Genomic DNA, 72,089 nt, shown 5'->3' on the forward strand with positions numbered 1-72,089 from the left:
ACACATAACTGGATTGTTAGTAACTAAATAGATGAAAGCGAGAGATTATTAGCCAATCAGAGTCGAGTATTCAAATACGTATAGAAATTGTTCCAATTTACGTACAAAGCTCGGAAAAAGTGCAAATAACATAATTTCAAGTAAATCTAATCATAAGACCTATCAAATGAGACATGATTCGGCACAATAATTTTCGGGTTTTTAGATTTATTGGTACAATTATTAAATGGTGACTGGCATTGAACTGATTCGTGCTCAGACAAAATACCGGCCAAAAGAGCATCAAAAAATTGTTGTTTAAAAAACCACTTGTTGCTATCTTCGATGAGTTAATACGTTGATATGTTCGCCGTAATCTACATACGTTGTTCTTATACGTTGCTACCGATGCCTATACGTGTTGCCGATAATACGTTACTTAATGTTATTGCTCCTTTATCTCGTTATTTTACATTGCTTCATGATCAAAAAAAGGACTGAATTGAGCATCCGAAAGAGTGGTTTTACACCTTTATATGGTGCCGCTCCGAGTTTACGAACACCCATTTCCTTGGTAAAGCCTGTGTTGACTCTATGTTTTGGCGGTATCTAAACAAAAATTTCTTCCAATGCGTTTTACCTGTATTCAGTGTTGTTGGAATCAGTATAACTTCTACACAATAATTGACAGCAGAATCAACTTTAAAACGAAATGAAAAAAGAGTCAACTTGAAAAAGAGTAATTGACAGTAAGAGACTAGCGGTTGGACAAAGTCGCAACGTCATCCGGACTCGGCCCAAGAACAAGGATCCAGCAGTCACTGAACAACTCACGGATATTCGCAAGGCGCACAAACAATTAGAAAAATTAAAATTGGACGGGTTTACTGATTACGATTTCAAACCGGATTCTAAGCCATCATAGTGGTAAAAATAGAAGGCTGCTCAATTCACCAGTGAACAAATTGTGGGTGGGGAGGACTGGACAGAGAAGGAAGTCCATGCCGGGGTTACAAGGATGCAAAACATGATTAAAAAAATTCACAGTTCGTCCATCATCTATGAGGAAATCAAAGACTGTAAGACAGAACATCTAAATTTTTTCTCGATATATCTCTATTTGAATTTTAGACGGCAAGTAACCCAATCCCCTGAATTTTGATATTGAATGTTGTAGTCGAATCCAAAATTTTCTGGATAACTGGTCACCAATAAACCCCACAGTTGAAGTTTTTGAGTTTAAAAAACATCAAGGTTCGGAGTTTGATCACAGCTTCTAATATTCACTAATACTTTTCTGCCAGATTGTAAAGAAAGCCAAGAAGTACTATCTTGACAAGTCTCAGCGAAAAAAATTATTTTTTGGAGAAGGGAGCTGAGAAAGTATTTTAAGAGCAAAAAACATCGACTTTGAAAATTTTTAGTCGAAAGTCGGGAAATTCAGACAAATTGATCCATTATGGTCACATAGCAAAAATTAACCTCAGATATGAGAAAAAATGTCAGGACATAATGCTAAATTGTTCAATTTTGAAAATTTTTGGTCAATTTTGAGGCAAATCAAAAAAATTAGAAAGTCAAAACCAAATATTGATAAACCGTACTTTCAAGCTTAAAACCGTCCAGTTTACTGGATTACCGTTCCGTAATCAAGAATTCGCAACAACAGTTGACCAGAATTTGAAAAAATTGGACAAAAGCGTAAAATTTTGACAAATTCGTCAATATTTTTATTTTCAATCCAAGGTCCGTTATTTGAGTGAAACTCAATACAGAGAAAGGTGTGAAAAAATCACAACCTCTGGCCCATGAAAAAAAATCATCATTTTGTATCACGTTTTCGTACCGTACCCTCCGCGTCCTTTTGTCCCTTCACTCGTCGATTGTCCGTGCTCCGTTTTTTTTTCAATAACTTCGCTCTCCCAAAACTTTGCTTTTCGTTTCTGCGTCTACTTTTCCGGATTTCGATGTAGTATATTGTCATATATGATGAATTATGTTTTGTTTTATTGTTGTATGTTGAGTATGCTAGTATGCTGGTTTGTTCTTTAATCTTATAGCTTTCTATGGTGTGACTTAAGTTTATTCTCGAGTTACGGCTGGATTGTTCTTTGACTTTTCAACTTAACTAATTTACTAGCCCTCCTGTTGTAGTATATTGAATTTCTGCTGTATGTTTGTTTGTACCTGTATGACTGCTAGTTGGTTTCTTCTTATCACCTTCTAGGGTGTGACTTATGTTTATCTTCGAGTTACGGCTGGATTGTCTCTTGAAGTTTCCAACAGTCTTAGTCTACAAACACACTAATGTAGTTTATTGAATTTTGATGCTGTTCGTTTAATAGTCTTGGTATGCTGATCGGTTGTTTAGGTTTGAATATTGCTAGGGTGTGACTTAAGTTTATTCTGGAGTTACGGCTAGTAAATTTCTTGCTCTTTTCATGCATTTAGTATACTACTGTTTTGCCGTAAATTAGTTCGTTGTTTGTATACATTAAACCCCATAATGACTTGTGATAGTTTGTCTTGCAGTAGCAGCTCTCCTCCTTCCTAGGGTAAGACTTAAGTTTGTTCTGGAGTTACGGCTAATTTGTTGGTTGAGTTTGTTTCTGTGGTTTGCTAGCATAGTACTTCCCAACCTCCCCGCTCGTTGCATAGTCGTCTCTCGCCCGCTCCTTTCCGTCTTTCCCTTTCATTGCGTGCCATTCGCTCAACGCTTCTGTTCTAACCGTCCGTTTTCCCGTCGCGTCGTGAGCCCGTCAACCGACAATTCTGTTCCGACCGTATAGTTTCCGGTTTCTTCGTGCGTCGCTCGTTCTGCGTTTCCTTTCCGTCCGTTGCGTCGACCGTTTCCTACCCGCGTTTTCGCCCGTTCCATTCTCTTTCCCGTTTCGTCGTGCGCCGTTCACCCGTTCTTCCCACCCCGTCCGCTTCGTTTCCCGTTTCGTCGCGCTTCGTCCACCCAGTCCTTTTCCGCCGGTTGCCTGTTTTCTTGTTTTACAAGCACGTTAGACGCCCTCTCCTCTTTGTTACTCACTTTCGCCGAGTAATTCTTTACTCGGTAACTTCTTTCCTGCTCTTCGACGTCTTGATTATCAAGTCGTCGTCATTTGGGTTCGGTATAAGCCACACTCCACGTGTACATTCATTGCATTGAGAAATTAGCCATTTCAAGATCATGACTGAACAGCAAGAGAAATTGAAAAAGTTCTTTGATGCAAGATCTAATCTAGTATCTGAGTTACGTAACATCCATAGGGACATCACAGATACCGTAGATTGTCAAGACAAAAGAGTTAAAGTTGAACGCTTGATTTCTAAGCTGAAGATTGTTTTCAGTAAACTCGTGCAGAAGAATGAAGAACTATTTGACTTGGCCAGTAAAACGGAGAACCCAGAGTCAATTTACAATGTCCTTGAGCAATGGCTGGATGATGTAACTAAGAACAATGATAAATTCTTGCTCGCGGCTAGAAGCTATATTGACACAGTTGCTGACCGAGACACCGTATGTGAGGGCGTTAATTCTCAAGGGCAGTCTAGGAGAAGTTCACGCCGAACAACATCATCAATGTCTAGCCAGCATAGACATGACTTTCTCATGGCAAAACCAAAACGCGAAGAGGCCGAGAAACAAGAACAAGCTGCCATGCGCCTCGCTAAACAAAAACACGAAATTGCCATGAGAAAAAAGGAGCTTGAAATACAAATGGAGCAGATGCCACTTCAAGAATTGGAGGAAGACCACCGCCAGCGTGCTGCCGCAGCTAAATTAGATGATGCTGAATTAATGGATAATCAGTCATTGTTTAGTCAATACTCAAGTGAACTGAATTTGCTGAAAGATAGGGGATCAGATAGAAGTCAGATACTTGTTCAGGATTAGGTAAATTCTTTTCCAGCAGGTAATTCATTGACTGCTGCAAATGAGTTGAAATTTTCTCATCTTGTTTCAGCAACCGTTGACCCTCCTGTTCAAGGTACGGCCCCTAGTAATCCTCCAGAAAACACAAGAAAAGTTACCGGTAACTTAAATCATCTTGAAATGTTTTCTCAGTTTACACGGCCCGGAGTTGCAATTTCTGTTGCCCAGCAAGAAGCGTTGTATCGGGAATATCTGCAGGCTCAACTGCAGCAATCACTCAGTGATCAAAGGATCGAGCAGGTAAACAGTCCTCAGGAAGTGGTAAGGTGAACCCAGTGAACCAAGTACCAGTCGACGCACAAGATATTGCACTCCAACCACTTCAGCCACTTTGCAACCTTCCCGGCCACCAACACCCGTTATCGCACCAACGAACTCCATTTTTGTACCTGATTTTTCAACAAACCCATAAGTAAATCAGATTTTGGGTCCGAAAAGCTCCAGTGTGCCTGGTCAATTACATATGTCGATGCCTCATGTTCCACAACAACAGAATTCATCTCAAAATAACACTCCACGCCAAACACAAGTCCCTATTGCCCATTCCCCGCATAATGTCCTTCCACCTTTAAACCCACTCATGAACCCGCCACCCGTAATTCCGCCTCAACAATTATTTTATCCTCAGCCTCCCGTGATTCCGTCGCCCATTCCAGCTAGCACAGCAACATACTTACCGTCCCCCACATTCCACAACAAAAAATTGTCCAATCACCTCAAGCGCGCCTGGTACCGTGTCCTACCGCACCGAAACCTCCCCTGAAATGTAACCTTAGTTCAAACTTGTGCAATTTTCCTCAGAACATTCCCCCAAACGTAAAGCAGGCGAATAATAATGCAACCTTCTTCAACAACGTTCAACCGAACTTACCCCCAAGCACAGCTAACCCCGCCATCAGCCATCCCATCTTGCAATTGAATGCAAAACAAAATCTTGATAGCAACCACGCAGCAAACTGTAGCTTCCCTGTTAACCCCTTTAGTACAACTATGAACATCGCGCCACCTTTTGTCACGCCGGTTATACATCCAACATACGGGCATACTGCTCCGATACCACTGTGCTGGGATGGTCCACCGCATCCCACGCCTCCAGCGCCAGCATCTGAAAATGCAAGCTTGATTAAGGCATTAACTGACGCCTTAACTAGAAAGAGGAATGACCCCCTACCCGAATGGAAGTTGTGCCAATACAATGGGGATCCCCTACAGTGGCACGAATGGTATGGTCAATTTAGAAGCGCAATTGACTCTCAGTCCCTAACTGATAATGTGAAATTGATATACTTTAAGATCCCCGTAACTGGTAAAGCTAAAACAGCTATAGCTGAGTTCGCTTACTGCGGCGAAAGTACAAAGACGCACTGAAGACCTTAGAACGTAAATTTGGCCAACCACAGGCGGTCGTAAGTGCCCATTTGGACAAACTCAGCAGCTTTCCACCATTGAAGATGCACAATAGCGACAACATCATTAACTATTCAGGGTGCATTTCAAGTCTTGTCAGGATATTTAAATCGCTCTCATACTATTCAGATTTAAAGAGTGCTGCGCTTCTCAACACCGCCGTACAGAAGCTTCCACGCAATATGAAGGAATTGTGGTCACGGTCAAAAAGCATTGGGTGCAACCTACTCTTCTGGATTTTAAATAAAAGTTAAAGGAGAAGACTGAAGCGCACGATTTAATGAAGAATACCGCAACTAAAACAAGGACTGAGGATACGATCAACCCAGTAACAAAGTCAAAAGTTGCATCGAAGGCGTTTGGTGCAAATATTCAACACAAGAGCAACCTTAGGCCGCAACAGAGTTCTCCGTCAACATCAATCTCTAGTTGCATTGTATGCATAAGCAGCCACCGGAAAAGACCCCCACGCAGAGAGCCAAGATCGTGGCTGACGCAAAGCTCTGTTTCTCTTGTTTGCGTGATAAATACATGTTCAGGCAATGCCCAAGTCCCCGTAAGTGTAGGAAAGATGGTTGCAACAGCTCCCATAACACCTTAGTTCACGGAGCGGAAAGGGTTTTCCCAGCTAAATCCTCTACAACAACATCAATACTTCGAAGTCGAACACAGGTACTAGTAGGCCAGTCTACCGGTCAACAGCAACCAAGCCAAACAACCACATTGTCTTCTGTGACGGACGTCAAAGGCCTCCTTCAGGTCACGGAACTGAAACTTACTAGTTCTTCTGGTACTAGTACTACGGCGTTGGTTTTATGCGATACCGCTTGCAGTAACTCTTGGGTGTCCAATAGTCTCGCAGCTAGACTCGGTACCGCATTGAAACTGACCGTCAAAGGTATAAACACAGAAGAACTCATCGACACGAAGGTGGTTCATTTGACTGTGACACCTCATAAAGATCAAGACTTCGAAGCATTCACTGTGCGTCACTATGTGAGGGAAACATTAAATGTAGGTTCCGACATCATTGACGTTAAGTCCATGCAAGAAACTTACCCACATCTGGCCGTCCTAAATACAATAAAGTATAGCTATGGGAACATTGAGATGATGAGATGATACTTGGACAGGATGTCTACCATGCCATCCGCCCGTTAGAGTACTTTGCAGCCAACGAAAAGTGCTCACCGTTCGCTGTTCGCTTGCCCATAGGTTAGGTTTTAAGCGGCCCACTTCCGTCAAGTTCATATTTAGTCTCAACGTGTTTCAAAGCCAAAGTCGAACAGGATTATGAATTAGCTTGTCAGGTTAAGTCTTGGTATGAAATGGAATCGTACGGCGCTTACAAGCAGTTTGACCCACGATCCGCAGCGGATGCTCGCGCGCAGGAAATACTTGAAACAACAACTTTTCATAACGGCCAAAGATACGATGTCGGTATGCTATGGGCTGATGACAACATCCAGCTCCCGAATAACTACTTTTTGTCACTGGTACTGCTAAAGTCTCTCGAAAAGCGACTCTCGAGAGATACAACATTGAAATAAATTACGCTAAGACTATCAGTGAAGACCTGGAAAAAGGTTGCGTAATTTCAATTCCCGATGCTCACATGGTCAAACAGCGGTCGGATAAAGAGTGGTACCTACCACATCTTCCCGTAATCAACACGAACAAACCGGGGAAAGTGCGTAGGGTTCTAAATGGTGCACCAAAGTTCCACGGTACTTCTTTGAACAAATCCTTGCTCACTGGCCCCGACCTGCTCCAAAACCTAATCCATGTGCTACTTAGGTTCCGTCAACTTCAATTTGCCGTGTCCGCAGATATCGGGGGCATGTTCCTCCAAGTGGGTGTCCCTGACTGAGACCAGCCATCACTGCGTTTTTTGTGGCCGGAGGACTCCACAACAAATGTTGTAGTGTATCAATACACGCGCCATATATTCGGGGCTAAGGACTCGCCCACATGCGCTAATTCTGCATTGCGACGCACGGCCCGAGATAATATCTGTCAGTACCTGGAAGCAACCAAAGCCGTCCTAGAAAACTTCTACATGGACGATTACTTGGATTCGGTAGAGTGTCGCCTGAGAGGGCTCTCAAAAGATCGAAAGAGATGGTGCATCTTCTCCATCTAGATGGGTTCGAGCTTACTAAATTTGTAAGCAATGTACCAAATCTGGCTGATCGAATTGATGAGTCACCTCAGTCTACCGAACCAAAAAAATTGCCTCATCTAAGGAGGATTCTTCGCACGTGCTTGGGTTGAAATGGGATCACAACAATGATACTCTAGTTTTGAGTCGGGGTACCTCCAGTACAGTAACTAAGTCTTCAACACAACGTTAGTTTTGAGCCTAGTGTCTAAGGTGTTCGATCCCATCGGCCTAGTGGCACCATTTAATGTTGGTGCCCAATTGTTACTAAAGGACATCTGGCTTGTCAGCGGGCAGCACTGGGATGAAGAATTACCAAAAGACACTGATGAAAGGTTCCTGGAATGGAGTGCAGAACTACCCAAGCTTGCCAAAATCACTATAACAAGGAGCTACTTTTCCGGAAACTTTGAATACCTGGAACAACACATGTTTGGTGATAGTTCTCAAGAGGTCTTCAGCGCTGTCGCGTTTCTCCGAGCTCAAGTAAACACTTCTAGTGGGCCAAAAACAGAGCTTGCATTTGTCCTGGGTAAAGCTCGCGTATCACCTATGAAGGTGATGACAATTCCAAAGCTAGTGCTGCAAGCTGTCCTACTGGCCTCTCGGTTGAAACGAGACATCTGTCGAGCCCTTACTGTGCATGTTAACCAAGTTTTCATGTGGACCGATAGAACTACTGTCTTGCAGTGGCTTAACTCCACAAGCAAGCACCCAATATTTTTTGCAAACCGTGTATGCGAGATTTTAGAACAAACTAGCGTTGACGAATGCAACTACGTTGCCTCAAGTGATAATCCAGCAGATGCCGGTACTCGTGGTATGTCCGCTGAGGTTTTGCAATCAAGTAGCTGGGTGAGGGGCCAAGATTTCTTAAGAACGAAGCAATTCCCGTTCGAACCAAGCACCGAAGTAGTTAAAAACATCAAACTTGGTATAGTAGCTAAGGAAATTGATGAAACAAATACATCAATGGCCGCATCCGTAACCAGGTCAACTAAGGAACCGCCCCCGCAACTAATTCCCTTCGATAAGTACAGTTCTTATCAGAAGTTGCTACGGATAATAGCGTACGCACTACGCTTGTTACCTCCTCACGAATGTTACTGTAATGCCGATGGTAGCATCATAGACCCCACAGAGCTTGACGAAGCCGAGCGTCATCTCCAGTATCTTGTCCACGGGGAGTCATTCAATGCAGAGAGAAAAGATCTCCTCGAAAACAAACCCGTTAAATGGAGTAGCCGTATTGCTCCTTTTTCTCCCTTTATAGTCCCAAATTGTCTAATCCGATCGGCCGGCAGCATCAAACGGTTGGTCAAAGTTGACTATGATGTAAAACATCCTGTCGTTCTCGACGCACGACATGCATTTGTAAAGTTGTTTCTTTAGCACACCCACGTTAAACATCATTATCAAGGCATTGACTACCTGCGGGCTAAAGTACAAGAACGTTATACCATCCTCAACTTACGATCCTCACTGCGTTCAATTAAATCCAACTGCGTCACGTGCAGAAAGTTCCGAGCTGCCACTATCCAACCAATCAGGGCTGACCTCCCAGTAGAAAGACTCGCATAGCAGTCTCCTCCCATCACGAACACCGGGTTTGACTACTTCGGCCCATTTTACGTTACTGTACGTAGGACTACCGAGAAGAGGTGGGGTTTCCTCTTCACATGCCTAACTACTCGTGCCGTTCATGTTGAAATCGTTCCCTCAATGGACGCCAGTTCGTGTGTAATGGGTGTGGAGCGGTTTGCCTCCCGTCGAGGTACACCGGTCATTATTTGGTCAGACAATGGCACTAACTTTGTTGGCGCGGAAAAAGAGCTACGTGAGAATATCGAAAAGTGGAACACCATCAACATCGTCGTCGAACTTGCCCAAAAAGGCATAAAGAAGTGCAGGTTCAATCCGCCCAGTGCGCCATACCAAGGTCGAATCTGGGAGAGGCTAGTACGTAGTTTCAAACGCGTAATTTACACAATGTTTGGAACTTGCCACCTCACAGGTGAGGTTTTAAGTACCACTTTTTGTCTGGTCGAACATGCACTTAATTCACGTCCGTTAACACCCGTAAGCGCCGACCCGTCCGACCTAGGCGCATTAACACCTAATCATTTTCTCCTCGGTAACCAAGCACGTAGTCTCCCGTCCATCATTGGCTTAGATGAATTTGACCACCGTAAACGTTACGCCCGCGCGCAGGCTTACTGTAACGCTATTTGGTCTCGTTGGATCAAAGAATACGTACCGGCGCTGAACCGACGTTCCAAGTGGCAGACGCCTGCCGAGCATCACCTTAAGACCAGTGATTTGGTTTAGGCAGTTGAAGAGACCAACCCAAGGGGTTACTACCTCACTGCTCGGAGCACTGAGCTCCGTTACGGTTCCGACAGCGTTGCACGTTCCGCCGTATTGCGCACGTCTACAGGATCTGATATGTTCGCCTTAATCTACATACGTTGTTCTTATACGTGGCTTTGAACGGAACAATGCTTATACGTGGAACGTTGCTTTATATTATACGTTTATAATGCTTACACGTTGTTGCTTATTATATGGCATGAATGAATTGGAACCTTATCGGTAGACTGTTTTGAATTCTTACAGCTACATGGATTCTATGGAAAACACAATCACTACATGAACAGGTTTTTCCCGTTACACTCCCACCCCACCTTAGTGGCCAGATAACCTATAGCCCACCAATCATGGTAAACATACCATAATGGGGGCTATAATTTCGTGGTGGGGGGGGGGGGGTGGTGGGGGGTTGTAATGGGATAATGGGAAAGGTCCACATGGATATTACGTGCGGTGCGGTGCGGTCAAACACATAAAAAGGATACCACATCTTTTTTAAGTAGACCCGCGCTGAGTGACATAGTCGGACATAAATAATCCGCACTGTTGTTGCAAAGGCAGAAACTGGTAAAACATCTACTAACCATTTATAACTGAATGAAAACAGAGTTGAACGCAATTTTAATATAACATTGTGTTCAAGCATAAATGAACTTAGTAATCAAGGCTTTTATGTGATGCTACATAGGCTTGTGTTCCAAAAAAGTTTTATCAAGTCTTTGCTGGGCATTCAAATTTATGAGATTTTTGTCAAACTCGTGGAGAATTGTGAACATCGGGTTCTCGAATCATGGATTTGTTATGAATGGCTCCCTCAAATCTTTGAGGCGAACAGCGCCAGTTTCGGAGGGCGATAGTTGTCAAACTGTTGTCTTGGGGCAACCCCACCCCCTCCCCCCAAGATTTATAAGAATTTATAAATAATGGATTATCAGTAGAGGTTTTGTAAATATTTATAAAATATGGATTATTCTGTCAGTATTTATAAATATTTATAAATATCACATTATTACTTGACTGGGGTTGTTTACACTAAGAGCTTGACAAGGCAAGAAGACGGATAAGAACAATTGCGGTCATTGCAGCACTGAGAGTGTCTTGGAAATAATGGGACTGTGCTCAGTTTCCTTGATTAGAACTAAACGCATCGAACTGAAAGCGGGACAGAACAGGAAAGATGGGCAGAGAACGTGAAGCCATAAAAAAATTGTCGACATTTAGGTTCGTGTTAATTTTGCCCAGTTTGATCCTATTTACAAAAACAACATTCAGGACGATTTTGAAGTTGGAAATAACCAACGCGAAAATCTGACCCAATTAATATTTTGTATAGAAGCAACAGACATACAACGTGCCTCATTGTCAACTGGATTTTTTTAGATGTCAATACGATTCCATAATAGCCTATTAAAAAGCAGATTATACTCATGAATATCCAAATACTAAATGCAACCTAACTTGAATCCTTTTCAATCAAAATAAGCCATTACAGAACAGTAGTACTATCGGGCGTCTGCTTGAAATCTTGTTTGACAGTTACCTCAAATATCGGTCAACCTCCTTTCCAACCCCCGCTGCATTCCGTGATGCCTGATGGTCTAATTTATATACATATTTAAGAGATTAATTAAGGAGAAACTAGCTGTTAAAATACATGACTTAAATAAAGCGCAGCTTTCTTCTTCACATCTTGAGAGATGTTTTTCTATGTGACAAAATTGAGGAAGAAGAAAATTTTGGTAGCTTATTTATATGGAAAATTAAAATAAAAACTTTCTGACGCGCCTTAAGAAATAGTAATATTTTTATGCAGTAGTTTTGGTGTTAACACTCCGAGAAGGAATATTTTTTAATTTTTTGAGCATGAATTCTAAAAATTTCAAATTCTCAAGAAAAATATGTCAAGTTGGATAGCATCACAATCTGCGTACAAGAAAAGGTCAAATGGCAGACAATATATTTTACTAAAAAGCATTTAAGACCTCTTAAAATTGCATTTCCTCAACAAGTCGAAAGGTGCATCAAGAGTGAATTGAAAACGCTTTTAAATCTATTCAAAATTCGTTTACTGAAAAAAAAAATGCTTCAAAATTACCAAAACCATAGAGGGACAGAACAGTTGAAGTCGGAATTGTTTAAAAACTAAAATGTTCGGTTTTGAAAAACGTGTCGTTTCTCACCATGTAATCTCCATGAGCATAAATGAAACTAAATGCTCTAACAAATGCCTGTCTGCGTTCAATCTCAGTGCTGTCCAAAAAAGTAGAAAATGCAAAATGAGTCATTGCTGGTGTTCAGTCAATTGCGCATGCGGAAAAAATGGATGCTATCACTTAAACATAAAATTTATCTTAGTTATTTTCAGATTATTGAAAAAAAAATTATCAATTAAGATTAAAAGACAGATCTCAAATGATTCTCTCCCTCTCTTGATTTATCTTTTGAAGTTGTCTGAACTGGAAATTTTGGGCTAGCAAAAAAGTTCTCCCATTTCTTCGAAAATTGTGGGAACCAATAGCACTGAAAACCAACAAAAAAACCACAGAAAAAGAACTTGGTCAATTATCAGCAGTAATGAAATCCACACAAGCACCCGTAACTCAGGATCAAAATAAGTCAGATCCTGGAAATAAGCAGGCGGAATTCGGCAGTAATCGCCAAAAAACATACAGCATCACTTTGAGCATTTAAAAAAAGAATAATGAAAAACGAAGTGAAAATAGCACTGAATGCATTTGTAGCCAAAAAGCTGCAAAATCGAATATCAAACCACGTATAACTCCAAAACTAACTAATTTACATCTTTAAAGGAGCTACACGAATCCAACCAAACAGAACACTAACGCAGATAAATATACTGCAGCAAAAACATACTATACCACACGCGACAACAAAGTGCCTTCATAAAAAACACATGTAGGAAATAAGCTTGGCAAAAAATCAGTCGAAGTGAAAACTTTGATTGCTACTGAACGAATAAGTACAAACATTTTGTAAAAGCAAAACAATAAAGTATGCCAAATATTATAGTTATTACCAGAATGATTTTCTCTTACTGCAATTAAGATTCTGTTAATGCAGGAACGTTCTGCCCACTTTTCTACCGTCATTACAGACTAGCTGTAACGGCTGCTCTCCTTGTGTTTCACAAAGAAAGTTTTACACCGCCCAGTTCGTTCTGAGTGGTTACAAAATCTGTCCGGATACTTCGTTTATGCAGTTCGCTTTTGTAACTGTATATCCGTTCTGCTGTACTTACCGTTGCATTAACTATTTTAGTTCGTAACTATTCGCTGATCTTAGTTTTTTCAACTATCAATTCGAACTGGATTGCTACAGATCACACAATATGGGATCTCTTTATGTATACCAGTTCAATCCGATAGAAAAAACAAATCGAAGACAAAGATATATGTCTAAGACCTGTTTGTGCAAAAATATTTAAATTTAAACCTAAGTTGGCTTTTGCTGTTTGTACTCACAAGTTGAGAATACCAGAAGTTGGGGTTGTAACAGTTGAATTTCAGCTCCAATAATTCGTTGATGCAAGACACAGTAACAGAATTTACTGCTCAAGAATAATATTTTGAATACAAGACACAGTAACAATTTACTGCTCAGGAATATTTCTAGTTCAAGACACAGTAACACGTTATTTACTGCTCAAGACAATTTGTTTTTGCAATATTTTGCTGAGTTATACTTTCAGCCGTTTTCTGCGGCTACTACGTTGAGTTCTGTGTGTTGCTTTTTGTTATTTCCCCTTTTTCTCTTTTTTCTCACGTGACAAACTGTAACTAGAACTAGAACTATAACTATAACTATTAAATGACTAAGATAACAGAAAGTGTTTTGTTTCTATTTTCCCCGCCTATGCAAGCTTGTTATTCCTTAAGCTCAGCTCCAACACCGCCGGCCCTGTTTTCCTTCGTGAAAACATCATCGTCAGTTGGTAGCACTGGAGCGAGCTTCACTACGGGCCTCTTGTAGTATCCATCTTTTGTTCGGATTTTCGCTGATCGAATCACTCCGTCGGAACCTTCAAAGGTTTCGGTTATTCGACCCAGATTGTAATATCCACGTTTGTCACTGTCTTCCACTAACCACACAAGATCACCCTGCTGAAGACTTCTGTCCGTTGTGGTCTGCCATTTCTTTCGACTATTCAACGTTGGCAAGTATTCTTTACGGAATCTGTCCCAGATGAGGTCTGCGTAAGCTTGTGTTTGTCGGAAGAGCTTTCTATGATCAACAAATTGCTCTGCACCTGATAGATACGGTAAACAAAGGTTCTTATTGCCAAGTAGGAAATGGTTTGGAGTAATAGCTTCTAAATCGGTAGCATCAGAACTGACTTGTGTCAGCGGTCTAGCATTCAACGTCTGTTCAACAAGACACATCGTGGTTGACAGAACGTCCTCCGTGACTGATCGATTGCCCAGCACTGCGTACATTGCCTTCTTGCAACTCCTAACCAGTCTTTCCCACACTCCTCCAAAGTGTGGTGCTGCAGGTGGGTTGAACTTCCATCTGATACCCTGTTGAATCAGATGTTCTTCAATTCGAACCTTGTTCCATGCTGCTATATACTCTGCCAGTTCTTTATCAGCTCCAACGAAGTTTGTCCCGTTATCGCTAATCATTTTGACCGGTTTGCCTCTTCGAGCAATGAATCGCATAATTGCGTTCAGACAACTATCAGTGTCTAGTCTTGGTACAATCTCTATATGTACCGCTCGTACAGTAAGGCATGTGAATAGACAGCACCAACGCTTTTCGTTTCTTCGACCAATCTTTACTGTGAATGGTCCGAAATAGTCTACGCCCACATTCGAGAACACTGTCGATGCGACTAATCGTTCTTCAGGTAGTTCTGCCATTACTGGTGCCATTGTTTGGGCTTTTCCCTTTCGACATCTAATGCATTTGTTTTTGATCGATCTCAAAGCATTTCGTATGCCTAGGATCCAGAATTCCTGCTGAACTATGTTTCTGACATGTTCAGTACCTTCGTGATGACTATTCCTATGTTCATTTCGCAAAAATAATTCAACTACATGGTGCTTCCAATGTAACAGTATTGGATGCTTGGTTTCGAAGTTCAATTGACTTTTACCTATTCTGCCTTGAGCACGAATAAGTCCTTGCTGGTCTATGAATGGTGAAAACTGGAGGATTTTGCTGTTTTTTGGAATTTCCCTTTCAGCCTTGAGAGATTTCATCTCTTCAGTAAACTGTTCTTGCTGCAGTAGTCTGAAGATGCTTGCTTGTGCATCCTCTCTTTCTTGAACACTTAGTGTTTTTGTTGCCGGTTTGTGTTTTTTGAATACACGCTGTACGTATGCCATTGTATTTACTAGTCGATTGTAATTGCTGAATCGTTCCCACTGAATCATCGGCTTCTTCTCTTCAACCTTTGCTGAGAAAACCATTTCGTCGTTTTGTTCGTCTGAAGCAAATGTTAAATTCAACTGTTCAGGCCATTCGTTCTCTCGTTGCTTCAACCAGGCCGGCCCAGTGAGCCATTCGCTTCTCTTAAGTTCGTCAACGTTGATCGATCGTGTCCCGATGTCAGCTGGATTGTTAATACCACTCACATGATTCCACTGTGAAACATTAGTTGCATCCAAAATCTCAGCCACTCTCTTTGCAACAAACACCTGTTGCTTACGGTGGGAGCTATGAATCCATTGCAGAACAGTAGTGGAGTCTGACCAAAAGTTGCAACTCTGAATCTTCGATTCGTGTTCCTTCACTATCTGTTCTTTAAGTCTCACTGCCATCACTGCTGCTTGTAGTTCCAAGCGTGGTATGGAAAGGTGTCGCATCGGTGCGACTCGGCACTTTCCGATTACAAATGCTAAGTCTGCTGGGTATTCTTTTGGCTTTGAACGTAGGTATGCCACAGCGCACATTGTGTCTTCAGATGCGTCGGCAAACACATGAAGTTCCCATTTGTCCTTGGCTGTGCTGAAGTATCTTCTATCAATGCTGGTTTCTGCTACTTCTGGAAGCTGCGCCTTCCACTTCAGAAACTCTTCTTCTTCGTTAGGTTCTACTGAGTTGTCCCAATGTTGTCCATTTTTGCTCCAGATGCTCTTCAGGAGTCGTCTCATATGGACACTGAATGGTGCAAACAGTCCAAGAGGGTCAAACACTGAAGAAACTAGAGATAAGATCTTCCTTTGGGTGATTGGGGTCTCAACTTCTTTGCTTGTACCTCTACAAACCTGTAGACTATCATCGGTAATCGTCCACTGAAGCCCAAGCACTGATGACCCTTCCTGGCTGGGTTCTACTTCAACCTGCTTTGTTTTGCTGATTGATCTTAAGTCCTCTGGGATTGCGTTGGTTACCAAGTCGCTATTGGTGATCCACTTCTTCAGTTCAAATCCATGTTTTGAGAGAAGAGGTTGCAGTTGTTTGAAAACTTTGATTGCTTCTTCAGGTGTTTCGACTGACTTGATGAAATCGTCCATGTAGAAATTGTTTTGGATTGTTTTTGCTGCAATTGGGAACTCGTCCTCGTTATCGATCGCTACTCGCTTCAGAGCGTAGTTGGCACATGTTGGTGAACTCTTTGCTCCGAAAACATGACGTTGATACTCGTATATTTGCACAGGTTCGTTCATTGTTGGTCGCCACAGGAATCTCAAGCAGCTTTTATCCCGTTCAGGAACTTGCACTTGCAGAAACATTGATTCAATATCTGCGGTTAGGGCAATTGGTCCTTCTCGAAATCTGAATATTGTTCCGATCAATCCGTGCAGTAGATCGGGTCCGGCTAACAACTTGTCATTTAGGCATACATCCTTGTATTTCGCTGCAGCGTTGCAAACACGGCGAACTTTACCCGGTTTGTTGGGGTTTAGTACTGGATGGTGTGGCAAATACCATTCTTTTCCGAAAGTGCCTTTGACTTCCGATTTACCAAGGATCTTCACAAATCCCTTTTCAACATCTGTATCAATTGACTGTTGATACAATTCTTTTAAGTTTGGGTCTCGTTGGAATCTTCGTTCCAGTGAGTAGAGCTGACCAAGGGCCGAGCCGTAGTTGTTTGGGAGATTGGGTTCTGGTTCACTCCAGAGCATGCCAACTTCGTACCGCTCGCCTGTAAACTTTGTCGTGCTCTCTAGAAATTTTTGAGCTTGCTGCTCTTTCTTTGATTGACTTATAACATTTATTTTGGAAGCATAAGTTTCTATGTCCCACCATGATTGGATATTTTCTGCCACTTTCACATCTTCTGTGAAGGCAAAATGACAAACATTTTGACTTTTCTTGCCTGTCATGGGACCACTGACTACCCATCCTAATTCTGTTAAGACGGCGAAAGGCTCACTTCGTGTTCCAATCTTATAGTCCAATGGACGTTGAATTTTGTAGGCATCTTGTCCAAGAATGATGCCTACTTCCATCAGGTTGAATCTTCTGTTTGTGAGAACATTCAGGTGTCTGAATTTGTTCTTCAGTTCCTTGTAATCATATGTTGTGTTTCCCAACGAGATTGATGGGTGTGCAAACGCTTCAATTGAATGCACCTTTGAATGTAGTCCCTTTATTGTGATAGGAACCCTCTCTGTCCTCAAATCTTGCGTCCCATGTATGCCAGCTATGTTCAAGGTAACGTCCGTGCCTTTGGCTTGTAGTTGATTCTTGACACTTTGGTCGATGAATGAAACTGTTGACCCACTATCGAGGAAAGCGTAAGTAGTCAACCTGTTACCACCACTCTGAACCGATACCGGAACTATTTGAAGAAAACTAGTAACTTGGTTACTCTGGTTGATTGTTGCTGCGCTTACGTTAACTGCGTGACTACCCTCGTCCATTTGGTTTTCTGAGTGTAGCAGTCTGTTGTGCCTTTTGGTACATCCATTTATACCGCACGGGTGGACTTTACAATCTTTGATTGCATGCCCTTTCCCCAGACATCCATAACATAAACGTTCTTTTCTCACTGCTGCATAGCGATCGGTGACAGTCATATTCTTAAATATTGGACAATTCCATATTTTATGAGTGCCATCCGCTAGTGGGCAGTTGTTGTTTTGCATTTGCTTGGTTTCTTGCAGGTTTGAACTTGCACTGAAGTTCGATGTCTTCGAGAATCGTTTTTCTCTATTTGTGTTGTGTCGGTCTTCTTCTTTGCGTTCCCTTTTAAACGCTGAAAAACCTTCATGCACGAATGCCATTCGTGATAGCCATTTTTCAAACATGATTAGATCAGGCCAGTCCTCGTCTTTGTCATCGACGTAGAACCACCATTTTTCTTTAAGAACCTGTGGTAGCTTATCAACTGCCATGTACAATGTCGAACTTGATTGCAAATCACCAATATGTTTGTACTCTTTGAGAACGTTCACGAAGTTAGATACAATAACAGAAAAATTAATCAAGCTGGTTGAATCATGAGGTTTCACTTGATTAGCTTTTCGTAGGCTCTCGAGCTGCGCATCTATAATTACATGCGGTCTTCCAAATTTTCTTTCTAAAATGTTCCAGGCAGCACCATAAAACTGTCCAGAATAGCCCATTCCCGAGATTGCAGATTTTGCTTTGCCTGTTAGCAGAGTCTTCAAATGGCTCATTTTTTCTGAGTCGGGCATCGTGCGTTTATCTACTGTTGCTATGAACATGCTAGACCACTCAGGCCACTCCAGTGGGTTTCCGTCAAAATTGTTCAACCTCAATTTTGGTAAACTACTGCTTGAATGTCCAGTGTTGTAGTGCCTTCCAGCTATCGGCGATATATTCCGCCCTTCAACACTTACTGAGCGTTCGCGAGAGTTTGGGTACCATGGGTAATGCCTCTGTTTATTCCGTTCAGGGCTGACGTCAAAGTGAGCTCTTGGTCGAATTGGTGTTTGCGTGTCGTTCATCGAATTCGCCCACTCCGAGACATCTCTCCCTTTTGGGGTCCAATTGAAAGGTGACTTGTCACGCGCCTTAGTCGATTGAGAACGTAAGTCATCTTTCTCCAATGCTGTTCTTTGCAATTGGCGCTCTAGGTCTCGCTCTTTTTCCCGAAGCTGATGTTGCAGCTCTAGTTCTTTCATTTGCATTTCTAGATCCAACCTTTTTCGATCAAATTGTGCTCGTTCGATTTGCAACTTTGCTTCAAACTCAATTTCAAATTCCTTCATTCGTTCTTCAAACCGACGTTTCACTGAAGATGCTTCCGAAGCGTTTTCTGTATCCTGGTTGATTGTCCGTGTAACCGTATTCGTCGTTGCATTGCTTGTGTTACCATGGTTTTGGTTAAACTCTGGAATTCCAACGTTTTGTTGTAACTGATGCACATTGTTCGCAGGTGGTTGCACTTCATTAGCATGAAGAGTTGACTGGCTTTGCTGGCTTGACATTTTTGTCTCTCCGTGGATATACGGTAACCACTCTGAGTTCAAATATTGAAAGTATTTTTCTCTCTCAAGTTTGCGTTTTAAAGAAATATCTGGGTCTCGGAGAGTCTCAGCTTTCTTATTCACGAGTTTTTGAATGCTGTCGTCCAATTGCAGTATCTGCTGATAAAGAGTCTTGAGCTTGCTTGGTCGATCTCGCTTCTCAATGAGCTCAAAACCTTCTTCCTCTTTCTCAATCAAGTTGTTTCGCAAGTTGTTGATCTGGTGATCCAAAACGCTTTGACTCTGTGACGGAGTCACTTCTTGTGTACTTCGGGACTGCAGCTTGAACCTCTACAGCTCCTTTATTTGTTTGCTTTAATTGAGTTATGCTTTTCAAAGTTCCTATCTGCTTTGCCTAATTGGCTTTGCGTTGTTGAATTGCTCGTTGAGTTTTGTTCTCGTTCGTCGATGACTTCGTCACTTCGACTGTTGGGTTGGACAGCAGTTTATTCCACTGTCCGGGTCGGCGGACCAAATGTAACGGCTGCTCTCCTTGTGTTTCACAAAGAAAGTTTTACACCGCCCAGTTCGTTCTGAGTGGTTACAAAATCTGTCCGGATACTTCGTTTATGCAGTTCGCTTTTGTAACTGTATATCCGTTCTGCTGTACTTACCGTTGCATTAACTATTTTAGTTCGTAACTATTCGCTGATCTTAGTTTTTTCAACTATCAATTCGAACTGGATTGCTACAGATCACACAATATGGGATCTCTTTATGTATACCAGTTCAATCCGATAGAAAAAACAAATCGAAGACAAAGATATATGTCTAAGACCTGTTTGTGCAAAAATATTTAAATTTAAACCTAAGTTGGCTTTTGCTGTTTGTACTCACAAGTTGAGAATACCAGAAGTTGGGGTTGTAACAGTTGAATTTCAGCTCCAATAATTCGTTGATGCAAGACACAGTAACAGAATTTACTGCTCAAGAATAATATTTTGAATACAAGACACAGTAACAATTTACTGCTCAGGAATATTTCTAGTTCAAGACACAGTAACACGTTATTTACTGCTCAAGACAATTTGTTTTTGCAATATTTTGCTGAGTTATACTTTCAGCCGTTTTCTGCGGCTACTACGTTGAGTTCTGTGTGTTGCTTTTTGTTATTTCCCCTTTTTCTCTTTTTTCTCACGTGACAAACTGTAACTAGAACTAGAACTATAACTATAACTATTAAATGACTAAGATAACAGAAAGTGTTTTGTTTCTATTTTCCCCGCCTATGCAAGCTTGTTATTCCTTAAGCTCAGCTCCAACACTAGCTCCCCTATCAAATGGTACTTGAACTAGATTAACACAAAATCCACAAAACTACTTCTTTTGGGGAATATGGAGACCATACTCAACATTTTGTCTTTGGTGAAAACGAGTTTAAAACTGTGGAACATGGTGACGGAATTCGTTACGATATTCCGCAATTGAGCATGTGAACATGTGTTCGGTTAATTCAATTGATCTGTTTGATGTTTCTTTTGCTATGTGGCAATAATCTTCAAAGCTGGCTTTAATTGCCGCTCAAATCCCATAATTGAATTTCGTATGATGAAATAATTTTTCTTGCTAGATGGAGGAGATTTCAGAAACGAAGGAAAGCGCATATGTTGTCGTCATATTTACATTATCAAACATTACAACGGACTGGAAAGTATTTTGCTTCAACATATCGTTTCCAAAAATTTAAAACAAAATTTATTCAGCTTTTGAATTTAAACAGCTGTGGGACGTATATGAAATAATAACTGATCACTTTTAATGCACGAAAATGATCCGTAAAATAATATCTGACCTTTTTATGAGGAGGGAGGGATCTTGCAGAAACTTAAGAAGCCCATACTAATTCTTGACCAAATGACATTAGTATACATTAGAATACATTAGCCTATACTGATTTATTTCGCCAGCTTCACCAGTTGTTCTGTTTGAGTTTGATGTAAAACAATTTTAAAATTGTTATAGTAGTTTGTTTTTCTGAATAAAATTTTTTTTTAAATTAACACTAAAAACTTATATCTTCCTTAACTTTCAAAAACAATGTAGTTTGAATAACTCTGTACCATTTAATTTTAATATTCCGGCACTGCCGCCTCACTTTGTTGTTTGCAAAGTGTCTCAGAATTAGGATTGGTAGCCATTTAAACGAACATTAAATTACTTGCTGACTTGTGGATTCTAAGAGACGTAGTTTGTTGCGATTGTCTTACCAAAGTCAACAGCTCCTAGATTCAGTCACTCGTCCAAAATGATTCATGGAGAAACCATACCATTCCTGGCCATTTCTTCTTATGGAACAAAAGTTCTTCGAAGTGGGCTATATATAGACTATAGTACACGTTAAAATGTTAAAATGAGTCTAGATTATTCGCACATTATGAAAATAAAAAGTGAGTAATTCCCGCTACAACTAAGACCCTACTCCCACGAAATTATAAACCACCCCCCACCCCCCCCCCCCCCCCCACCATCAATCGCTCTCATTGTGGTATGTACGGTAATGTGTACACTATACGTTTTATGTCAACTATAACTGGATAACGTGAAAGACCCCAAAAATTTTAAGGAGGAAAGGGGGAATGAAACAGTCATCCGACACAGTTTACGTGCATCAGTGAAAAATTGAAGGTCACTCATGGGTCCCTACCTCCAGAAATTCCTGCAGGGAAAAGTTTTCTTCCAATGGATTTGTATATATATGGATCAGAAATGAAACAAATTTCAAAAGGCTGAGCATAGTTTCCATTTTCCGTCATAATTCTAAGTCCTTTCTAACTATATATGTTGAGCCTTTGATAAATTTAGTGAGGGTAAAACAGAGAAACACAGAAGTTACCCACCCCTAGCCCCCAAATAATGGAATACGTTTAATTACATTGCAAATCATTTGAACACAAGCACTTTGGGGCAACAAATGATATTGATACGCAGCCAGTAAACTTTGGGGACTTCGTGAAGCAAACAAAAAAAGAATCCTAGAACATGTTTAGAGTATATTTGCAATTATCAGGGTTTTTTGTATGTTTTTAGTTGCATACAAGCCAACACATTTTTTCAAAGATAGAGAATTTCAACCAGCTGAAGGATTTGTTAAAATTAATTCAACCCTGCATGTAATTTCCCCTATATAAGCGGAGTCTAAAACACCTGATCAGAGACTAAAACACCAAGGATTTTTTATTTAGCTTCTCTTGAAAAATATTAATTTTTCGACTGCTTTCAGTTGCATATATTACATTTTCTGCTTTTGCTTTGTCTTATTAGGAGAGAATTTTAGGGCGAATTTGTGACAAGAGAAATTATTCTGAATCACTTCTTCTATAGTTTGTTTGTTTATAATTCCGTCTTAGCCGGTCTCCGGCCCCGTGAGAAAAGAGGAGGGAAAAACCACCAAAAAATAATTGAATTTCTCTAAAGTTGATTTTTTTATATCAACTTAAGATACGTTTCCAACAACCGTCCAGCTTTCCAGCTTTAACTTAATAATTCAACAATTCAATTTTTTAATTCATTTGATTTGAATTTAAAGTTGGCTAGAATTGTTTTTACTCTCGGATGCTGTATTTCGCTCTTAACAAAGATATCTTAGGTTTGAAACTAAACATTATGGCGTTTTTTTACATTCTTGAACGACATACAAACATTTTTTACGTTTTAAGCCGATCGTACCGAAAAATTCATACGTTTAAAAACAAACATACCGAATCTAAGAAACCAAACATACCGACGATTTCTTACGTTTTAAACTAAGCATACCAAATCTAATGGACCAATCATACGACCATTTTTTTGCGTTTAAAACTGAACAAACTGAATATTAAGAAACCAAACATACCGATGATACTGAAGAAAAAACGTAAGAGCTTCGTTGCGAACATACCGAACATGCCACAAGAGTGAAAGTTGAACAGCTTCGAACAAGTTTATTTCTGTTGCAGCCTGTTGGAGCCCAAAAAGAGGTTTTTGTGAGGGGGATAAGTCCAGTAGGAGGCTTCAATCATGTTACTAGAGCTTTGTTATAGACCGCTACACTAATATGAATAGGAAAATGATATGACTTTCGGCACTCTCATGCTTTTCGTTTGACGTTCAGCAGTAAACATCCGCCAACTGAGTTCAGCTGAACAAATTGTACAATAAATAGAAATTTAGATCTACGACGAATAAATCTAGGACAAAATTACGTTAAAAATCGAATGTTTCAATAAAAATTTAGAAAAAAAAATAAAACACTTGATTTTCTAGTATAATTAGTTTTCAGCTTTTACTATAGGTAGTATAGTTTTTATTGTAGTGGAGACGGAAAATGAATTTACTCTCCCAAATGAGGCTTTAAAAATGTATTGCGTCTACATTCAATAACATTTGAACGAATTGAGTTCGTAAACAGCTCAATTGACCCGCCGGAACAAATAACGGACTTAATTCGTTCATTCAGGGACGACTTAAGGTATTTCAAGCTACAAAACATCACGAAAAATTTCAACACTGTTTACGATTTAACTGGAACGTCGTTTATGACAAATCTTGGTGGGTTTAAGCTACGATCTGTTCCGGATAAAGTGGTACTGGATCATACAATTTTGGTTCCCGCTAATGACTTTGTGAAGAATGGAAAAGACAAAGAGTTGGGGATTTATATTTCAAATGTTGAGATAAGCACTCCAATGTTCAAAGACATTGTCTTCTGGTTTCAAAAAAACTTGATTGACAATGAACAAGTCACGTAAGTATCGGTTACATGGCTCTGATGAAGTCACCGAAACCCCAAGTTTAAGACTCCATTTATGGAAAGACCATGCTCGACTAAAATGTGACATGAAATGAAAAAATAGTTTTTTATTCCGTTTCTGCCCCCCCCCCCCCCCCCAGGATGTTATGCACTCCCCGTTACAAAACATGTGTCATTACATAGTAAATCATAATAGAAAATATGGTACGTGCGTCTTGTGGTGCAAACAACATGCAACACCAAGCAGGGGGGGGGACACGGAAAAGATCCAAAAATTTTAATTCGATTTTAACTGGTCATCTCCAGTTAACCTCGCTCGACCCAAGTTTCTTCTAATGAATGTTAGCCCGACCCAATGGACTTTTGTTTGACTCAAAAACACCTCGCTGGACTGAAAAACCTTACGTGCACAACGATAAGAGTATCGGCTGTTGCGTATAACCGAGAACTAAAAAACCGGATCAAAACACAAACAATTGACGGAGGCCTGCAAACGAGCCAGATAGGTTCAACAGTGCCCTAGTAGAGTTGATTTCGTTTCATGTATCTTTACTTTGCTCTTAGCTGTTTTGCTTCTCAACTCCATGTGCAATGAATATTTAATGTCACTTTTATTACATATAGTACCGATTGCGTTGGACATAAGAATTGAAAAAAGTTATTGTCCGGTTAATCGTCATAGTCTCGAAACTTCTCTTATCAACATGAAACCTAAAAAATATTACCGTGTTTACTAATTTTTGGCCTTTTCTATATTTTTGATCTTTTCCAACTCATATTCACTTTATTTGAATTTTTTCTTTATTTGAATTATTTCTCGCTTTTTGACAATGTAAGGAAAAAGTTTCAACAATGTGAATCCATTAACAGTTGTTGGTTTTATATAACGAACATGTATAGACAAAAACGTGAAAAAAAATTACCTTAATTTTGAATGGTTCAATCTATTTTCAACGTTTTTTTGAGGCGATAATAGACAAAAATGAACGATATTCCTTCAATGACGCTTATTCTGATATTTTTCTCCATCCAGCACAATTTCCGCCCATTCAATACGGTCTCCATTCGTTTTTTTTTTTCGTCATAATTATATATCGCATGTTTTGTTTTCGCATATATCGCACTTTTAAAAAAACTGTCAGTAAGGGTGTTTGGAAAAAGAGTATATACACCTATTTTATTTCCTTTTCCCAGAAGAATTGATTAAAAATCTTTGTTAGGTTTGCCTTTTTGGTTTTTTCTCTTCTTTCGCCAGTCATATTGCTGTTTGCCAATTCTCCTGAACTCACTTTTTTCAGACGACGTTAAAATAATTATGAAAAGTTAGTGTTTGCCATGCCACTCCACTGAACCTTTTTGTGCTTTTGAAACAATACTGAGACCATAAACTAATGTTTACTTTTCTCCACAAAAAAAAACTTCAAAGATCAACTTTTTTGTGATGAAGTTTTTTGGCAACATTTAATCGGACCATGTGATAAAATATAATTTTCGATTGCTAACACCTATTGACAAGGAATTTCGGCTAATACTGCGTTTGTATTCTTTTATAAAATAGAACTTGCTCGCAATCATCCCTTTAATAAGCTTTTGAAAAATCAAACTTTTCTTTTACATTTTTCAGTTCTTTGTTTTCTGACCAAGTAAACGTTATGAAAAGTTTTTTATGTCGCTTGTGTATGCTTTTTAGGTCCTCAAAACCAAACAATTTCTGAAGAAATGTTTGTGGCTGTTGCGATGTGATATTTTTTGTTCAATTAGGCCGTAAAAAGGTATTAATCATGAAACTAGTGAGAATAATAAAATCTAAAGGCTTCTTTTCTGCAAGCTGTGTTCCTAGGTTCTTGAGTTCGGATTGCAAAAAAAATAATAATTAGCAACTTTTCCTTCAATCCACAAAAACTCCGAATTCTGTTTAAACAAAAAATTTTAACCTCAAAAACGAGTTCCGAAAATAAAACTAATTTATTCCAATTTGAAATTTGTACTTGCTAAGTAATGTTTTTATAGTTTCAGAGTTTACCGTCATTCGCGGCCTCCTTAGTTCAATTGTAGCTCAAATTCAGACAAAGTTTTAAAAAAATACATTCAATCCATCGGAGATTGTCTGCCAGATTCTCATTGCTGACCAAAAATATTTACACTAATTTTGCAAAATAATTTGATGCGTTAAATTTACTATGGAGTAAATCGGAAGTTGGTCTATATATTACTCTGAATGAAATTTGTATATCTATGGCGTATCAGGCACACTAACTTTTTTAAAAATTTTAAAAATAAATATTATTTATCTTTCCTAAGCAATGAGCAAAGCACAAGATACAATATGCAGAACATGATATTTGTTATAAGTTAATTTGAAGACATCGCACTCCTATATTTCTTGGTTTCTTTAAATGTTTGCTATTTAATTAGAAGTTCAATTTCTTTGAAAACAAATCATTTCTGAATCCGTGCTATTTTTCAAAGTGAGCAGAACAAAATTGAAAAAAGGGGCAAAAAACGTGCAAAATTTTGTTAAAAGCTGCCGATGCGAGCTACTATTGGCTTTAAATTGCATATTACAATTGGAATAATTTAAAATGAATTGATGCCTTCAGATATTACAAATTTTTTTCCAGTTTTGCCAATAAGCTGTCTGATTCGTTTAATGCTTTTTCTCAAACTGGAGTTGTAAAGAGCGAAAAGCGAGAAACTTCTAGGCGTGAGTGCGCTGATTGCCACTACTTTTCATGAGGAGTAAACAAACTGGTGTTAGGACCTATTTTTGAATTTTAGAGCAATTTTTTTTAAGTGCGGCAATTCCGCTCATAGTTTTGCTAATTTTCTCTCTGTTTGCTGCTACAGGACTGATTTTTAAAGCTTATTTTAGAGTTCCAAAAACATTTTTCACCTATACGAATCCCTCCACAGACAAAAAAATTCAATGACGAACCCTGTTTTCATTTTACATGCTTTGTAATTGTTTTTAATTGTTCAGTCACAAAGACTTTTAACAACCGATCTAATTTACTTGATCTTTGGGGGTGGCACAAACGGAAAAGCTCCAGAAAAAAATACTCGACTGAAATACTTTAACTCGAACTCAACTGATCTTCTCGAGTTAAGCTCCACCCAACATTTTCTGATGAAAATTTCTCGAATCAAATAAATTGCTGGATTTTTGTTTGATTCAACAAATTTGACTCAAAAATGCTGGACTGGCAAAATTTTGCGTGCATAACGTCAGTTGTTCTTTTATTCAAATCCCTCCATACACGCAGACACTGTTAAAGACATAGACAAATCCTGATTTCAAATTCTTTTGAAATTTTACTGGCTTTGTAGTTGTTTTTGTTGTTCAGCCACACAGAAGTTTTAACCACCGATCTAATCTTCTCGCTTTCTTGGGTGCACCAGCGGAAAAGATCTAGAAATTTGTTCTTGAATTAAGTGTTTTAACTCGACTTTAACTGGTCATCTCCATTCATGGCCTCCTCAGTTCAAATTCAGCTCAAATTCAAACAGTGTCTTTAAAAAAATACATCCTTTTCATGGTAGATTGTTCGCCAGATTCTCATTGCTGACCAAAAAATATTTACAATAATTTTGTAAGATAATGTAATGCGTTAAATTGAATATGATAAATTATAATTTTCGATTGCTAACACCTATTTGCATGGAATTTTGACTAATGCACAGTCTGTATTCTTTTTAAAAAATTGAACTTGCTTGCTTTTATCCCATTAATCAGTTTTTGAAAAATAGAGCTGCTTTTTCTACATTTTTCAATTCCTTGTTTTCTGACCAAGTAAAAGTTATGAGAAGTTTTAATATCATTTTTGTATGCTTTTTAAGTCCTCAAAAACAAAACAAATCCTGAAGAAATGTTTGTTGCTCTTGGTATGCGATACTTTCAGCTCAATTAGAGTCTTCAATTGTATTGATCAGGAGACTTGTGTGAAAAAAGCATTTTTCCTCACTTTTCTTGATTTAAAATTATACCTTACCAATCATGGTCTCCAGCTTTAGAGTAAAATTCTCATTCGTTTTTTACTTGGACACTTTTCTGCAAGCTTTGTGCCTTGGTGTTTGATTTCGTCTGCAAAAAAAGTTTTAAAAACTTTTTCTTCAACCCAGAAAAGCTCCGGATTCTGTTCTAAAATATGATTCTTTTGACATCAAAAACGAGATTTCGAATCGCAAACTATTTTGTTCTGGTTTCAAATTTATTTCTGCTAAATAATGTTTTTTTGTTTTTCAAGTTTACCGTCATCCTTGGTTTCCTTAGTTCAAATGCAGCTCTGGTTCAAATAAGTTTTCTAAAAATATCGACAATTCTTTTGGAGTTTCTTCCCAGGTTCCCATTGCTTTACATTGATTTTATAAGGCAATGCAATGCGTTAGTGTGAATTTGAAGTAAAGCGGAAGTTGATCTATTTATTTGTTTGGCAATAAGATGTATCTCTATAGCGTAGCAGGCACACTAAAAAAAATTCTATTTTTATTTTATAAATAAATCTTATATATCTTCATTCCCAAGCAATGAGCAAAGCGCAAGATAAAATATGCGGAACATGATAATTGACATCAGTTGATTTTGGAAGACATCGAGCGCCCTTTATATCTTGTTTTCTTTCTTTGTTTGCTAATTAAATAGAAGTTCATCCTTTTTGGAACTAAATCCTTTTTGAATCCCTGCATATTTTGAAAGTGTGCAGAACAAAAGTAAAAAACATGAGCGAAAATATTGTCAGAAACTGCAAATGTGAGCTTATAATGGACTTCACTTGCATTTCACATTTCGCACAATTTGAAATAAATTGATTCGTTTATATATTTTTACCGTTTTTTCGACTTTTGACAAGGAGATGTCAGATTCGTGTACCGTTTTTGTCAAAAAGCAGTAATGAAAAAGCGAAGAACGAGAAACTTCGAGGCGTAAATGTGCTGATTGAGACTGCTATTAAATAGGAAATGAGAAATTGGTGTTAGAACTCAATTTTGGAATTTATAGCAAATTTTTTATTGACTTTCGGCAATTCGACTTACAGTTTTGCTGATTCTTTCCCAATTTGCTCCGGGACTGATTATTATGAATAACTTTTGTGCTGCAAAAAACATAGCTCACTTATTTGAATCCCTCCAAAGACTAATCATTTTCTAAGACATAGACGAGGCTTTTTTTTCTTTTTCTTAAACTTTTCGTAGCTTTGTAGTTGTTTTTATTGTTCAGACAAAAAGTCTTTTAATCACAGAATTAATTTACCTGCTCTCTGATGACGCAAATTTAGGGTCATTTGTAAATCTTTTTGAATTGAAAACAAAAATTTTAAAGTTTTGTGATGATTTGAGAATTACATAGTCTTGATTTGATAATTACATTTTTAAAAAGTAGAGCAATACTCTTTATGAATGCACAGTCAAAAATAAAGCATTTTCCAGTAATTCCACAAGTGCACAAAACATTTGAGTCAATGTTGCAGCCAAAAATTTATAGATTAATCAAAATTTTAATTTTTTATGTGATTTTACAATAGGAGAGAAGACAGATAATGTGAAGGCCGAGCTTAACTAAAGTTCCCATATTTGTTAAGCAAACAAATCCAGCTCTGAATTGGACATATGTTACTCAAACTTTGGTGTACGATATATTTAAAGCCAAACAATTACGTCAATTTTTCACCAAAAACTTGACGTGGATTTCCAATACAACACAACAATTCTTGACGTCAGTTTTGCAGGGAAAAAATGACGTTTTTAATGCCGTCATAGCCAACCAACCAACGATGCAGTTTTGACATGTAGAGCAGTATAAATAGAGCTTGGAAAACTACCAAAAAGAAGCTGAAACTCGATAATTTTGTGATATTTAAATTGACATAAAGTGCGTATTGAAGCACAATTCCTCGAGCAGTAAATAACTGGTTACTGTGTCCTGTATCGACAAAAATACTTGGCAAATAATTCACCTTTTGGCATCCCAAAATTTTTACGTTTTCAAATCCTGAATACAGAGAGCAAAACTCTACTTAAGTTAAGTTTAAATATTTTTGCAAAGCAGGTCTTAGACATATATCTTTGTCTTCGATTTGTTCAGATATCGGAGTGAACTGGTATACATAAAAGAGATTGCGTATTTTGTGATCTGTAGTAAACCCAGTCCAGTTTGATATTGAAAAAACTAAGATTAGCAGTTAGTTGTGAACTGAAATTGTAATGCAACGGTAAGAATATAGCGGATATACAGTTACAAAAGCAAATTGCAAAAAACACAATATCCGGACAGATTTGTGACCGCTGAAACGAACTGGGCGGTGTAAAGTTTTCCTCGTCATAAGTGGGAGAGCAGCCGTTACATTTGGTCCGCCGACCCGGACAGTGGAAGGCCAACTGCTGTCCAATCTGATGAAGAGAGTGTCAAAGGCACCCACTAAAGAAAATCAAACGAAACAACAACGCAACACCAGTGAGGCAGAGCGAAGAGTTCAATTCACTGAAGCAACTATAGTCCCATACGAGTGGCTAACCCTGCGTAAAAGCAAGAAGCAAAGCAAAAGCGAACAGCAGCCAGGCAATTCAAGCACAATCAGCAGAGAACAGCTTCAGGCAACAGTTCAAAGGCACGGCAACAAGCTTCAAGAGCTAGTGGACGAAGTCAACACTAAAAGAAGACTTGGCAGAGAATAATTACAGATTCAGATCGACCCAACAAACGAAAGGTACTCTATCAAAAGACTGTTCATTTACTAGAGGAAGAAATACCCAAGCAATTGCAGCGTCGTAACCAACTTGCACCCTACCCAACAAACTTTCTTGAAGAACAACTACAGCAGGCAAGGGAGTGCAAGGCATATCTGGATATTCATTGGCTTGCATATATAAGCAAAGGCAGGCAACCAGAAATGAATACAGAGCAAAGCAACACGAGTCAAGGAGTGAACGACAGCGAGAGCAACAACTACCAAACAGACAACCTAGTTGCTCGAACAGTGCAAAATGGAGCAACAACAAGCGGCCAAGAGACGGAGAATGCTTCGGAAACATCTTCATGAGAGTAACAAGAACTATCCAACGGACAACTCAGCTACCCAAACGCTACAAAACGGCACAGTAGCAAACGATCAGAATACGGAGAATATTTCTGAAACATCTTCAGCAAAGCAAAGGCGCGAAGAAAGGATGAAGAAGTTCGAGATTGAGTTCGAAACACAGTTGCGGCTTGAACAGGCAAGGTTCGAGCGAAGGAAGCTAGAGCTCGAGATGCGGATGAAGGAGTTAGAAACCAAGCATCAACTACTGGAACAAGAGCGTGAACTGGAGCGCAAAGTGAAAAGAACAGCATTAGAGAATGATGATGCTCGTTCCCAATCAACCGGTGCTCGAGATAAATCACCCTTCAACTGGACCCCAAGGAGAAGAGATGTCTCTGACTGGGCCAGCAGGATCGACCCCCTTCTAACCCCAAGCAGTGCAAGAGCTCGCTTCGATGCAACCCCTGAACTGAACAGGCAGAGTCAGTTCTCACGATATCGAAACCGTTCATCAAGTGCTGAAGACAGGGACGTTTCCCCCAGAGCTGGATTACGATACAACAGTGGATATGCGGTTAGCAGTAACCTACCTAAGCTGAAGTTGCTTTTTTTTGAAACAGCTTCGATGGAAACCCTCTCGAAAGGCCGGAGTGGTCCAGTATGTTCATTGCTACGGTGGATAGACGACCAATACCAGACTCAGAGAAGATGAGCCATCTCAAGACCCTCCTGACAGGCAAGGCAAAGTCCGCGATATCTGGAATGGGCTACTCTGGGCAACTCTATGGTGCTGCTTGGAGCATTCTGGAGAGGAAGTTTGGAAGGCATCATGTGATCATCGATGCACAGTTGGAGAGTCTTCGCAAGGCTAGTCAGGTGAAACCACACGACTCAACAGGTCTGATCAGTTTCTCAGTTAATGTATCAAACTTTGTGAATGTGCTCAAAGAGTACAAGCAGATCAGCGATCTGCAATCAAGCTCGACACTGTATATGGCAGTAGATAAACTACCTCAAGTTCTCAAAGAGAAGTGGTGGTTCTATGTTGACGATAAAGATGAAGACTGGCCTGATCTGATTATGTTTGAAAAATGGCTATCACGAATGGCATTCGTGCATGAAGGGTTTTCAGCTTTCAGGGGAGAGCGCAAGGACGAAGACTGAAGAAGCACGAACAGAGACAAACGGTTTTCAAAGACATCGAACTTCAGTGCGAGTTCAAATGTGGAAGAAGTGAAGCAAATGCACAACGACCACTGCCCGCTAGCTGATGGCACTCACAAGATTTGGAACTGTCCACTCTTCAGGAATATGAGTGTGAATGATTGGCATGCAGCAGTGAGGAAGCAACGCTTATGTCACGGATGTCTTGGCAAAGGACATGCAATCAAAGATTGTAAAGTCAATGCGTGCGGTATCAATGGATGCACCAAGAAGCACAACAGATTGCTACACTCAGAAAACCAAATGGACGAGTGCAATCACGCAGTCAACGTAAGCGCAGCAACAGTCAACAAGAGTAACGAAGTCACGAGCTTCCTTCAGATAGTTCCTGTCTCAATACAGAGCGGTGGCAGCAGGCTGAACACATATGCTTTCCTCGATAGTGGATCAACGGTTTCATTCATCGATCAAAGTGTGCAGCAGAAGTTACGAGCCCAAGGCACCGATGCAACACTCAACATAGCAGGCATACACGGAACGAAGGATCTGAAGACAGAAAAGATTCCTCTCAAAATAAAGGGATTACATTCAAAGGTGCATTCAATCAAAGCGTTTGCACACCCGTCAATTTCGTTGGGAAACACAAACTATGACTATAACAAGCTGAAGCAAAGCTTCAACCACTTTAGTGTTCTCCCAAACAAGAGCTTCAACTTGAAGGAAGTTGGCATCATCCTTGGTCAAGATGCTTACGAGCTACAACGCCCATTGGACTACAAGATAGGAACACGAAATGAACCTTTCGCCGTTCTAACAGAATTAGGCTGGGTAGTCAGTGGACCCATGACGGGAAAAAGAAGACAAAATGTTTGTCATTTCGCCTTCACAGAGGACGTGAAAGTGGCTCAGAATTTCCAAACGTGGTGGGATATAGAAACATACGCCTCCAAAATCAACGTCGTCAGTCAGTCATGGAAGGAACTGCAGGCACAAAGATGGTAGAGTGTCCGACGAAGTTTACAGGCGAGCGGTACGAAGTGGGAATGCTATGGAGTGAACCAGAGCCAAACCTGCCGAACAACTACAGCTCAGCCTTGGGTCAGCTTTTCTCACTGGAGCGAAGATTCCAAAAGGACCCAAACCTGAAAAGTTTGTATCAACAGTCAATAGATACCGATGTTCAAAAGGGATTCGAAAAGATACTGGACGAATCCAAAGTGAAAGGCACCCTCGGGAAGGAATGGTATTTGCCTCATCATCCTGTGCTAAACCCGAACAAGCCTGGCAAAGTAAGACGTGTTTGCAATGCTGCATCAAAGTACAAAGAAGTATGCCTAAACGACAAGCTACTAGCAGGACCTGATCTACTACATGAATTGATCGGAACGATATTCAGAGTTCGTGAGGGACCAATAGCCCTAACAGCGGATATCGAATCAATGTTTCTGCAAGTACATGTTCCCGAACAGGACAGAAGTTGCTTGAGGTTTCTGTGGCGTCCAAGAACTAACGAACCTGTTCAAATATACGAATATCAGCCACACGTATTTGGAGCTAAGAGTTCTCCAACATGTAAAAATTACGCTCTCAAGCGAGTGGGACTGGACAATAAAGAAATGTATCCAATAGCAGCAAAGGAAATACAAAACAACTTCTACATGGACGATTTCATCAAATCAGTAGAAACCCCTGAAGAAGCAATCAAAGTCTTTAATCAGTTACAACCTCTTCTCTCTCAACACGGATTCGAGCTGAAGAAGTGGATAAGCAACAACGATGAAGTTACCAAAGCAATCCCAGAGGACTTGAAGTCGATCAACAACACAAAGCAAGTCGAGGTGGAACCCAACGCGGAGGGATCTTCAGTGCTTGGACTACAGTGGACTGTTACTGACGATAGTCGTCAAGTGTGTACAGGTACAAACAAAAAAGTTGAAACTCCAATAACTCAGAGGAAGATTCTGTCACTTGTCTCTTCAGTATTTGACCCGATCGGATTGTTTGCTCCGTTCAGTGTTCACATGAGACGACTACTAAAAGGCATTTGGACTAAGAATGGACAACATTGGGACAAAGAAGTGGAGCCTGGTGAGGAAGCAGAATTTCTAAGGTGGAAAGAACAACTTCCAATTGTAGCTGAAACAAGCATTGCTAGAAGGTACTTCTATACAGCAAGGGACAAAATTGAACTTCATGTGTTTGCCGACGCATCTGAAGACACGATGTGCGCAGTGGCCTATCTACGTTCACAACCCAAAGAGTACTCAGCCGACTTAGCATTTGTAATTGGAAAATGCAGGGTGGCACCGATGAGGCATCTTTCAATACCCCGCTTGGAACTGCAAGCAGCGGTGATGGCAGTGAGGTTGAAGGAACAGATATTCAAGGAACATGAGATGAAGATAAGCAGTTGCAGTTTTTGGTCAGAATCAACTACAGTATTGCAGTGGATACACAGCTCCCATCGTAAGCAGCAAGTGTTTGTGGCCAATCGAGTTGCTGAGATACTGGATACAACTGATGTTTCACAGTGGAAACATGTGAGCGGTATCAACAACCCAGCTGACATTGGCACGAGAGCAATCAACATTGAAGAACTCAAGAGAAGTGAGTGGCTCACTGGGCCGACCTGGTTGAAGCGAGCAGAAAGTGAATGGCCAGAGCAAGTGAACCTAGTCTTCGCCTCAGATGAAGAGAATATACCCGCATCGGTCTTTGCAACACAGACTGAAGAGAGGAAAGCTGTTATTCAGTGGGAACGATTCATTAACTTCAACAGGCTAGTGAATGCAGTGGCATATGTGCGGCGAGCCATGAGCAAACACGAAGCAGCAATACTTATAGTAGGCGTTGAAGAACGAGAAAAAGCAAAAGCAACAATCTTCAAGCTACTACAGCAATAACAGTTTAGTGAAGAGATGAAATCTCTCAGGGCTGAAAAGGAAATTCCAAAAAGCAGCAAAATCCTACAATTCTCACATTTTCTAGACGAAGAGGGGCTTATTCGGGCCAAAGGCAGAATAGGCAAAAGTCAATTGGACTTCGATGCGAAGCATCCAATATTGCTACATTGGAAACATCATGCAGTTGAATTATTCTTGCGAAACGAGTACAAGAACAATCAGCATGAAGGCACTGAGCACGTAAGAAATTTTGTTCAGCAGAAGATGTGGATCCTAGGCATACGAAATGCCTTGCGATCAATCAAGAACATGTGTGTAACCTGCAGAAAGGGCAGAGCACAAACGATAGCACCAGTAATGGCAGATCTACCCGAAAAACGGCTAGATGCTTCAACAGCCTTTACGAATGTTGGAGTGGACTGCTTCGGCCCTTTCGTTGTGAAGATTGGGCGAAGGAACGAAAAGCGATGGTGTTGTCTGTTCACATGTCTAACTGTGAGAGCGGTGCATATAGAGATTTTACGCAAGATAGACACAGATAGTTGTCTCAATGCAATTATGAGGTTTATTGCACGAAGAGGCAAACCAAGTACAATGATCAGCGACAACGGGACAAACTTTGTTGGAGCTGAGAGAGAATTTGCAGATTATGTTGCAGCATGGAACAAAGAGAGCATTTGATTCAACAAGGAATCAGATGGAAGTTCAACCCACCCGCAGCACCTCACTTTGGAGGAGAATGAGAGCGGCTGGTCAGAAGCTGCAAGAAAGCAATGTAAGCAGTGTTGGTGAACAGATCAGTCACCGAGGACGTTCTATCAACTATGATGTGTATTGTGGAACAAACGATGAACGGAAGACCGTTGACTTCGGTCAGTTCAGATGCTAATGACTTAGAAGCATTGACCCCTAATCACTTCTTGCCTGGCAACAAGAACATTTGCCTACCCTATCTACCATGCGCAGAGGAATTTGTTGACCACAGAAAACTCTTTCGACAAACTCAAGCATATGCAAATCTCATCTGGGACAGATTTCGTAAAGAATAATTGCCAACGTTGAATAATCGGCAAAAGTGAAAACCATAGAGAAGGAGATCTCGTTTGGTTGATCGAAGATAGTGACAAGGGAGGATACTGCAAACTGGGTCGAGTTGTGGAGACCATGGGAGGGTCTGACGGAGTGATTCGATCAACGAAACTTAGAACGAACGCCGGAGTTTACAAGAGACCAGTAGTGAAGCTCGCCCCTGTGCTGCCAAACGAGAAAGATGTTTTCACTAAGGAAAACAGGGCCGGCGATGTGAAGGCCGAGCTTAACTAAAGTTCCTATATTTGTTAAGCAAACAAATCCAGCTCTGAATTGGACATATGTTACTCAAACTTTGGTGTACGATATAATTAAAGCCAAACAATTACGTCAATTTTTCACCAAAAACTTGACGTGGATTTCCAATACAACACAACAATTCTTGACGTCAGTTTTGCATGGAAAAAAATGACGTTTTTAATGCCGTCATAGCCAACCAATCAACGATAAAGTTTTGACATGTAAAGCAGTATAAACAGAGCTTGAAAAACTACCAAAAAGAAGCGGAAACTCGATAATTTTGTGATATTAAAATTGACATAAAGTGCGTATTGAAGCACAATTCCTCGAGCAGTAAATAACTGGTTACTGTGTCCTGTATCGACAAAACACCTTGGAAATAATTCAACTGTTGGCATCCCAAATTTTGACGTTTTCATATCGTGAGTACAGAGAGCAAAACTCTACTTAAGTTAAGTTTAAATATTTTTGCAAAACAAGTCTTAGACATATATCTTTGTCTTCGATTTGTTCACATATCGGAGTGAACTGGTATACATAAAAGAGATTGCGTATTTTGTGATCTGTAGTAAAACCAGTCTAGTTTGATATTGAAAAAACTAAGATTAGCAGTTAGTTGTGAACTGAAATTGTAATGCAACGGTAAGAATATAGCGGATATACACTTACAAAAGCGAATAGCAAAAAACACAATATCCGGACAGATTTGTGGCCGCTGAAACGAACTGGGCGGTGTAAAGCTCTCCTCGTCGTAAGTGGGAGAGCAGCCGTTACAGATAAACACCTGACTCAGGCTTCAGAAGTTCAATTGCTCCTGTGTCATTTGTCATTATCATGTCAAATTCAACTTAAGCCTGTAGGATGAACAGTTCTACTATCAGGTCCAATCTGTTGACTACATGAACCAAATGAAATTAACGGTTGATTAAAATCCGGCAATGAGTCAATGTTTACATGAAGTGAAGTGCAGACCCGCGGACAACCTTTAGTTTAGAAAGAATGTTGTTTCTTGACGTTGTAGATCAAATTAAAAGAAAGAAACTTTCTAGATTCTTTTTCAAAAAATTTTCTCTTTATTTTTCCAAAGATTCAGTTGACAAGATAGGTCACGCCTTCACTTTCTTCTCTTTTCTTTGCATACTAATTGAATAAAACTTTTCAGGCTTTAGAACAAAATCAAATTTGAATTAGTTTATTTTTTTAATAATGTACTATTACTCAATTTTACAATTCGAAGAAACTGAATTGTATGGATCCGCTCAACATTTTTTTGCTTTCACTTTATTTTTTTGCAATGAGAAATAGATTGGATTATTGATTTTTCGCTCTAATTTGTTTTTGCATTTTTCCCTCTTTAGTAGTTTGTTGTTGTTCCACTAATTGTTTTTTCTACTGGAATACTGCTTTCAGTCCACGCGTTGTCCAAACTGTTTTAACAATCCCCACAAAACTTTTCACATCTTATTTGATTGTATTGTTTTGTCTGGTTTTGTTGTTTTATTCTTTTTGCCGCATCAGAAGGAAATTAAAATTTTAAAAGATAGAGATCTATTTCCACAGACAATTTGTACTTTTTGTTTTCAAATTCAATATTTGTGTAGTTATTTTTATTGTTTTTCTACTTAGACTTAATATTTTCAGGGAAAACTGGCGCTCTAATGAGGCGAATATGAGCCTATTTGTTGAATTTTTCAAATCTAACAATTTTAATGACTTTGACACAGACTTTTTGTCCACATGGAACTGTTCCAACGATTCTGACACATTTTTTCAAAAAATCTGTTTTTTTTAGTTTTACTGTTTTTGATTCAGTAGCAATTGGTTTCATTTAATCTATATTGAGTCCTATTACCATTTTTCAATGGATTCAGATGTTTTTTGGAGTTTTTTTGGCTGTGACGGCATTTCTCGATTAAATTCTTGTGAATTTGTTTTGTTCACATGATTTTTTGTTACTTTTGCTACGTGATTCCTTAATTTTTTTTAAAGTTGATACATGATTGAGAGTGATAAATAGTCTGGTGGCCGCTACTGAATTTAAACTTCGGTTGTGTTTTTCATTGACTTTGAGGCACTTATTTTCAAGGACTCTGGAATAGCAACTTCTGCCCAATTTCTCGTGCTGTCTTCTTGCTGTCCTTCTCGGTATCGACAGAGCTAGCTGTGAAAAGAAATATTTTGTGTTGGTTTCTGTTGGAAAGACGTCATCGGAGAGTACTCCTTTTTCTGAGAAGTAATACAAGAAAGATAAAAATGTTTTTGTTTTTTTTTGTACGTTTTGTTATATAATTTGTTTATTATTAAAGACTGTTTTTTTTCTATGAACAGTGATGATCGAGCTTTTTTGCTCACTTCTTTAAATTTTACCTTGAATTTTTTTTTAAAATTTACTTCTTTGCTCTATTTTTTTATTTCATTTGCCACTAAGATTTTTGCTGCAAAAGTTGGAATCACGCTCATGTCAATACTGCTTCTTTTGTTGAACTCCGTGCTGGATGTCATTTTTACTTTTTGTAGAGCGAGTTTGTTGTTGATTTGTGTGATTCAGTTTCAGGGTCGCATGCGACATAACTAATTGCCTAAGATAAATCCCCCACTATCGAAATGACTTTTCATTTCATGTTCTGTACTTTTTTTCCCGACGATGAAGACAACTAAGTTTGTGTCATTATAATCGAGCGTTATTTGATGGCAGCTAAAACTAACAAATCAAACGGGTTATAAAGATTATTCTAAATCAAAATATGGCATCTCAGCCGTTATTAAAGGAACTGAAATTTCTTTTTGTCGTCCAATTTCATGGTATTTCTTTGTGATTAGTTCTACTAAGCTAACGCAGCTACTTTCCTAGCGATCTGACAGCTATGTTATAGGTATGACATCAACTAGTAAAAAAAATAATCTTTAACCGTGCATACGAAAAATGGACATAATATTGGGCCTAAGCATAAAATTCAAAGATTGTTATCCATACCAAGTCATTTTTTTTAAAAAAACTGATCCTTACTTTTCAGCTCCCTGATGAAACAAAAAATTTTACATGAGAAACTTTGTTATACATTGCTCTTCCCATTGCAGTAATATAATAGGATGCTTCAAATGATTTTTTAGTGCCAAATAATCATTCGAAACTTCTTGTTTTGTTTTGTTTCAGCATTCTCTACTGGCCAATTTCTTCGCCGAATCAACCAACGGCTACATTTATATCGCCTAGCACTGGTACGCTCCGTTTAAAACTCATTCAACACCTTTTTATTTACAGACATCCCGCGCTGAGAATTTCGGATCTATTCTGTTTCGCCGGATTCAAACATAATAAGAAATCGTGGGTGTTCTTTGGTTTTACTTCGCCAAAACCGATCAAAGCTCTTACGTTTTCTTCGTCGTTTTGATCAGTTTTCGTCGGTATTTAAACGTAAGAATTGTCGATTTTTGTCGGTCTAAAATTCTTACAATACGCCCAATCATTGTGAGGTCTCGAACCTCCAAACCCTAGATTACTCCACTGCCATGTTCGTCTCCACTGCGCCACCTCTCACTTACTTTTACTGTTCTTCTTTTGTATTTAAATCAAATTGAGACTGACCATACCGACAAAAAACGACGATAATCGGCACTTCTTTCATCAAATACTGACAATACCGACAAAAATGACGATAATCGACATTTCCTACAAAAAACCGACGAAATCGACAAAATCGACAAAAAAAATGACGCTTCTTGCATCAATTTGGTCGCACCTTCTCAACACGGGATACTGTAACTGTCTCTTTTCCCCTTGTGAACAATACATTTAGGTTTAATTATCATAAGTGAACTATCTAATGGCTATTTCTGCACTAATTTTTCCTAGATCATAATTTATATAAACCGTTATAGAGGCGTATACGTATTAATTATGGTGGTCATACTCTATCCAGGTGGAGGCGGGGGTGGGGGAGGGTCATGTTCGGCGTATATCTGTTAATCTGGTAACTCTATCAATGTTATCCAATAAGCGGAATAATTATCCTGCACAGCATGCAGATAACTATTTTTTAAGGTCTATCCGATAAGATGCACCTTTTTCAGTGACATTCGTTGCATTTCTTACTTAATTTTTTTATAATAAAAACCTCTTACACAGTAAAAAAAGAACATGGGTACGGTGAAATTAAAATGTGGGAAGCTTGAGATTGAAACTCCCCTTTTTTCATAGCTCTGTTTATTTTGTTTTTTTTTCAGGAACATACAATCAAACAATAATACTTGGTAGTGGCTGTTATCATAGAAGACACCTTACAAAAGACACATTTCAATTTATTCACACAGTTGAGAGATTGTGTTTGGATGATAACTTCGAATCAGTTGAGTATGGCACACTTGGGATTCACAAATTCATCGCAAATCAGTTTGCAACCGGTTATGACGTCAAAGTGAAGCAAATACAAAGTTTTCAGAAATTATTCTACCAAAATGTTTACAAGTCGAATTAATAGATCTCATCTAAAAAAATTGATCAAAGATAAATAACGTATATTGAGCTCAGTGAACGATGACGTCTCAACAAATAGACATCCCGAAATATAAAATTTGCAGTTGATCTGATTGTTTGAGAAAGATAGAAGCAATGTCACTAGGCGTTCAATTCCCAAAACCCAGCATCGCCTAATTTTAGATACAATTGTAATAACCCAGCTTGTGGTATATCAAGCTGACAAAGTTGCTATTTCAGCAGAGCTTTGGTGCAACGGTAGCATGCCTGGTCGCGGTTCTGGAGATTGTAGGAGCTAATACCCCAGTTGGGTTGTTACACAATATTCTACTGCATGTGGCCATGCTTCAGCGGCACGTTGGACTTGATATAAGTCTATCCCAGCCAATCTGATTCTCAACTGTGCTTTGCCGGCATTAAAAAATTTTTATATGTAATTTCTTTTGTTTTAATTTCACTAGCGCCATAATGAATAAAAACGTGAACAAAGGAAAAAGGATCAAAAACAGAAAAATTGTGAAAATTGGGAAAATAGGTCGAAAATCAATCTCTAATCTCATTGGCTGAAATTAGGCGTTATTTGCTATCTGGGTTTAAACTACCGCATCAGGCCCGCGGTTCCGGATTACATTCCATAGCGGACGAGAAGCGTGGCCAATTACAGCGGTCCGCTTTGGGCCCGTACCCATTAAGCGTTTAAAAATTGACGTATTGCTGTTTCTTTGGTGCATTTGAGTACATTGTGCAGTAAAATGTTATGGTCAGTGTTGATTGTCAGGGTTAATAATGTATTATTTCTGATCGATTACATAACTATTACATATCTTTTGGGTGGTGTCCGGAATATTAGCCGACTTGAAATTTAGCCAAAAAAGTCAAAAGTAGGAAAATTAGAACTAATTGCTGAGATAATTGCTGCAAGCAAATATAAGTGGGACGCGCAATTATCTAACTCGCTAACACATGAAATTAACGCATTTGCCATGCCTCAATGGCCTATGGGACTTGATATGAATCTATCACAACCGAACAAAATATCACGCGCAAACATTTTATTCTCGCGATAACATTTGTGCGTTCCCAATTCTGTTTGGTTAATGTCTCTTTTTCGGCTAATATTCCATTCGGCTTATTTTCCTTTCGGCTAAAGTTCACGGCACCCTTTCGGCTTGCTTTTTGTCGGCTTACTTTTATTTCGGCTTACTTTGCGTTCACATCAGGTCCATTGTAACTACGATATTTGAGTGGAATGTGGAAACTAATTTGAATCAGTTATAACCTAACATGAGACCACTTCAGAAAACAAAATTTTTGTAGTTTTCCGTATTGTTCTTGTTGGTTTAATGGATTTATGTTAATACCCATACCCTATTTTAAAATATGAAGAAAAACGCGAGTTATCTTCTCATCGATCAGAATAGACAATAAGTTTTTCATTGATGATTGGCTAGTTACAAAATTTTTCATGTCTCCTTTCCAAGCGTCATTTAGACATTTCAACCATATTTCTTTGGAACTGTTAAATAGATAAAAATAAGAAGTCATTCAGAGAAATATATCATTATAACGAACTAAATGCGTTTAAATTACCAAAAATCCTTCATAAAGCCACTTCGGGGTCTTCCCAGGTTAGTTAATAAGAGTTTGCATAAATGAAAATTGTGCAATTTCACAATTTCACAAATTTTTTTCAAGCTTTTTGAAAATTTTTGTCATATTTTGAGTTTTGTTAGCTCCAGGTGTCAAGGAAACTTCTCTAGGTTTACTGAAAAGTGATTATTAACTATTGATTAATTGAAGAATTATATATAACAATGTTTAACTATTCGCTTCAAATTATTCAAAAAGGAGGTTGAAGAATGCCATTTTTCAAATATTTCGACTCAAGTTCACTTGTTATGGAATGAACAAAATTGCGGTGAGATTGGAGATAGACATAACTTGATCGGTTTATGCAAGTTTTGCTTCATGCAGTTTTACCAGTTGCACTTTGCCAGTTCAAGACAAATTCAGGCATATTGCAGTGGCAAAAAAACAATTCCTCCACCAGTGGATGTCAAATACGATTCACCAGTCGACAACAGGGCTTTTGTCAATTTCCATTTAATTATCCTTAATTCAAATAATTGTTCAGCGCACTTTTCTAACTTTTTGTTTCTTTATGTTGGTTATTTGCTCATCAGTGCTCATTCATCCCAGGTTGAGGTCCAGACCCAAATTGCTTCTGATCAGACTTTCCAGACCAAATTTATCTCTGATCAGACTTTCCAGACCGAAATTATCTCTGATCAGACCTTCCAGACCGAAATTATCTCTGATCAGACTTTCCAGACTCAAAGTGTTCTGATCAGACTTTCCAGACCGAAGGAGTTCTGATCAGACCATATCCAGACCATGGTCCAGACCCAAAATCAGACCATTGCCCAGACCTTAATCAGACTATGTTCAGACTCAAGTGCGCTCGAAGAGGTTATGATCGGACCCAGTTGCGCTCGAAGCATTTATGATCAGACACAACTGCGCTTGAAGTCATTTATGATCAGACTGAAGCGCGCTCGAAACCAGTTCTGATCAGACTCAAGTGCGCTCGAAACAGTCTGATCAGAGACAGATTTTAATTATGAACAAATCTCTTAATTAGCTATAATATATTCATTTCATGAAACCTGATGTTTGCATTATTTAATTCATGTAATGAAAAACCAATTATAAAAGTATTGCTAAAGAATACGAAACCCAACTGTTGAGAACAAATTTTATTTACTATACCGTTCAGTGTATATTTCTGACTCAATGGATGAGTTTAGACAACTTTCCATAAGAAACACCGTGATCTCCAGTGAATCAAAATTTCCTCTGAAGGGGACCGGCATTTGCTATCGGCTGGACTCCTTTTTTTCTGATCAGAGCTGTCGGACTTTAGATTAGTCTCTGATCAGAGCGCTGCTTTATTGTTGCCTCTTGGCAGAGCCAACATCTCTCAGTAGCGAAAAAGAAACAAAAAATGAAAAAAAATAAGGCACTTGAAATGGTCCCTGATCAGACCCAATTGCGTTCGAAAACATTTCTGGTCAGACCCAACTGCGCTCGAACCGTTTATGATCAGACTCAATTGCGCTCGAATGCGCTTCTGATCAGACCCAATTGCGCTCGAACTCTTTATGATCAGATCCAATTGCGCTCGAACTCTTTATGATCAGACCCAAGTGCGCTCGAAGAGGTTATGATCAGACTTTCCAGACCAAAATGACCTCTGATCAGACCATCTCCAGACCATGATCAGACCGTAGTGTGCTCGAAATTCGGAAAAGACCCTGTAATTTCGGTCTGGGAACACACGGGTGTGCGCTCGACTGTGTCTGATCAGAAGTCAATTTGGGTCTGGACCTCAACCTGGGATGCCTCGAATTAATTTAGAAATGTCGAAGAAACAGTGGTTTTATTTCTATATGAGGGAGAACAAGCTATTGATTGAAAAACAAAAAAGTATGGGTCATTTGGCCTCAAAAATTTTAAACACCAATTTAAATCTCGCGAATAACTCAAATCTTACCAAGATATGGAAACAAAAATACTCAAAAATTAATAGTAAACCAGAATTGCAACCCATTTTATAATTTTGAAAATATCAAAACTTTTATCCAGGATTTCCTTTTCTTGCAACATTGTTGTACGGAAAGTTTTTGATATGTGGAAAAGAAATTTGAGATTTTTGTTCGAATGGGGCAAAATCAATGTAATTTTGTACATTGATTAGGTCAAGTGCGGTGACATGTAATTTCGGTCTGTTAGCCCGACTTGATTAATTGCCTGAAAGCTCAATGACTGTTTTCTTTCTCTTGAAGAGCAAAGAAAATGAAAAGAGCTTAATAAAAACAATTGTTGATAATCGAGACTAGATAAATTACTAGATAAACTAAACAATAAGTTGTGTTTTCCAGTGATTACGAAAAACGAATTATTTTCCCTTGAAAAAAAAAGAAAACAATTAGAGAGGGGAGTTGACAAAAGAGATGATGAACATCGATCAGGACCTACTACATAGCCACGTACATGACTAGAATGGGATACGAACCCAGAGTCAGGAATGAACTGTTCGAACCCATTCTGGAAAAAACAACAACGGCAAGGACAACCCAAAGTACCTCAACTACCACGACAGAACAAACAACAACATCAACATCAACAACTGAAATAACCAAATGTAAAATAACAGAAACATTGACAACTAGTTCAACGACACAAGCACCCTCGACCAAGCAGAGAGCGTCAGAAATTTCAGCTAATTCAGAAACCCCGGCAAGTTCAGACGCAGGAACAATGGTGGCGACAAGTAAGGCGACGAATGCACTCGCTAGTTCTCTGAACTCCCTAATTACAGAATTGCCAACAGTCTCAGGCTTAAAAAGCACAACAGGAGAGAGAATTTTTTCACCTGTTTCCTAACGCGTTTAAAATATTCTTATGAGTTGTGATTTCCGGCAGCAATTTCTGAAAACCTTCGGAAAATGGCCCAGGAGTTCAAAAGTTTGGAAATATTTAAAGTAAGAAACGTTTCTTACTTTAAGTATTTCTAAACTTTTAGACTATTCGTTTTTTTGGATGTGAACCGATATTGTTTGTTGTTAGAGCTTTTGCAAAGATGGAATTGGTAACAGTATCAGATCGTACTATGGCAATTAAATTGAGATTTTTTAGTTCTGTTTTCTAATTATGGTGATGCTTTACTTTCGTTTGATAAAAATGTAATACTGGGCTTTTTGCCTAGTCAAAGTTGAGATATCTCAACTTTGACTAGGCAAAAAGCCCAGTATTACATTTTTATCAAACGAAAGTAAAGCATCACCATAATTAGAGTAGCTATAGTGTGGCATGGTGAAATTGAATCTATCAACAACTTCGTATCTCGACCGAGTTGAGAAGATTTCTATTCGTAGCGCCGACCATGCCCTTTTGATACTATTTTTTGTTCACGAAATTTAACGCGTGAGCAAGCATTGTTGTCAAGGTATTTACTATAAGTAGAGGGAAACAGGTTGAGGGGAACATGTTTACAGCTAACGTGAGAAGTGATACCAGTGTTCCAACATCTTACAGCAAACGGACTGACGATTTCAGTTAGTACCTCAAGATAATGTATTTACAAATGTTTTTTGCAAAAAAAAGAAAGTACTGCTGACGAAAAAAATCAACTTTATATTACATTATTGTATAAACTATAAAATTATGTATTGTTATGTATAGTTAAAGCTATTAAAATAAATTCATTGCATGTAACTTTTCGCCAATTAAAATAATTAAAAGAGAACAGGAAAAGGAAAGTTTTGTGGGTGGTGGTGGTGGTGGTGGTGGTGGTGGTGTGTGGGGGGGGGGGGGGGGGGGGTTAACGCTGAGCATGATGTTAAATTATACAATGCAAATAATGCCAGAAACATTTAGCTATCTCTTATTTGATTATACAACTTTTATTGATAAAAATCAACAAAAAAATTCCTTCAGAAACTTTATATTTTTTACTTAGATTTTTTTTAGAAAATATTTTTTTCACTTTTCATGAGCTCTTCCTCTTCGTCTATGGCACCCATTTTAAATTACATTTTAAATTCCATTCTTCTTTGAAATTTTGAATGCGATTTTGCCCTAGTTATTTACAATAATTTTAGTTTCCGTATCCAATTGAACACCTGTGAATACTATGTTTGTCAGAAACCGTTGAAAAACTTGTCTGACAAAGAGAGAAGAAGAAAACAAGGAGATGAAAATCATTTTTTTAAATTATTTGGTGAATTGTCCGGCCTCTAAAATAAACTGTTTTGCATGCAAACCAGGACTTCACTAGGATGGATTCTCTTTCGATATTTAATTCTACAGCAAACGTATGCAAGCATTCTTACAACACTTTTTGGAATGAGAAATAGAAAAATCAGAAAAAATTTAAATAAATTAAAGTTGTAATTTTCTGTGGACTCCTTTATCCTCCAACCGCACTTTCGAATGTGATCTTCAAAATGACTTGATGAAATTTTAGAACATGAAAAAAATGGGCCAAATTTGGAATAACTGAGACCAAAATTTCAGAACACAATGTATAGAGAACAAAAAAAATCAATTCTATGTCCTATGCATTGTTCCTGTTGCTTTAGGTGACTATAAAATTAAGACTTCTTTTTAGCGTTCAATTGACCACCAATTTCAGTCAAAATAAAAGGGGAAAAAAGTGAATAGATAGAACGTATTTTTTCGCTTCAATTCAAGAAAAGCTTTTGGAAAATTAGAATATAGTTTTTTTCTTCTAATATTTGCTGCAATTTGTGCTATACTTCTTTACCCACAATTTTAATCTCAAAAATTACACAAAATACCGGGTTTTATAACATTAGTTTTTCACAATTGGTTCCTTAACAGACATTTAGAAACATGACATCAGGAAAACAACAACTCGACGATCGATCGAAAAAAATTTTCTATTTTCTATCCTTCCAAATTCAGATTCAAGTTTTTGTTGATGCTTACTCTGTTTTGATCTTATTTTGATTTTCAGTAACTTGATAATGTTATCCGATCAGCTGGTTAGTCTTTGTAGTTTCAGGCGAATTGATCAAAGGTGGGGAATCTGTAACCAGACGAAAAAACGGGTCATTTAAAAATAAACAAACAAAACACAATTTTATTTGTCAACACTGCAACCGTCTTCTCAAATCAAGCTTGCTTCAGGGGATAAATATTTTGTTCAGTGAACTCATCTTTGATTGTATTATCATATCCAGACACCACTGCGTGAGCTAAATGAAATTGGGTTTTCCGGTACGAAAACCGTGAAAAAATTACTTACGTCATAATTCTTTCTTCCGTGTGTCACGTAAATTTGAAATCTATTTTTTTTTGTTTTGTTTGAATAAATTTGCTCAAATTCAAAAAAAAAGTCCGAAGAAAGGACAAGTGAATTCAAGATAACTTCAAACAGATTTTTGACTAAAAGACAAAAGGTTGGCATAATTACTAACTCTAAGTTTTGACGGTTTCTTAATAATCGACACCCTTCATTGAGAAAAAATCCCAATTGATTTTTTGCGTTGAATTAGTCTGTGAAGGCTTTATCAGCTGAACGATTTCCAAATGAAAAAGTTGTAAGAGAGAAAAAAATCATTTGGTTAATTGCAACTTCTAGCGTATGAAATCATTTCTTCAATTTCTGTTTGCAAATTACCGTCCCCGCCAGTTCACGGATTTCACTCATTTACATGCTTTTTGTCCAACAAAGTAATCAGCGGTGTATGTGCTTTAAAATCTATTAAAATTATATCAAAATGGAGTTTTTCATTTTAATTAATAAAAAGTTGTAATCAGGGTTGCTTTAGAAAAACTGCTTCAAGCTTAAGTTTGTGCTTATCAAAACTGATAGTCAAAAGAAAGTTTTCCTGTCAGAACAAAAGCAACTTTTTTACAAGCCTGAGACGTATGTTGGAACATTTTGTGTTAGGTACAGTCTCGCGCGAGCCGTCGTGTTTTCTTTAATGAAAAGATGATTCATTATTAGCCTACCAAGTTTGTAACTTCTTACTACTCATCCTTGGATCATATATGAGGAAATACACATCAAAAGTTGCTTCTCGTACAATCTTTTTACGATTGCCAGTAAACCATTTATGACATTTTAAGATTATCAGATGATCATATACGATCTCAGTTGTAGGAGATGAAAAAAGATATCATTTGTGATATTGATATAACTCAAAGAAAACTGTTTGTGATAACAGTGTAATTCTCAGGAAATCATCTATGACACTTTTTGACTATCAGAAATGTTTCCTGATCAGTTTTGATCCTTTAACAACTTCGGTGACCAGTTTTTGGTTACCAGGGGATCATACGAATCATATATGACCTTGAATGCTTACCAGAAATCATATTCGCAAATTTATGGTTACCGGCAACCATGAAACCAACAATAAATGAGAATTATAAATGACCTTAAAAAATAAATTGGATTCTTCGATAATCTTTTGTGATTATGGTTATATACTCGCGGTCATATATGATTTTGTTTGATTAACAGGAATCATAACATACCTTGTACGATTACCGTTGACCAAATATGATCTTGTATGATTGCCAGGAACAATATACGACATTAAAATAGCACCAGGAATCATATATGATTTTGTATGATTACCGGAATGTTGTATATGCACTCTAAAAAAAGTTCAGGTGAATTTACCTGAACCGGGTTCAGGTATTTGGAAGTTCGGGTGAATTTCAGGTGTAAAAGCAACCTGAACCACACCTGAATTATAGCTCAGATAATTTTTTACCTGAGCGAGTTCAGGCGTGTTTACCTGAAAATAGTTTTTAATTGCATTCAGCAGTGAAACGACAAAAAAATTTCTTCTAATAAATCTTAAAACACAAAAAAAAACACATTTTAGGAGAAACATCAACACATTTATTAAGCAATGTTGAGCCATGGCCTTTTATGATGCCGAGAATTGTATATGAGGTTGTAAGATTGGGGATTGTGTATTTACTTATCTGACAAATGGGACGTTTGTATGACCGATAACAGCTAAAACTTGTACACAGGAATTAGAAGAGATGATACGGTCACACTATCTAAAGACTTTAATCTCCCGGGTCGAGGTTTGGTCAAAAAATAATGTAAGATTAGCGGTCAATAGCGGTGAAAAAAATTCTACCGCCTAATAGTTTTTTTCACCGAATTCAACCCATTGATCGCAAATCTTACACTTTTCATTCAAATTAAACTCAAACCTTACATCTTGTAGCCACTTTTAGCGTTGACTCCTCGACCCGGGTTCTGACCAGAGTATCTTGCAACCCTAACCCTATTACGCTGCATTTCAAGTCGCACTATCCCCTTGAGCCGCCCAAATGTTCTGATCAGAGGTGACTTTGGTCTGGCATCTTAACCTGGCTAACATAATTTTGAAAACTCATCTGGTTCATCTTATTTATCTTCAGTTTTGGATGTACTTTTTAGCTGCCGAAACTGTCATTGTCCCTGCAAAAATTGACGGGGTAAACAATAAAGTGGAAATAGAGAGAAAGAAGATAGATCCAAATCAGAATGCCAACAATAATTGCACCGGAAAGAGATACATATTACTGAAGAGCCAAGCAAACTCTTTATTCCCTCTGTTCACGTCAATAACCCTTTTAGTTGTGGCACGGGTATCGGTGCTAGCTCTATAGTTTCAAAACTTTGGTACCTGGCACAAATGGGTTGTGTCGGTTAGTATTTTGATCATTTGCTGTATTCTTGACAGAATGATAGGTTTTACTTCATGAAATACATGTTTTACTCATTTCGAATTGTACTCAAGTAGTGCTTATGTAGCACGGCTCATCTTCTTGAATTCAAATTTGGCTTCGTTGATCTTTTCCCCAGTAAACATAGAATTTGAAAGATGCCAGAATCTTGTAAGGTTTTGAATTCTTTTGGAACACAGTGCTGTAACTTTTTCTGCAAATAAAATTGAAAGACGAAAAATGCTTTCTTTTGAGAAACGCCTGCGACCAACTAGTGTCATACCAATTTTCAAAATTTGTGATTGCTATGCTGAAAAGTAGGTTGAAATTTTAATTTAAGTTTTAGTTGATCAAATTCATGCAATATTTAAAACTCGAATACTAGTTTCAGAGAAAATATCAAAAATTCTTCCAAAAGAATTAAAAACCTTCAATAACAAGAGTTGTCAAGATGATAAATCTAACTGAGAGGAATAGCGCTTTCTTATTGCTCAAGTTATTATTTTTTTTTGATAAAAATTTTTGTAAATAAATAGACTGAGTCTCCAAAATTTGTGATTCCACGGACTTACGAATCGTTACACTTCGGAACTGAATCATGAATCTTTCACAGAATTCACAGAACACTGATCATGGCATATTATAGACTGTTTAATATGAGCTTTTATCAGCAACTCTGGTGATTATCTGAACAGGATGAAAAAATATTCTGCTGTTACTCTGAACAGAATGAAAAGTTTTCTGCTCTTACTCTGAACAGGCTGGAAAATATCCTGCGGTTCGTCTGAACAGGATAAAAAAATATTCTGCTGTTCGTCTGAGCAGGATGAAAAAAGTTGCTGTTCGTCTGAGCAGGATGACATATATTCTACTGTTTATCTAACGGTCTAAATTTATTTTACTGTTCTGCAGAGTGACTCAAGCGCAGCAAATTCAAGTGCTTCTGTATTAGGCAAATTGCGGCAGTTTACTCACTTTTATTTGCTCAAGAGTCTTTCAAGTGACTTTCAAGCTACTTTTTGCCAATAACTACTCATAGTGAAAACACAAAATTGACAACAAATTAAAGGAGAATTAAAAAACCATGCAGAATAAACAAAGTGGTTTTACATGATTTGGATTTAATGAAGGATTGACAAAAAAATGCATCAAAGCTTAATACTGAAATAATACAGTTTGATACAGTTTAGAATGTGTTTGAAGTCATCCACCGACCTCCACTGACCTCCAACCCCTTCTAATTCCACCGACCTCCAACCCATGTCCCCCTTCTACCTCCACCGACATCCACTGAACTCCGCCGACTTCCACCGACCTCCGCCACCGACCTCCCCCGACCTCCGCCACCAGCGTCCACCAAAATCCACCACCGACCTTCACCGACCTCCACCAATCTACACTGCTTTCAGCCCAAAGATGTAAATGCGCCACTTTGAAGAAGAAGGTTGGTTTTTTGGGGGCGGCCATTTTGTACACATCGTGGATTTTCGAAATTTTCAATATTATTTATTGAATTGCTATGCGCAAGATATTAATTACTGTACTTGAAACATACTATTCAGAAGACAAACAATTGCTCAGACAAACATTTGGTTGATACCTGTCAGATTACACATTGAAACAGCAGAACGCTAGTGATTCTAGAATGCATGTCTCATCATGCTCAGACAAACAGCAGTGCATGTCTTATCATACTCAGACAAACAGCATTCAAAACATCATCATTAGTTTTTGGCTGATTCTCAGATTTATTTAGTCTGCAAACAAAGGGATTCAGTGCTGAGTAAAATTGGAGTACAATGATTCATTAATGAAATGCTATGAGAGGTAACTCCGGCTCTAAAATCACATTCTCAAGGCCAACTTGCAAACAGTCGTACCAAGCATATAATTGGTTGTTCAGGTAATAATTTTGTGCGCGCCACGATCATTTTATTCCAGCCTTATTCTGTCCTCAATTTTCGGTATTTTTTTCAACTAAAGACCTCTTGTATAGCATAGCAGCCAAAACATTGAAGTAATTGATTATCTTGTGGTTAATGGATTGAAGATTGCCGCAAGCCTGTGTAGTGAAGGGTCTTTTTTGCAAGCAGAGCTAACAGTCTTCAGATTCTTCCAACAAAAATCTGGAAGACACGCCAATTAATGACTCAAAGTCCCAAGCTATCACTCCTATCTCCTCGCATTTTGTTAGTATTTTATATAATTGCTGACATCACCCATTTTAAGAGCAAAAACACTCTCGGAGCATATTACGACAGAAATGATAAAAAGGTCGAGGACAACCTTGAAGAGAATTTGATTGCAACAGGAACCATTTGTTTTCTCACGGTGTCAAAATCGACCACAATGATGGTTTCATTTTTGTAGCAATAAGATAGGAGAGCAAACGCCCGACCAACTCCAACGCTGATCTTGAAAGATCTTGCGTGACTCTTGCATTTAATGCTTATATTGTAACATCTTTTAAGATTGCATTTAACGCTAACCTTGTGAGGATCACTTGTGATTTCTACATTGCAGTTGATGAAGTTATTTGCTGTAGGAAAACAATTGTATTTGCAAAAACTACTATACCTCCCTTCAATCCATAGGTTTCCACCTTCTATTTCACAACAGTTCAACAATTTCAAACACTACAGAGTGCAGCCGTGGCTGATGTTTACAAAATTGGTTTCCTGCCAGCTTTCTGTTTACTCTATTGACGTTACTTGTGTGCATCAGGGGTTTCTAAGTCATCATCATCGACTCAATAGAGAATAAATCCGATGGTATCTGATAGTCTATTACAGATCTGCCATTTGCCCATTTGCCAGAGCACGTTATACACAAAATCTGTCCGAATTTGGTTTTTTAGACTTAAACAAAACATAAGGCCGTACGGCTTTCACGTCTGACAATTTTTCAAATTTTTAGACTTAGACAGACATGTGAACGTGTGTATGAGGCCATTGATAATGCGAGCATTTTCCTCTAAATGGGCATGAGCCGAAGAAGTTTTCTTTCAATTAGATTAGATTTTCGACAATGATAAAACTATACGGAAAAATTTAAAATTTCGCAGCTTCTCCTGGATATTAATGTGAGCCAGCTGTAATTCCTGGATGAGTTAAAAGACTCTTTTTCGTTTTTGACTGGCCATATTTTGGTGTGCATATTAGTATTTGCGATCACCGTGCGCAGGTGGTACTGGAAGTGTAAATTAACAGTAGGCTGCGATTGAAACTTAATAATGAGTATCCAAATGTAGTAATCACATTTTGCTCTGTATTCTCAATTTTAGTCAAGTTTTTGGTTCGATGAACCAGGATTGGTATCATATGAACGCTATAAAAAACAATTTCAACTTTCAATAAGTTCAGTTTTGCTGGCCTAGAGGCGTCTCTGTTAAACATGATTAATCGCTCTGAACAATGCGTAAACTATCTTTTTATTGCTTTTTGGTGACAGTGTGTAGCGGAGAATTAAATCTTTTGGAATATTTCAGTTACAGCAACGTTCTCAGATATTTTTGAATTTTCGTTCAATTTAGATGGAAAATTTCCAAATTCTTACTTCATTTTAACACAAACATTTGTTGCTTGTTGCATTTGTCAAAATTCAACAGTTATGTGGGGTGATGGACGACTGAGATATGTTTTTATTACCATAGAGGCTTAAAAGTGTTTATTTGAAAACTATTTTTAGATCCATTTTCAATAGCCACCGTCCGCCTCTCAAAATATATTAGTTAGACTCTCTGTCTTTATTCAAAGAATTCGAAATGCATTCCAGGAACGTCTTTTTTTAGCGATTCTGTTGGAGTGTATTTAAACAGGAAGTGAAATGCGTGAAAAAAGTGTTTTGAGTCAAACTGCTGTTGAGCAGAGAAAATCGAGATTGGTTTTCTGTTAATGACTTAACGTTTAGATATATTTATATATATATATATATATATATATATATATATATAAATATATATATATATATATATATATATATATATATATATATAGATAGATAGATAGATAGATAGATAGAGAGCGAGAAAAATAGGTTTAAAATATTCAGGTATAAAAAGATCAGTTTTTTATCACGGCAACTTTAAAGGAGTTTTCCCAATCAAATACTATCTTTTTTCAGTTAACGATGATGGCCTCGCTTACCCATACCAGAATTAGTGCCTGTTAACAAATTTTTGATCATGAGAAGCAAACAAAAATCTTTCAGATTCATATTAAAACTTATTTTATACCATAGATCCTATGTTAATAAAAGGTTATTTGAGCAACTTTCAATGTTGTTTGCTTTTCAATTTTGTTTGAGAAGTTTTTTTGTTAACGCTATTTGGTCTCGTTGGATCAAAGAATACGTCTCGGAGCAAGAATAGGTTCTGTGTGGCAAAAGCCTGCCGGGCAACACCTAAAAACTGGTGACTTGAATTGGGTAGTTGAGGAGACCAATACTAGGGGATACTACCCTACTGCTCGGAAAACTGAACTCGGATACGGTTCAGACAGCGTCGCCCGCTCCGCCTTATTGCGCACGTCCTCCTTCTGGGCCGGAGGAAGTGAACAAGTAAATGGATTTAAAGCGACAGAACATGAACCAATCAGAATAGAGCATTTAAAATACGTTCTAAAATACGTAGAAAGTTCCTAAACAGTTCGTACAAAATAATTTTTAGTACATATGACCACACAATGTCCGGATTAAGGTGGTTTTCGGCTTAATATTTTTAGGTTGTTTAGACGATTGTTGATCGGCTATGAACGGATTCTGACGTCAATAATATCAGACAAAAAAACACTAAAAGAGAATCAAAAAAACCTTGCCGTCAAAACTCTCACTCGTTGCTATGATCATAACAAATATAATACGTGTCTTGATCTCCAATAATTATACGTTGCTTTGTTTACATGGAGAATTTTGAAGCTTAAGTTAATGCTTATACGTTGCTTGCAAAAAAAGACTGAATTGAAACTAGAATTCGGTAGACTCTTGTTTTGATTATCTACAGCCATATTTTAGTGGGGCACTCTTCATTTTGCAATTTCACTCTTCAACTTTCCGCGTTCCGTTTCTTTTTCTTTCAATAACTTCAATCTCCCAAAACTTCGCTTTGCCTTTTCTTCCGCTACTTTTCCGGATTTCGATTTAAAATGTCATATCTGATTAAGTATATCTTTGTTTTTGTTGTTTTGTTGTAGTATATTGAGTATGCTAGTATGCTGGTTTGTTGTTTGGTCTCGTAGCTTTCTAGGGTGAGTTAACGTTGATTCGCGAGTTACGGCTGGATTGTTTTTTTGACTTTTTGACTTTTTCAACTTTAGTAATTTACTAGCCCTTCCGAGCCCTTCTGTTGTAGTATATTGATTTTGGTGCTGTATGTTTTCGAGTAACTGTATGATTGCTAGTTGGTTTGGTCTTGTGCTTTCTAGGGTGTGACCTAGGTTTATTCTTGAGTTACGGCTGGATTGTTTCTTGACCTATCCAACTGTCATAGAATACAAATACACACTTGTAGTTTATTTAATTTATCTGTAGCTTGTTAAATATTGTTATTATGCTGATTGGTTATTTTGGTTTGGGTTTTGCTTGGGTGTGACTTTAATTTCTTCTGAATTTACGGCTGGTAAGCCTCTTGATCTTTTCATCCTTAATTATACGGCTGCTGTGCCGTAACTTAATTTGTTATTTGTGTATTAAGTCCCATAATGACTTGTGCTAGTTTGTCTTGCAGCAGCAGCTCTCCTCTTTCCTAGGTTGTGACTTAAGTTTGTTCTGGAGCTACGGCTAGTTTATTTGGTGGAGTTTGTTGCTGTGGACTGCTAGTTTAATACTTCCCCGCCACCCCGCTCGTTGTTTGCTCGTTTTTCGCCAATTCCTTCCCGTCTTTTGGTTTCGTTGCGGGCTACTTGCTTGACGTTTCCGTTCAGTGCGTTCGTTTTCCCGCCGTGTCGTGCGCCCGTGGCTTCATATTTTTTCCGTCCGTCTCTTTACTCTTTTTTTCAAGGGTCGCTCGTTCGGGACTTCCGTCCCATTCGTTGCGTTGCTCGTTTCCTACCCGCGTTTTAGCCAGTTCCGTTCCGTTTCCTGTATTGTTGCGCGCCGTTCGCCCGTCCTTCCCGCCCCAACCCTTTCGTTCCCGTTTCGTCGCCCTTCGTCGACTGGGTCCTCTTTTGCCGGTTGCACGTCTCCCTGTTTAGTCTCACGTTGCTTAGATGCACGTTAGACGCCCTCTCCCCTTTGTTACTCACTTTCGCCGAGTAATGCGTTACTCGATAACTTCTTTCTTGCTCTTTGGGGTCTTGATTATCAAGTAGTCGTCATTGGGTTCTGTATTACCCTCATCCCACGTGTTTATTTGGAAGTTACTCTACATTGAGAAATTAGCCATTTCAATATCATGACCGAACAGCAAGAAAAATTGAAAAAGCTCCATAATATAAGATCCAACCTATACTCCAAGTTAAGTAACATCAACAAAGACATTACTGATGTCATAGATCGACAAGACAGGAGGGTTAAAGTTAAACGTTTGGTTTCTAAATTGAAGACGGTTTTCAGTAAACTGGTGCGGAAGAATGAAGAACTGTTTGACTTGGCCCGTAAAGTGGAGCACCCAGATTCAATTTATTTTGTCCTTGAGCAATGGTTGGATGATGTTACAAAGAAAAATAATAAAGTCTTGCTTGCTGCAAGATGCTAGACTGACTCATTTTTTGACCGATCCACCATATGCAAGGGCGTTAATCCTCAATGGCAGTCAAAGAGAAGTTCACGCCGAACAATTTCATCAATGTCTAGCCAGCGTCAGCATAACTTCATCATGGCAAAACTAAAACGCGAAGAGGCTGAGAAACTAGAAGAATCTGCCATGCGCCTTATTTAACAAAAACAAGATATTGCCATGAGAAAAAAAAGCTTGAAATACAAACGGAGCAGATGGTACTTCAACAATTGGAAGAAGACCACCGCCAGCGTGTTGCCGCAGCTAAATTAGATGAGGCTGAATTAATGGACAATCGTTCTTTGTTTAGTCACCGCTCAAGTGAACTAATATTGATCAAAGATAGGTGATCAGATAGAAGTCAGAAACTTGTTCTTTATTGGGTAAATTCGTTTCCGCCCAGTAATTCTTTGACTGCTACAAATGACTTGCTACAACTTTTTTCGTCCTAGTTCAGCAACCACTCACCCTACCGTTCGACATACTGTCCCTAGTAATCCTCCAGAAAACCCAAATAACTTTGCCAGTAACTTAAACCACCTTGAAATGCTATCTCAGTACACATGGCCAGGAATTGCAATTTCTATTGCTCAGCAAGAGGCATTGTATCGGAAATACCTCCATGGTCAACTACAACAATCGGTCGGTGATCGAAGGGTCGAGCAGGCATATAGTCCCTCAGACAGTGGTGTGGTGAACCCAATGAAGCAAGAATCAGCTGATGAACAAAATGTCACCCGGTCACCACTTCAGCCACCTATGCAACCACCACGGCCACAGACATTTGTTATGCATCATACGGGCATACTGCTCCAATGCAATTGCGCTGGGGTTGCCCACCGCATCCCACGCTTCCAGCACCAGCATATGAAAATGCAAGCCTGATTAATGCATGAGCTGACGCCTTAACTAGCAAGAAGAATGACCCGCTAACCGAATGAAAGTTGTCTCAATACAATGGGGATTCCCTTCAGTGACACGAATGCTATGCTTAGTGTAAAAGTGCATTTGACTCTTAGTCCCTGACTGATGATTTGAAATTGGCATATCTTATGATCCTCGTAGCTAGCAAAGCTTAAATAGCTATAGCAAGAGTTCGTTTATTGCGGCGCAATGTACAAAGACGCACTGAGGATCTTAGAACGTAAATTGGGCCAAGCGCAGGCGGTCTTAAGCGCCAATTTGGACAAACTCAGCAGCTTTTCACAATTGAAGATGCTTAAAAGCGACAACATCATAAAGTATTCAGGTGCAGTTCAAGTATTGTCGGGGTCTTTAAGTCGCTCTCATACGAATCGGATTAAAAGTGTGCTGCGCTTCTCAACACTGCCGTACAGAAGTTTCCACCCAATATGAAAGAGTCATGATCACTCTTCATGGTCAAAAAGCATTGTGTGAAACCTACTCCTCTAGATTTCAAGAGGTTAAATGAGAAGGCCGAAGCGAACAATTTAATGAAGAATACCGCAATTAAACTGAGAAAACCATCAACCCAGTATCTAAGTCAAAAACTGCATCTAAGGCATTTGCTGCTAATACGCAACAAAAGATTTCTCAAAAACTGCTGCAGAGCGCTTCGGCAACATCTAAACCACGCTGCATCGTATGCAAGGGCATTCATAGGTTGTGGGAGTGTCGTGTGTTTAAGGAAAAAAACCCCCACGCAGCGAGCCAAGGTCGTGGCCAAAGCAAAGCTCTGTTTCTCATGTTTGCGTGAAAACACATTTTTAGGCAATGCCAAAGTCCCCGTAAATGTAGAATAATGGCTGCAACAGCTCCCATAACACCTTACTTCTCGGAGCTGGAAGGGTTTTCACAGCTAAATCCTCAAATAGCAACATCAAAAATTCAAAGTCGAATGCAGGTACTAGTACGTCAACTACTGGTGAACAGCAACCAAGCAAACGATCACTTTGTCTTCTGTCACTGATGTCAAAAGACTCCTTCAGGTGACGGAACCGAAATTTACTTATTCTTCTGGTACTAACACTGCGGTGTTGATATTATGCAATACCGCTTGCAGTAACTCCTGGTTGTCCAATAGTATCGCAGCTAGACTCGGTTTGCAAAGCATTAAAAATTACCGTCAAGGTTATAAACCCGCAAGAGCTCATTGACACAGGTTGTTCAATTGACCGTAACACCTCATAAAGACCAAGACTTGGAAGCATTTTTTGTACGTCCCTATGTGAGGTTCGTACTTAGGTTCCGACTTAGGTTCCGACATCCTTGACGTTAATTCCATGCAAGAAACTTACCCACATCTGGCCGTCCTAGATCCAGTAAGATATAGCTATGGAGACATTGAGAAGATATTTAAACAGGATATCTACCATGCTATTTGTCCGTTATAGTACTTTTCAGCCGACGAAAAGCGCTGACCGATCGTTGTCCGCTTGCCTATAGGTTGGGTTCTAATTGACCCACTCCCGTCAATTTCAAGTTTAATCTCGACGTATTTCAAAGCCAATTTTGAACAGGATTATAAACTGGCTTGTCAAGTTAAGTTATGCTAGGACATGGAATCGTACGGCGCGTACAAACAGGTTGACCCACGATACGCAGCGGATGCTCGCGTGCAGCGGATGCTCGCGCGCTTGAAACAACGACCTTTTATAATGGTCAAAGGTACGATACGATTTTGGTATGCTATGGGCCGATGAAAACGTCCGGATCCCGAGTAAATACTTTTCGTTTCTGGTGCTACTTAAATCTCTCGATAAGCGGCTCTCGAGAGACAAAACATTAAAGGAAAATTACGCTAAGGCCATCAGTGATGACCTGGAAAAAAGATACGTAAATACAGTTCCTGATGCTCAAATGGTAGAAGAGGGGCCTGATAAGGAGTGGTACCTATTACATCATCCCGTAACTAACCCGAAAAAAACGGGAAAACTGCGTAGGATACTAATTGGTACAGCGAACTTCACAGTACTTGTTAGAACAAATCTTTGCTTACTGGCCCCGACGTGCTCCAGAACTTAATTCATGTTTTACTCAGGTTTCTTCAACATCAATTTGAGGTGTCTGCAGATATCGAGGGTATGTTCCTCCAGGATGGTGTCCCAGACCGTGACCAGCCATCATTGCGTTTTGTGTGGCGGGAGGACTCCCCAGCAAATGTTGTAGTGTATCAATACACGCACTATTCTTTCGGGGCCAAATACTCGCCACTCTCGCTAACTATGCATTGCAACGCACGGCCCGAGACAACATAGGTCAGTACCCGGAAGCAACCAAAGCCGTCCTAGAAAACTTCCACATGGACGATTACCTAGATTCGGTGGAATCGCCTGAGAGGGCTCTCAATAGATTGAAGGAATTGGTGCAACTTCTCCATTTAGGTGGGTTCAAGCTTACTAGGCTTGCGAGCAATGTACCAAATCTTGCTGATCAAATTGATGGGTCAACTCAGTCCACCGAACTAAAATTAATCGCCTCATCTAAGGAGGAATCTTCGCACGTGCCTGCGTTGAAATGTGATCACAACAATGAAACTCTAGTTGTGAGTCGGGGTTTCTCCAGTACAGTAACGAACTCTTTGACACAACGCGTGGTACTGAGTCTAGTGTCTAAGGTATAAGATCCCATTGGTCTAGTTGCATCAATCACTGTTGGTGCTTGATTGCTACTAGAGGACATCTGGCGTGTCCGCGGGCAGCTTTGAGATGAAGAGCTACCCAAAGACACAGTAGACAGTTTCCTCGGATATAATGAAGAACTACTCAAGCTTCCAGAAATTACTATACCGGGGAGCTACTTTTCGGGAAACTTTGAAAACCTGGAACTACACATGTTTGGTGATAGTTTGCTAGAAGTGGTCAGTGCTGTCGCATTTCTCCGAGCTCAAGTAAATATATCCGGTGGGTCCCAAACGGAGCTTGCGTTTGTCCTAAGTAAAACTCACGTAGCACCTATGAGGTGATGACGATTCCAAAGCTAGAGCTCCAAGCTGCCCTACTGGCCGCTTGGTTGAAACAGGACATCTGTTGAGACCTTACTGTGGATGTTAACAAAGTTTTTATGTGGACTGATAGCACTACTGTCTTGCAGTGATTTATATCCACAACCAAGCAGCCAATATTTGTTACAAATCGTGTATGCGAAATTTTAGAACACACTAGCGTTGACGAATTGATTGAAACCACGTTGCCTCAAGCAATAATCTGGCAGATGCCAGCAATTTTGGTACGTCCGCTGAGGTTATGCAATCAAGTAGCTGTGTGAGGGATCCAGATTTCTTAAGAAACAAGGAATTCCCGTTCGGTCCAATCACCGAAGTAGTTAAAAACATCAATTTTTGTATAGTAACTAAGGAAAGTGATGGAACTAACACATCATTGGCCGCATCCTCAACTAAGTCAACTAACGAACCGCACCCACAAGTAATCACTGTCGATAATTTCGGTTCTTATCAAAAATTTCTTCGAATAACAGCATTCATACTCCGGTTGTTACCCTCACATGAATGCTACCGCAATATCGATAGTAGTATAATAGATCCCACTGAGCTTGACGAAGCCGAGCGTCATGTTCAGTATCTCGTTCAAGAAGAATCTTTACTTCCGAAAGAAAAGATATTCTGGAAAATAAATCCGTTAAACGAAGTAGCCAAATATTGCCCCATTTTCCCCCTTCGGGGGATCAAATTTTCTATTCCGTTCGGCTGACCATATGTAAAACATATGTAAAACATGATGTAAAACATCCTATGGTTCCTGACGTACGCCATATGTTTGTAGAACACTTTGTACGGCATACCCACGTAAAAAAAACACCATCAAGGAGTTGACTATCTGCTGGCTAAAATACGGGAACGTTGTACTATCCTTAAGTTACGATCCTCTCTGCGTTCGTGCCTAATGTTCCACGCTGCCACTATTCAAGCCATCATGGCTGACCTCGCAGTAAAAAGACTCGCATAACAGTCTCCTCCCTTCACGAACACCGAGTTCGACTACCTCGCCCAGTTTTACGTTACTGTAAGCAGGACTACCGAGAAGAGGTGTAGTTCCCTCTTCACATGCTTAACTAATCGTGGCGTTCATGTTGAAATCGTTCCGTCCATGGACGCCAGTTCGTTTGTAATGGGAGTGGAGCGGTTTGTCACCCGTCGGGGTACACCGCCATTATTTGGTCTGATAATGGCGCTAATTTTGTTGGTGCGAAAAAATAACTACTCAAGAACATCGAAAAGAGGAACAACATCAACATCGCCGTGTAACTTGCCCACAATTAATTGGAGTTTCAACCCGCCCAATGCGCAACACCAAGGTGGCATCTGGGAGAGGCTAGTACGTAGTTTTAGGCGCGTACATTACACAATCCTTGGAACACTTCGCCTCACAGATGAAGTTTTAAGTACCACTTTTCTTCTGGTCAAACATGCACTTAATTCACGTCCGTTAATGCCCGTAAGCCACGACCCGTCCCACCTAGCCGCATTACCTCCTAATAATTTTCTCCTCGATAACCAAGCATGTAGTCTTCCTTCCATCATTGGCGTAGATGAGTTTGACCACCGTGAGCGTTACGCCCGCGCGCAGTCTTATGCTAACGCTATTTGGTCTCGTTGGATCAAAGAGTACGTCTCGACGCTGAACCGACGTTCTAAGTGACCAAAGCCTGCCAAGCAACACCTAAAAACTGGTGACTTGATTTGGGTAGTTGAAGAGACCAATACTAGGGGATACTACCCTGCTGCTCGGACCACTGAACTCCGTTGCGGTTCAGACAGCGTCGACCGCTCAGCCGTATTGCGCACGTCCTCCGGGTCGCTCGTTAGCCCGCTTGTAAAATTGGTACCCATTCTCTCAACATCTTCCCCTGGGCTGGAGAAAGTTAACAAGTAAATGAATTTAAAGCGACAAAACATGAACCAATCAGAATAGAGTATTTAAAATACGTTCTAATATACGTAGAAAGTTCCTAAAAAGTTTGTATAAATTAATTTTAAGTACATATGACCACACAATGTACGGATTAAGGTGGTTTGTTTAGACAATTGTTGATCGACTAGGAACCGCTACTGACGTCAATAACATCAGACGAAAAACCCGTAAAAGAGAATAAAAAACATTGCTGTCAAAACTCTCACTCGTTGCTATGATCATAACTAACACTAATACGTGTCTTGATCTCCAATAATTATATGTTGCTTTGTTTACATGAAGCTTAAGTTAATGCTTATACGTTGCCTGCAAAAAGATTGAACTAAAACTTGAATTCGGTAGACTGTTGTTTCGAATATCTACAGCTACATTTTTGATCTTGATTGCATGAAGAATTGTTTTTAGATTGTATTAGTACTCGCACAAAATAAAAACATAAACGAGCTTTTGTATTTATATTGTCATCATTGTACATCTGGGCATGCTACATCAACGGCTACTCTCCGATCAAAGGCAAGCATAATTTGACAACACCTAGTTTGTTTTAGTGGCCTCAAATCTTTTCGAATACTAAATTTTAACAGTTAAGTTTTGTGAACTGCAATTTTCCACTCTACAATAGATTATCGTTGCAGTACTTGATACGCAATTAATCTCAATAAATAATCGCTCGGATTTGCTGTTCAACAAAATTTTTGCGCCCAAAGGCACAATTAAGTCAAATTGAAACAGTCAAAATTTGCCTGATTTTTTTGTTAATAACTCAAGTTATAAGTCGGAGTTTGGAATTCCCGATGCTGCAAACGGTAGCCTTCTAACTTGGCTATAGTATTGCAAAGTTTCAAATCATTATCGCGAACAATTACATAGCAGTATTAGATACAGATATTCTAACTGAAGCTCTGGAATTTAATTTTGAGACTCAATTCAAGCTCTCAATTGACTTCAAAGATAACAATTTGAAACTAAACGAGGCATTGTTAGGCCAGTAAAAAAATGAATTAAAGCTTTGCACAAAATTTTGCCTACTTAGGAATTTTGTCCCTGAGGAAGAAAGATTGAGAATATCGTAGTTGATTCTCCTTTCACAAAACAATTTTTAGTTAAAGAGTACATTCAATAAAACCATCTACAGAAAAACGATAACAGGTAATTTACCGCTCAAGAAATGTGCTTGTATAAGCACTGTATGTCAGTTTTATGAAAGTGATCTTTAAGAATATCTGAAGAAGGTATTTGTTAAAAACGCATCTACGATTGTTTGAAGATAAGGATTTCTAGAATTTGAACCATTTTTCCATAACAATACTTTTTTGGTGTAAACTTTTTTTCCTGGGAATCTTGGATTGTTTGTTAACAATGTAGAAAATTTGACGAATATTCCGTATCAGTAACAGTTTCATTCGCAATCCAATCGGAAGTATTCTGATGCAGCTTTTTAAGTACTAATTTTGGTTTTATTGAAATTGTATGATATTTCACGTACAAATAATGGTTTTTAAATATAAATTTCGAACAAAGTGTACAAATCAATTTGGCATTGTTAGGACTTAGAATTATTTTTCGCTGGCAATGCTATTCTAGTCTCACTAATTGATTTTCCGATGATTTGATTTGTTTAGTTGTTAAGTGTAACTTCAACATCACTGGCTCTTGTAGTACAGTGGCGAGTTTTAACCTGTTTCGCATATACTCCGTCTTCCGTTCAAACTGTTGCTGATAAAAATACATTGTCAGACCCACCGTTAATCTCCGAACATGACCTATCCTCGCTTATCGTTTGCTTTGCTTAGCGTAACGAGATTGATTCTGTAAGGATTTTGTTTGACGTAGATCGCTGTTTTTGCAATTTCTGACCAATTGTTCCCTCAATATTTAGAAATGAGGTGCTGCAATTGGTTTTTAACTCAATCTGATTCCTCGCTGAAAAAGTTGTTCTTTGATTCCGCTGGAAACTTTCGTTCAGCTCCAAAAATGTTTTTCCCGTTATCACTGAAGAATGTATTCCGTTTGCCATTTCGATAAACAAATTGCATAATTGAACTGAGACAACTATCTGTGTCTTATTTGGGTATCAATTCAATATGCAGCACTCTCATACCTAGACATGTGAACAGACAACACCATCGCTTTTGTTTCCTTGCCCAATCTTTACAGTGAGAGCGGCAAAGTAGTCGACCGCAGCATTTGTAAAAGCTGTTGAAACATCTAAACTCTCTTCTGGTATATCAGTCATTAGTGATGTTGTCATTTGTGCTCTGCCTTCTCTATGGTAACTCAGTTCTTCTTGATTGACCGTAAGGTATTTCGTATGCCTACGATCCACATCTCTTCCTGAACCATTTGTCTTACATGCTCTTTCACTCGTAGTGATTGTTCTTGTGCTCGTTTCGCAGGGAAAACTCAACCGCTTGATGTTTTCAAAGTCACATCATTGGATGCTTAGCATTGAACTTCAATTGAGTTTTGCCTATACTGCCTTTGGCACACAAAGAACTTTTTCATCCAGGAAGGTTAATAAATGTGGGATTTTGCTGCATTGTGGAATGTCGTTTTCAAATTCGAGAGTTTTCATCTCTTCACCAAACTGTTCTCACTTCTGATGATGAATCCTTTTGCTGTTTTCCTTGTTTAAACGCTGACCTCAAGTTTTGCTGAATGGCATTTGCTAAATGATATCTGTACGTATGCCACTGTTTTCACTAGCCTGTTATAATTACTGAATCGTTCCCAGTGAACCACAGGTTTTTCATCCTGTTTCATGAAAACTCTTCATCTGAGGCAATGATTAAGTTCACTCGCTCTGGCCATTCACTTTCTGGTTGTTTCAACGAGGCCAGGTAAGTAAGCCACTCACTTCTCTCGAGTTCTTCGATGTTGAATTCTCTGGTGCCAATGTCAGCTTGGTTGTTGATACAGCTCACAGGTTTCAACTGTGAAACATATGTTTTATCCAGTATCTCATCTAATCGGTTGGCCACGACAACCTGTTATTTGCGATAGGAGCTATGTACCCTTTGTAATACTGCTGTTCCGACTGACCAAAAACTTTATCATCTTTTTCTTAAGTTCTTGTTCATTGATTTTCTGTTCTCTCAACCTCACTGCTTTGACTGCCGCTTGTAATTCCAATCGGGGCATTGAAAAATGCCTCACGGGGTCAAGTCGGAATTATCCAATAACAAAAATTCAGTCGAACTGTTATTTTTTTGTTATTGAACGTAGATATGTCAATCACGCATCGCGTCTTTAGATGCGTCGGCAAGCAAATGATGTTCGGTTTAATCCCTTGCAGTATTGAGCTATCTTCTATTGATGCTTGTTTCATCTACAATTGAATCTTGTTCTTTCACCTCCGGAATTCTGCTTCTTCGTCAGGCTGCAGTTGTCCCAATGTTGTTCATTCTTAACCCAGGTCCCTTCCCATATTCGGCAATGATCAGGGAAGCACTCCGATCATTCCAATACGGATGATACCAGTAACAGAAGCTTCCTCTGAGTTATAGGTGTTTCATTTTCTTTATTGGTACCTCTGCAAACTTGGAGACTATCATCAGTAACCGTCCATTGTAGTCTAAGCGCTGAGGATTTTTTGTATTAGGCTCCACTTCGACATGCTGAGATTTCTGAGGTAACTTCAATGTTTTTACCTATCCACTTCTTCAGTTCAAATTCATACTGTGAGTGTAGAGGTCTTTAATGATTAACGACTTCATTTGATTCTTCTGGTGCGTATTTTCGACAGATTGTCGATAGCCCTCACGTGATTTAATTGTCAAACATCAGTTGTATCTAGTATCCCAGCCACCAAATTGGCTACAAACACTTGTTGTTTACGATGGGAGTTAAGTATCCACTGCAAAACTGAAGTTGCGTCTGACCAAAAACTGCAAATTTTTAACTTATTTTGTGTACCTTGAATATCTCTTCCTTCAACCTCACTGCCATGACTGCGGCTGGTTGTTCTTGTTTCGGCATTGAAAGATGTCTCATTGGCGCAATTCTAAATTTTGCTTGAAAAGGCTAAGTCAGTTGAGTATTCTTTTGGTTGTTAACGTAGATAGGCCACTGCACAGATAGTGTCTTCAGATGAGTTAGCAAATACATAGCATTCAATTTTGTTCCTCGCTGTATTGAAGTATCCTCTATGGATGATTGTTTCAGCTTCATTTTGGAATTGCTTCTTCCACTTAAGGAATCATACTGCTTCTCCAGTCTTCACTTCGTGGCTCAGTGAAAAAATTTTCCTCAGAGTTTAGGATGCCAAACATTTTTATTGTTCCCAGCTTTGCACACTTAAAAACTCTCGTCAGACACAGGCCAATTTAGCCCAAGCACTGAATAGCATTCCGTATTAGGTTCCAATTCGATTTGCTTCGTGTTGGTTGTAGACTTCAAGTATTCTTGGTTTCCTGTTTAATTTCGTAATATTAAATTGATCATCACTTCAGTTCAAATTAGAGAAAAGATGGCGTAAGTGATTGAAGAATCTAAATGCCTCTTCAGGGTTTCTACTGATTTGATTAAATCTTCCATGTAGAAGTTGTTTTGTATCGTTTTGCATGCAGTTGCATAAACTTCTTCGATGTCTAGTCCCTCTCGTTTGAGAGCATTATTTGAGCAAGTTGCAGAACTTTTAAATCCAAATATATGACGCTGATATTCTTATATTTGAATAGATTTGATAGTACGTTAATAGCTTGGACGCCATAGAAAAATCAAGCAACTCCTATACTGTTCGGGAAATTGCATTTGTGCAAAATCGATTCGATTAAGAATATTAGGGCTACAGGTCCTTCATGAGTCGGAAACTTGCTCCAATAAATCCGTGTAGCAGATCAAGTCTTGCTATTAGCTTGTCATTTAGGTATATTTTTCTGTTCTTTGACGCAGCATAGCAAACGTCTTATTTTGACAAGTTTTTTTGAGTGCAATACTGGATGTTGGGGCAGATACGATTCTTTGCCGAAGGTGCCTTTCAACTAGGATTTTTTTTCAATATTTTTGCGATTTTTTTCTACATCTGTATCTATTGAATGATGATAAAACTTTTGAGGTTTGGTTTTCTTTAGAATTCTCGCTCTAATGATTAAATATGGCCCAAGTTTGAGTTGTAGTTATTTGGTAGGTTTCCATCTTGTTCACTCCACAGCATTCCTACTTCGTACCGCTCGCCTTTAAAATTCGTCGTACCCCTAGCAACTTTGGTGGCTGCAGTGTCTCCTTTGATGGACTGACGGTCGACTTTTGAAGCAAAGATTTTTGTGTCCCACAAGTTTGGATAGCCACAACATAGCCATTTTCACATCTTCTGTAAAGTTGAACTGACAAACATTTTGTGCTATTTTGGCCGTCATCAGTCCTCTGACTACACATTGTAGCTCCGTTAATGCAACAAGCAAAAGTTCTCTCCGTGTTCCTATATTGTAATCCAATGTGCGTTTCAGCTCGAAAGTATCGTGACCAAGGAAGATGGCAACTTCCATCAAGTTAAATCATTTGTTGGGTTGAACACACAAGTGATTGAAGCTTTGCTTCAGCTATTTTTTGTTGTAGTTTGTGCTCCGCAATGAGATTGACGGGTGTGCAAACGCTTCGATTGATTGCACCTTTGAATCGTCCTTTTGTTTTAAGAGGAACTTTTTCCGTCTTCGGACCTTCGTTCCGTCTATGCCAGCTATGTTGAGCATAACTTCAGTGCCTTAGGCTCACAACTTCCTAATGAAACCGTTAACCCACTATCGAGGAAGGCATATCTGTTCAACTTTTTACCGCCGCACTGCATTGAAACACAAACTATCAGAAGAACGCTTTTAACATTGTTACTCTGGTTAGTTTTTGCGCTTGCTTTGACTGCATCATTGCTCTAGTCCATTTGAGTTTTTCAGTGTTGCAATCGGTTTTGTTTCATGGTACATCCGTTGGCACCGCACGCATTGACTTCACAATTTATGATTGTATGCCCTTTTGCTAAACATCCATATCATAAGCGCTGCTTCCCTACTGCTGCGTAGCGACCATTGACACTCATATTCCTGAAAAATGTAATGCTACAATTTTTATGTGCCATCAGCTAACGGACATGGATGGTTTTGCATTTGTTTCATTTCTTTCACATTCAAATTTAATTGCTTCGAAAATGCTTATTCGGTCTTCTTCCTTTCGCTCTCCATTGAAAGCTGAAAAAACTTTATGCACAAATGCTATTCCAGATAACCATTTTTCAAACATAAACAAATCACGCCAGTCTTCATTTTTTATCACAAATTAGATTCAAAATTTCTCTTGAGATACTCAGGAAGTTCATCAACTGCCATAAACAGTGTCGAGCTTGATTGTATATCAGCAAATTGTCAGTAACCTTTAAACACGTACACAAATTATATACAAAGACCAAGAAAATGAGCAGACCTGATTACTTCTGAGGTTTCAGATTTCTTGCTTTGTGAAAACACCCCAACTGTTCATCAAGGGTCAAATGAGGCCTTCCAGTGTTCCTCTGCAGAATCTTCCAATCAGAACCACAGAACTGTCCACAGTAACCATTCCAGCGATTGCTGATTTTACCTTGCCTCTCAGTAGAGTATCCAGACGGCTCATCTTCTCTTCGTCTGCTACTGGTCGTTGAGCCACGGTAGCAATGAACATACTACACCGCTTTGGCCAATTGAGAGGGTTTTAATCGAATTTTTTCAACATCAGGTAGGTTTTGTAGGTTACTGCTACGTCAATAACCATTTGTTGAATTGTAAACTACCTCTGGGAAAACGTCTCAGTGTTCAACGCCTGATGAATGGTCGCGTGAGTTGCGAAATCGTGAGAAGTGACTACGCCTCTTCACTTCAGCGGTTGTTTCAATGTGAGCTGTTGAACGATTTGTTGATAGAAGTTTGTCGATTTTACCGCTAGAAACTGAGACATCTCTCTTCTTTACGTTCCAGTTGAAGGACGATTTATCTCTTGGAATGGTTGATTGGAAACAAAAATTATCATCTTCTAATGCCGTTTCATACGCTTTGCGCTCATGCTCACGCTCTTCCTGCAATAGTTGATGCTTGGTTTCAAGTTTCCTCATTTGCACTTCTAGCTCAAAATTTCTTCTTTGAAATCGTGCTTGTTCTAGCTGCAACTTAGTTCTGAAAGCGATATTGAGTTTCTCTGTATCTTGACAGCTAGTTGTTTTTCCATATTGTAGTTTTTGAGCAACTGAATTTTCCATCGGATAGTTGTTGAATCTCTCGTTTTGGTTCACTGCTTGAACAGGTTTGTTTTGCATTTTTTATTAATTAAACAGTTTTGCTTATAGGAGCAAGCCAAAGATAGTCTAACCGCTTCGCACTCCCTTGGTTCTTTCAGATGTTTTTCATTAAAATGCCCTGTTTTCATTAAAATGCCCTGTATAGTCAAGCTTGGTTTGACTATGCAATTGCTTTGGTATTTCTTCTTCTAGAAAGAGAGCAATTTATTGGTTGTTCGTGTTTAGTTTGTTGAGTTAAGAAATTGGTCTGAACCGTTAGGTTTTTTTCTGCAGCCGAGCCTTTGTTTAGCGATAAATTCTTGCACTGAATCTCGGAGCTCCTTTTCGTATGGATTTGTGATGGCTGATACTGTACGGGTACTGTACACAGTCTGTTGATTAAATTCGGATTGCCTGTTTGCTATTCGCTTTTGCATTGCATTTTCCCTTTTACAGGGTGGCACATCAATTTTTTGTTGAATTTCCACTTCTTTTCGCCTCGCCGGCGTTGCGTTGTTGATTCGTTTGACTTTAGTTAGTTGGTGCCCTTGGCAGTTTCTTTATTAAATTGAACAGGAGTTTCTTTTCCACTGTCCGGTTCTGGGACCAAATATATCGTCTGCTCTCCTTTCAAAGACAAGGAAAACTTAACAACGTCCAGTTTGTTTCAGTTGTCTCAAACCTGTCCCGATATTCTGTTTTTGCAGTTAACGTTTGTGAACTGTATTATACTCTAAACAGTAGATTAATGTTGCAGTGATTGACTCAGTTAGTCCAAAAACCGATCGCTCGGCTTTGCTGTTCAACAAAATTGTTTTATTAAAAAAACGGAAAAAGAATTCAAATTGAAACACTCAAAGTTTAGTAGGGTTTTATGTTAACAACCCATGTTGAAAATGGAATTTATGAACTGTCGTTCACACAAATAGTAGCCCCATAACTTTGCTATAGCTATGCAAAGTTTCAGTTTCAAGTTTTTATCTTAAACAATTCTATAAAATTACTAGAACCAGCTTTCAAACTCAAATTCTCACATTCTGACTCTTTTTTGGTAACTCAAGTCAAGTTCTTCTTAGGCTTCAAGGAGTTCAATAGGGAACGAGACAAGGTTTTGCTAAAACCGGCAAAAAAACTGAGTTATTTCTTTGCACAAAATTTTTCTTAAATAGTAGCTTTGTCCCTCAGGAAGAAAAATTGAGATTATCAAAATTAATTCTCCTTTCACAAGTCAACGTTAAGTTAAAAAGTACAATCATTAAGATAATCAACAAAAAGAAGACACAATAACAAAAAATTTACCGCTCCAGAAAAGTGCCTGAATACGAACTGTATGCCACTTTTATAGGACAAGTTTTATAAACTTCAACCAATTTCTGTTAGTTTTTCTGGCTCCTTTTATGCTGTTCGTCACGATGGTTTACATTTCAAAATTGAAACTCCGATTTGCAGTAGATAAGTATGTCGAAAGAATGTGAACTACTTTCCATAACGTCCTTTTTTGGTGTAAACTTGATGTCATGGGAAATTTGTTTACCATGAAGAAATTTTGTAAAATGTTCAGTGTCAATAACAGAGCCATTTGCAATCCAATCAGTAAAAATCTGATGTTACATTTATATGTCGTAATATTGTACTGCTGATGTTTTGATAGTTCGAGATTGAGTTTCAATTCCTGTATGATATTTACGTACTAAAAGTTACGAATATTAAACCTTGAACAAAGTTGATATATTAATTTGGCTTCGATTGAAAAAAGCAACAACTTTCGCTTGTCATGCTTTTCTAACATCTGTGCTTGGTTTGAACTTGAATGGATTTGTTTATAGCTAAGCGTAGCTTAGTTTTCCATTGCAAAAACACCACCTGTTGTTAGTTTGGGAGCGATCGTCAATAATAGTTCTTGTAGACTCCGGCGTTCGTTCAAACAATTGCTGACTGAAATACATAGTCAGACCAATCGACGGTCTCCGTAACTTGACCTAGATTACATTATCTTTGTTTATCTGTTTCTTCGACGAACCAAACAAGATCGCCTTCTTTAAGAATTTCGTTTGAGAAATATCGCCATTTTTACCGGTTATTGAAAGTTGGCAAAGATTCTTTATGAAATCTGTCTCCGAT

At 38.9% G+C, this 72,089-nt stretch overlaps 1 protein-coding gene across 1 annotated transcript; it reads left to right on the top strand.

Annotated features, from left to right (window-relative positions):
* Nucleotides 1-21,836: 21,836 nt before the first annotated feature.
* Nucleotides 21,837-50,255, top strand: LOC142348666 (uncharacterized). Its single transcript, XM_075400100.1, has 8 exons — nucleotides 21,837-21,974; nucleotides 23,576-23,972; nucleotides 39,542-39,606; nucleotides 40,612-40,802; nucleotides 42,710-42,942; nucleotides 44,890-45,274; nucleotides 45,915-45,978; nucleotides 49,860-50,255. Exons 1-8 carry the CDS (start codon nucleotides 21,929-21,931, stop codon nucleotides 50,069-50,071), a joined length of 1,593 nt encoding a protein of 530 aa, XP_075256215.1. The 5' UTR covers nucleotides 21,837-21,928; the 3' UTR covers nucleotides 50,072-50,255.
* The last annotated feature ends 21,834 nt before the right edge of the window (nucleotides 50,256-72,089 follow it).

The sequence above is a fragment of the Convolutriloba macropyga genome, chromosome 10 (assembly GCF_964194025.1).
Source record: "Convolutriloba macropyga chromosome 10, txConMacr16.3, whole genome shotgun sequence".
Taxonomy (NCBI): domain Eukaryota; kingdom Metazoa; phylum Xenacoelomorpha; order Acoela; family Convolutidae; genus Convolutriloba; species Convolutriloba macropyga.

Bases quoted from the DNA above. Each gene is read 5' to 3' on its own strand.
- LOC142348666 (XM_075400100.1), top strand. From the start codon at position 21,929: ATGGATTTGTATATATATGGATCAGAAATGAAACAAATTTCAAAAG. The intron at 21,975-23,575 runs GCTGAGCATAGT...CTCCCAAATGAG, and splicing joins AATGAAACAAATTTCAAAAG to GCTTTAAAAATGTATTGCGT. The intron at 45,979-49,859 runs GTTAGTACCTCA...TGTACTTTTTAG, and splicing joins CAAACGGACTGACGATTTCA to CTGCCGAAACTGTCATTGTC.